The 71,334-nt window shown below is 53.0% G+C and overlaps 2 protein-coding genes across 2 annotated transcripts; both read right to left on the reverse strand.

Annotated features, from left to right (window-relative positions):
• Positions 1 to 17,555: 17,555 nt before the first annotated feature.
• LOC142364632 (MAP kinase-interacting serine/threonine-protein kinase 2-like) lies at positions 17,556 to 40,466 on the reverse strand (the record flags this gene model as incomplete). The annotated part of the gene is made up of 9 exons (XM_075444546.1): positions 40,356 to 40,466; positions 22,031 to 22,310; positions 21,787 to 21,884; positions 20,710 to 20,789; positions 20,111 to 20,184; positions 19,917 to 20,021; positions 19,533 to 19,588; positions 19,286 to 19,381; positions 17,556 to 17,765 (listed from the first exon to the last, which is right to left on the reverse strand). Coding segments are annotated over exons 1-9 (1,110 nt in total), but the record flags the coding sequence as incomplete, so codon positions are not given.
• Positions 40,467 to 40,544: 78 nt separating this feature from the next.
• On the reverse strand, positions 40,545 to 55,181 carry LOC142364633 (E3 ubiquitin-protein ligase RBBP6-like). The gene is made up of 7 exons (XM_075444547.1): positions 55,016 to 55,181; positions 49,498 to 49,597; positions 48,670 to 48,706; positions 44,206 to 44,250; positions 42,020 to 42,108; positions 41,806 to 41,902; positions 40,545 to 40,586 (listed from the first exon to the last, which is right to left on the reverse strand). Exons 1-7 carry the CDS (start codon positions 55,179 to 55,181, stop codon positions 40,545 to 40,547), a joined length of 576 nt encoding a protein of 191 aa, XP_075300662.1.
• Between the last annotated feature and the right edge of the window lie 16,153 nt (positions 55,182 to 71,334).

Here is a 71,334-nt window from a genome sequence, read left to right on the forward strand (position 1 = left end):
TCTGCTTGACCCCCAAAGCCTTGGCGACCTGGCAGATGACGTGGAGGTGTATGAGGAGGAACTTCTTCGAGAGGCCCTAAGGCTCTTCGGTTCCTCCTCGGACACCCTGGGGGTCAGCCAGGAGGGGCCCGGCAGCATCCCCCTGCCTGGGGACCCTGCGGGCACCGGCAGGGAGGGGGGAGCGGTGGCCCCAGCACCACTGGAGAAGCCAGCGTCCATCCCTGGCTACCTGGACGTCGAGGGGCAACCGGCAGACACCACCACTGCCGGCACAGCCACCCCCGCAGGGGCATCCCCGCGCAGCGACGTCCCCCCCAGCCCCTCTCCTGTGCCCCAGAACCAACACCCTGGGGACCCGGCTGACCACCTTGAGGTGTCCAAGGAGGAACTTCTTCAAGAGGCCCAAAGGCTCTTCCGTTCCTCCTCGGACTCCCTCGGGCTCAGCCGGGACGGTGCCAGCAGCGTCTCCGTGCCTGGGGACCCTGCGGGCACCGGCACAGCCATCCCCCCCGCGCCTTCCCCTCGCTGTCGCTGCCCCAGGACCTGCTCAGCCCCAACTCCAGCCCCCTCGGCTCTGGCAGGCAGCACGGGGGTCCCAGGGGGGGATTAGACCCAGAGAAGGGAAGAGAGGGAGGAGGGGGGAGGAGTGGGGGGGAAGCGGGGGAGGACGGGAGGTGTATTTTTGGGGGGGAGGGCGGTTAGAGAAGCTTTAGAGGGGGGTGTCTTTTGGGAGGGAGGGGGGTTAGAATAGCCCTATGGGGCCTTTTCCCTTGATTTCTCGTTTTTCCATTAAAAGTTGTTTCTCCACAACGGCTCCGTGATTGTGTGGGAGGGGGAGGGAGCGCAGGGGGCACCGGGAAACAGCACCCAGGAGGTGCAAAAGCCTCGCTGAGCCCCAGATCGCAGCCGCCGAGCCCCAAAGGGCAGCCGGCCGGCCCCAGGCCCAGCACCCCCAGCGGGGCAGGCAGTGCCGGGGGGCACTCCCCTGTCCCCCTCCCCAGGGGAAGCAGCCCTGCAGCGGGGCAGCCAGCACGCACGCGTCCTCGCGGGACTCACCGACACGGCCCCACGCACCAAGCAGCACGCGGCCCTGGGACAAGGACAGACCCTGGGGGCCGGCACGGGGATGGACACACGACAACAAGGGCTCCAGCACCTTCGTCTGCAGCACAACCAGTGTCCCCTCCGGCTGGGACCGGGCTCGCTGCAAAGCCCTGCAAAGTGATACCCGTAAATGTAAAATTTCCACTTCCCAGAGCGATTGGCATTAAACTAAACGAGATCCTTGCTGTTTTGAGAAGACAGGAAAGCTCTAAGACAGAGAGGCTCCTCAATAATTCTACCCCAGACAGCTCAGCCTTGGGAGGGCAGATGCACCAAGCTACAGAGAGAAAGAGGCACCAGGAGGGCAACAAGACCGGAGCAAAACAACCTGGAAGGACACGGGATACGTGATCTTAGAACGGAGTCTGCGCAGAAACAAAGGTCGGCCAGCGGACACTGTAACAGACTGGAAGATGATTCCTGTCAAGTGCACATATTGTGCACCTGTGGAAACCAGCATCCTGTGAAATAACAAAACCACCTAAGGCATGGAACAACAGACAGCACAGCTGTGGGGTTGAGACCGGGCTAACTATATCGCTTGTGCAAGGAAAAAACCAAGTGTGCATGCGCTTACAGGAAAAGGACATTTAGAGGACACCGAGGAAGAAGAGACTCTTCATCCCGAAGACCGCCAGAAGAACTATAAAGACCACCAACATCATGAAATGCATGCGTCACTAAACGATGCCACGTAAGCACAGAGAATCAAAAGGAGGAGGAGACTTCGACCACTACATCGAGAAGGAGGAGACCAAGAGCCCCACCTGAGGCTCAGCAAAGCCGTCTTTGATGCAGAGCCTGGGAAAACCGGAGCCAGTGGATGAACTCGGAGCTTTCACAGGCGGCCTCAGCATCAGTGCTGAGAGCAGCTTCCACACGCCAAGCACAGGCATGGAGAAACAGCTTGTCACGAGCAGCCAGTCCTCTACGAGGTCTCCAGATAGCCTGGCACCAGGGAGGGTTCCTCAAGCAAGCTCCTTGTCGGGGAGAGGGTCTAGGAGGAGGCTCTCCCACCATGGGCATTCTCAAGTCCAGCTCCTCGAGAACATGGCCTTGCTGCCCGCTCTCTTCCCCTACAGAGGCTGAACCAGCTGCCCAGTGGCTCGGGCCATCTCCGTTTCCAGCGGAGCCCAGCAGTCCGTAAGCATCCCAAGACAGCGCCTGTGTGGATCCTGCCCCTCTCGTACAGGCCCACGCTGGCCGGGCTGGTGTTTGAGGGCTCTGCACGGCACGCACACAGCGCCTACCAAAAAGCTCTGCTCAGCGCTACCAGATCATTTCTAGCTCAACTCAGCGGCACAAAGACAAACAGGGAGAGGCCACGGCCCCACGTGCAAAGGGAGCAGAACACACAGCAAAAGATGTCAGGGGCAACCCTGGAAGCAGCCACAGGCCGTCCACCACGACCCCCAGATCGGGGTCCCGCAGCTCAGCCCGCCACCCACACTGCTTCGAGAGCGCTGCGCCAGCGGCTCTTCCCATCTCCTGCCAGGGGAGAGAACAGGCACAGGCAGCAGAAATAACGGGGTCAAGAAAACTACAGATCACAGCCTTGCCTGCACCATCCTCACAAACACCTGGGGAGAGAAAGGGTCTCTTTTATCCCTACAAGAACATTGGTACAAAGACCAGAAGAGGCACCCCAGGGCACAGCCAGCGAGCCAGGGGCAGAGCAGAGGCACGGCAGGACAAAACGACGGTCACTCAGCTCCAGCGCAGGAGGCCGAAGTTCAAGTCCTGCCCAAGCCACAACAAAAGCTGTCATCGTTTTAGAATTGTGTATGGCGCACAAAACATTTCTGGCGGCTGTAACCCAGAGAACCTAAGAGCAAACTTGTGAAGGCACAACTGCAACTCACAATTTTAATGCTGTTAGGGCATCCAGAAAGCTCTGAACACCTTCAGAGCAGGAGAGCTCAAACGCACAGCACAAACTGAAGCAAACATTCCTGCTGGCAGGCTGATGCGTCCCACCTTCCCAAGGCACCAGCTTTAGCAGCAAAGAAAGAAAGATCTCGCTAAACGACTGTTACCTTCAAGTAAGAGAAATCTGCATAAATTGCAGCTACACAGGGTTTCTTTTCGATTTTTTTTTCCTTTCCTCACAGTAGAAAGATACCGTAGATGGGTGAAGTGCTGCATGGAAAGGGCCCCTGGAGGTGTCTGTGCCACCACCCTCTCCCAGCCACTAATGCCATCTGCCCCCCAGGGCACCTCTCAGGGCTGCACCACCCTCCTGGGGAACAAGTTCTCCCCAACACCCACCCAGAGCACAGCGAAGCTGCACATTCTGCCTTTTGCCCCATCTTCTCCACTGTCTGCCACAACTGAGAGGAATCCGGCTCCATTGTCCTCGCAATGGCCCTTTAAGCACCTGCAAACCACCATCAGATCACTCCTCAGGCTCCACGAGCCCGGCCACCCCAACCTCTTGCCTTTACTTGTCCACAATAACAGGCATTGATTGGAAACAAATTCAGGGTAACAGTGCCCACAAATTAACAACAGCCCTTGGATTTCTACTTGTTTAAGGTAAATGCAGGTTAAGGGCTTTTCTGAGAAAATGCAGAAAAAGCTCCAATCCGCTTGCTGTTCTAAAACAGACAACACACAGCTGAAATGACAAATGAACTACACATCTCTCTTCCCCTTCGCTACCTCCTTCTAACACGCAGACACTTTAGCATAGAGCGTACCTGTGAAGGAAGTATTCTGGCAATCGCCCCGCGACAGCCACGAGAAACTCTGAAACTGCAGCCAAGCTGCTCATTCGCAGCAGGTTTCTCCCCCTGCTTCTGGGAGGGTCTCCTAAGGAAGCCTGGCTTGCAGCCCGGCAGCCCTGAGGGCTCTTTCTCTCCGGTCCCACACACCTCTCTCCAGCTTCCACTCGACCCTCCTCAGGCACGGGCTCTCTCACCTGTTCCGTTTGCTGCCTTTTCGCTGCAGGATTTGTCTCTTCTGCCGATTTCCTCTGCAGAGGCAAGCGGTCTTCTGGAGAGACGCTGCCTTTCTTCCCCTCACACCCGTGAAGGTTTCTCCAGGTGGAGAGAACATCCAGCCAATACCTTGGCTCCTCAGTGACAAGGCTTTGAACCTCATGCTGCATTTTCCCTGGAAGAAAAAGCAGCTTCAGGTTCAGTAGTTCAGGCTCAGCATTTGGTTTTCCTGCAGACCGAGAACAGCTGTTAGCAGAGACCGTGTTCAGATTTCATTGATGTGTGAGCCCAGGAACCGCAGCAGCAGCCATCACAGGCACAGCTGAGCTCTCAGCGCCCACCTACCCCCCAGCAGAGACCCAGCCCTCCCTCTGGTTACGAGCTCTGCAGAACCAAGAGTAAATCGTGCAGGGGTCGAACTCTGCACAAGAATTCAGCAGCCCTAGAAACCAGCCCAGCCCTGAGAGTCACTCCCAGGGACGGAGGACCAGCCTAACGCACCATCCTCCCCGAAAGCCCTTGGTCCAGGATGAGAGATGTGGGGCACTTTCCAGGGCTGAAACACAGACACGAACGGGAATCGCACTGATCCAGCCGGGGCCTCCCGCGCCCGCCCTGCCCGCAGCCCGGGGGGGCCGGGCCGCGCCTCCGCTCCCGGCCCCCGCCCGCGGCGCCGGCTCCGCAGCAGCGGAACAGCCGCTGCCCGCAGCCGGGTCTCCGCCGCTCCCCCGCCGCCCCGCGCTGGACAAGACCTTTCCCGGCCGCAGCCCGCCCCGCAGAGCCGCACACCCAGCCCCGCCGCCGAGGCGTTTCGGGCGGGCCCCTCCCGCAGCCCCGCAGCCCGCGGGGAGGGGGGCGGCGCGGCCCCGCGGCTCGGCCGAGCGGAGACGGCCCGGCCCTGGGGGACCCTTCCCGCCCCGGCCCCGGCCCCGGCCCCGGCCCCGGCCCCGGCCCCGGCCCGACCCGCGGGACCCCCGCAGGCGGCGGCACCGCCCGCGCCGCGCCCGCCCGGCTCCTGGGCGCCCGGCGAACGGGGCCGCGCTCCCCGCCGCTCCGCACCGCACCGCAACGGGCCGGGCGGGCCCCGGCGCCCGCGGCCCCCGCGCCGGGAGAGGCTCCGGCCCCCCCCCGCCGCCATCTCGGCCCCCCGCCGGGACCGGGCCTTGACGGGCGGCAGCGGCCCCGGGGCGCGGAGGCGGTGTCCGCACCCAGGCGGCGGGGGAGGGCGATCCGCAGGCACCCCCACCCCCCCCCGGGAGCGGGTCAGCAGCCGCGGCCCGGGGGAAGCGCCGGGAGGGCGGGGGGGGCCGTCAGCTGCCCCCCACGGGCGACCTTCTGCGGCCCCGCAGGCACCTGCGGGGGTTTGACCGGGGGCAGGCGGGGGCTGGAAACCCGACGGGACAGCCGCTGGGACAGAGAAGGGGGGGACGGGCCGGCGGGGCGAGCACCGGCACCGCCGGCAGCAGCAGCTGAGCCCCGCGAGCGGCAGCAGGAGCAGCCTCCTGTACGGGGGGGGGGGAGGGAAGCCCCCATCCCTGGGGCCAAACCCCCTCCGGCTGCTGCGGCAGAGCGGCCGAGGAACAAACTCAGCTCCCTCGGCCAGCGGGGGAGATGGGGGGAGGCTGCGCGCTGGCTCGCTCCTCCTCTCCTGTCCTTAGTGCACAAATTTCACTCCCTTCCCGGCACCCAGCTCCGCCTGAACTTCACCAGAGCTCTGTCACAGCAATTCAATATCTCGTTTTTGAGGCGGGAGGTGGTAATTTTTTTGTGCTGGGTTTTATTTGTTTTTGACAGCCTTCCCCCCCCCCCCCCCTTTTTTCCTCCTCTCTACTTCCAGTGACAGAACTTAACAGATGTAAATTCTGAACAAATGCCCGAAGGTAATTCTTAGTTTCCTCCCACTGTTTTTGTTGCTGAACTTTTGCACTGAGGCTCATTATTTAATAGCCACAAAACATACCGAGAAATTGAAAACCTAACCATTAAGTATAGGATTTTTACCATGATTTGTAACAGAAGTCAGTACTGAGCTTTGATCTACTGATAACACAAGCCAATGGTTCTCTAATCAAGCTAACAGATTCCCTTCTGAAAGTCACTCCTCAAATGCGACATCAGAAATGCTCCCGGGGCCCGCGGGCCTCTGACGGCACGCTGATTAACCCAGCAGGCTTGTCCGTGCTGCCAAACACCCACCGGACTCACGGCAGCACTGGGCCAGAGGCTTCACCTCCATCCGAACACCACAAGCTTTGATTCAAGCTTCAGAACCCTCCACTCTTCAGTCTGCCAGCAAGAGACCCCGAGGGGGGGCAGAGTAACAGATACAGCGTTAGCACTGCGGAACAGACACCAATCTCAATACAAAAGTGCGGCAATTTCCAGGCACATTCACCTCATTGCTCACTCAAATCCCGCTGGAAGGTTACATTAGCATTTATTAAGCAAGTTCCATGGGGAGGGAAGGCCACGAGGCTCTGGGAGAACCCTGTACAATGTGAAAGGTGCGCAATCATACTACGTAAATATTCTACAAGTAAAAAGTCGGGGGGGGGGGGTGTCCCCGCAAACCCACAATATCACATTTTTCTTACCACTATGAGCAGTCCACCATTTTGTTCCACTTCAGCTGTTTCCACAAGCAGTTCAATAGCTTTTCTCTTCCCAATTATTTTCACTACTCGGGCAATTAAATCTTTCTTTGGCTCACAAAGCCTGAGAGGCGGGGAAAAAAAAGATACACTTATTGTCAGCATAATTTCTTGAGTAAAACTGACCATGGAACTTCCATAATGAGTAGTTCATTCTGTGGGAGATAAAACTGTGCTAAAATGAAAGAGTCCATACATTTAAATGTGTTTCAGTGGCTCCTTGAACCAGTTTTTTTTTCTAAAGCATGCATTTTAAAAATTTGTTTCCATTAAAATGCACTGAGTGATTATTATTTTCTATTGATGTGTGAAAGATTAAACCAAATGAGAAACTCTAAAGACCTGTATAAATCTCTGAAATTGAACCATAAAAGTCTGCTGTGCATTTAGCAGTTGACAGTACAGCACCTTTTATAGTTAAATCTACACTTGCTGTTGTCTGTAGCTAGTTGTTGAAGTTCTCCTGTATCGTGTGCCATTCAGACAAACATACAGAATAAAAATTAAACCATTCTGTTGACTGATCTATGACAACCTACAAAATGCAAACAAGAACAAAACACTGCAATATGACCGAGTTAAATTGGGTTCTTTTGTTAGCAACAACGTCCTCGTACAAAAGTTCTCATCCTCAGTCTGCATGAAGGGAGAGGCTCTCACAGCATCAATTCACTGTGCCGAAGCACGTGCTCCCACTGGAAAACATCATCACCCCACACACCAACACCTCCTGTCCAGAGCAAGAGTTCAGATGCTAAAGTCTCATGTTCTCAGTGGCAAAGCTCCTCACTAAGCACAGTCCCGAGCACGACAGCTCAGTGGTTTTACACTTCAGGGACCAACAGGCCACCACCACCTCCTAAGTTTCTTGAAGACTGCTGTCTGGCCTCCTTGCTTCCGATGACATTGCCATGCTCTACAGCTGCATACATTACAGTGACTGCATAACAGAAGGGATCTGACCGCAGATGTGAACAACCAGCCTAGCTTCAACCGTATGATTGAAGTTACCTGAAATTAAATGTTAAAACTCACATTTTAGTGACAATTGTCCTCATCACAAAAGGGATTACCCAACCCGCTCAACTTTACACTTTGTGTTTAGTCTCACTGAGTTCAATGAATGATCAGGCACCAGCAAGTAAATGCTTTCTTAAATATTTATAGGATTGAGTTCTAAATTATGAATTATTGGAAGAGATGGAAGCATTTCTCAAAGATGGAGAGAACTTTAAGATAACCAGGAGTCCTCAGAGAGCTGGTGAAATAGACCTTCTGTTAGTAGCAGCAGCAGCTTAAACAGTCAAATCCCCACCCCGCGCTCATTCTGGCCCTGCGCAACCCTCCCGTACGCTGCTTTAAACAAGCAGCTGTGCACTGCAACAGGAAAACAAGAGAAAGGGCAAAACATTGCAACAGACAGTCAGAAAACCCCTTGGATTTCAGTTCACTGTGTGGGCCACCACAACAAAAGGTCAGGAATCCAGGCACAGACGGTGCAGCACAGATCAAGCAACAGTGCCGTGATGCCTATAAACACAATCCTACTGATGCTATTCAGTGCCACTACTGCTATAAACAATCAGAAAAAAAGAGCCTTCTGCCCTATTTTGATGAAGCTCAATACAACAAAGAAGAGTTTATTACAAGAGACATACTCAAACTTTCCAAATCCATAAAGGAGAAGCTACCGAGAACTGATAACAGCATCAATAATTCAATAATGGTCTAATTGCTGTATTTCAGCATCTGGCAATACTATGTATCCCATGTAAGAAATCAACAATGATCAATAAACCCAGCTTTTATCTAAACATCAAACTTATGGTCAGTAAATCTTGTAACTGCTTTTCCCCTGTTTAACATCATTTTCTTCCCCTGAACCACCGAAAAAGGATTGCGTGGCTGTTTAAGTCAATCTAAGGAAGAACGACTGCAGTCAGGTGCCCTCTCTCACACCACCAGCGCTGCCAGTGCCAGCTCTAAGGAAACTGTACAGCAAATTGGGTAAGGGAACAAATCTCTCTCCAAACTAACTCCTTAAAAAAAGCAACAGGCTTTTGGACAGTTCAGTTTTCTGACTCAGCTCAGTGTACAACAACTCAATAGCAGGACTGTGAAAAAGAATTGGAGCGCGGCAAGCGCGCACACGGCTGGAGCTTGGTAACCCCAACAGCGGCTTCCATGACCTAGCACAGAACTGCAGCTCAGCTTCTCAACAGAGCAGAGGCAAGGCTGGATTTCAGTTCTGCTGTCTCATCCTGGTGCAGCCCTTCATTACTACAGCAGCAAAACATTTTGTTCAGACAAGCAGGTTCCACGTAAAGAACAGGGATTTCAGAAGCTGTGCTCTCCAAAACAGTACACAGGCCCAGTCACCTACAGTTCCAAAGGTTTATAACTTAGCCAGACTTTCATGGTGACCACTGCAGGTGTTCACTGGTGTCCAACTCCAAACACACATCTTTACTCACGGGGTGTTTCCTAAAAATGTCACTACTAAATCTGTATCGTGACAAACAATGTTTTTCCTTGCCACTGTTCTCAAATAACAAACTATCTGGTGGATCTTTAAAAAAAAAAAAGAAATTAGAACAGTACTATTGGATGCTTCTACAAGGTACCAGCCCTAATGCTGCATTTTAATCCCAGATTTTGGAAATACACACAAGGCACTCACACTTTTTGTAATCTGGTAAGACACCTTACATATTTAGCAGAAAGAAAGCTTTTTTCCCCCAAGAGGAGGAAAACTACTACTCCATCAGCAGCTTACCAGTACTTAAGGAAGTGAAGATATGGGGTTACTAAACTTACCGATAAGCCATCTGCCACTTTTTCCTCTGAATCTTCTTCTGTTGTGTCATACCTTCCTTTATATTTCATTTCTTGTCTTTCACCCAGTCTATCTTTCACAGGCCGCTCCCGTTTGAGAAAGCCTTGCCCATTTTCCTCTTCCACTGGCAATGTTTTCTTGTCATCGTGCATGTATTCATCCAGTTCTTTACCTAAAGTCTCCACCTCCTTTTGCTGAGCTTCCTTCATCAGCTTTTTAGCCAAGAAATAACTGTAAGTCTCAGGCTGCCTGCTTCTGTCAATACTACCATCCATGCCTAGAATCCCAAGTTCAGTAGCCACTGCATCCCGATTCTGCTCCTGGAGCACCACACCCACCGAGAGCAGTTTGGTTTTGGTGCTTCTGGCCAAGCTGAAAAGGCTCAGATTTCGCAGGAGGAAAGCTGAAACATTTCTGCCGTTTTCCTTTCCACAAACAGCTGTCATCAGCAGATTCAGAAAAGCTTTCATCACTTGAATCCACACTTTTGGTTGTCCGATGAGCAACACTCGGTGCACACGACGAAATGCTGCTCTGGAATGGTCTGCCGGAATCATGGCCATCATGCGATTGCTGAAATGAAGAAGTAAATGTCCATTAATTTAATCACTCGCATAAACTAAAAGAGCTATGAAGTGAAGCCAGAGATTTGATTAGCTAGTAAACTTAATTTGGACTCATGCGATGGTTTGGGCAGTCCTCCACGAGCATCTTTTGGACTGCAGTCGACAGCAGCACGCTGTGAAACTTGTGTGTTTTGAATGCTTGTACACGAAAGGCAGCACGGCTGCTACAGAAAACACACAGTGACAGGGGCCACTAATCTACTGAACACACCCTTTGCTGAATGAAATTACAATTATTACCAGACCAGAAAAGCTATTAAAATTCCCAAATCAGACAAAGACACAACATGCACAGCAGTTCTAAGAAAGATTAAAAAAACAAAACACCACGGCCACTTACCAGGAGGTTTTTCTAACAGCACAGACACTCATATTCTCTCCGGAGTCTAAAAGGGGTCAAGACTAGTGGCTTGCAACCACAGTAGCGTTCCCAGAGACTCAACCGAGAAGAAAAAATGATGAAAAACCACAAAAACCAAGCGCACAAAACTGGGATGCAGCTCAAACTTTGAAAAGCTAACGGTGTATTGGGATTCTGGTTCAATCCGGACAGCACATGAGCAGCTTTAAACCCAGAAGACATCACGGACTCACTACGGCTTCTCATTAATTAGGACAAAAACCCTAAAGGCTTCAACGTGCCTTACAAAAAAAAGTCCCACTGATATAAAAATATTCAAGAAATACTGTTTCCCGTGCACTGACAGATAAACTACAACACGAAAGCCAGACCTGCTCAGCTGTACATAACCTACAAAAGCACCACGGGGAACTGAACCCCGAATTCTTCCTCCCAATTGCTGGAAACTTCTGGCCGTGCTGTCTGTGCCGACCTGCGGGAAGCATTTTCTATACTCGCAATTCCAGCTTCTCCCCCACTAATCTGCTATCGTTACGTTACCTTATGCTCTGATCTTTAAAAATAAGATCTCTTCCTCCAGTTTCAGGTGAAATAAGAGTCCTTTCTTCAACCGCACTGCTTTCACCGCCATTATGGCACCATTTCTTCTTCCTCCTATCAGCAAACAGAAAACAGAAATCTTCAACTCATTTTACTGCATTACGGAGTACAAATTTTTAATGTAAAATGCATTCCGTAACGCTAAACACTAACAACTCCATGAATTTAAACAATCCCCCGACGCCTGCCGTCACTTATTTTGCCCTACACACCCCAGGACCGCACCGCAGATCAATCACCATAACTCGAGAGCCCCGCCAACCCTCGCCCCTGCGGCGCCCACCCCGAACCATCTCAGTTCGAAACCTTTTCCCGCCCCCCCGCGCCGCAGACGCCCCGCGCCCCGCACGCCGGCGGGAACCGAACCCCCCGCGGCAGCGCGCGGGGCCGGAAGCCGCGGGGCAGCGCCCGTCGCCGCTCGCCGCCTTCCCGCGCTCCCGCAGCCGCCGGCCGCACCGGCGAGCGCTCCCCCCCCCCTCACCAAGCCCCGGGCCCGGCGGCAGCGAACGCCTCCCCCGCCCCGCCCCGCCCCGCCCCGCCCGCGGCCTCCCCAGGCGAACGGGCCCCGGAGGAACACGCCGGGCCCGGGGCACGGAGCCCCCGCCGGGGAAGGGCCCCCCGGCCCGGCCGCCCGGCCCTCGCCGGGACCCGCTCCCGCAGGCGCCGCGCACCGCCCCGGCTCGGCCGCCCTCGCTCCCCGCCGGGCCCTCCGGCCGCCAGCCGGGCCCTCTCGCCGCGCGGCTCCGGCCGGAGCCCGGGCCGCCCCTCCCTCACCCGCCGCGGGCCCCGGGGCAGCCGGCGCCGGGCAGCCGCGGGCCGAGGCGCAGCGCCCGCCGCCCGGTGCTATTCACGATGGCACCAGCGCTGCTCCCGCCCCCTCTTCCCGGTGCTGCGGTCTCCAGTGACCTGAACAACAGGCTTCAGCCTGCGGCCAGCCCTGCAGCGGTCAGGCAGCCGCGTCAGATGATGGTTTCAGCTTCCTTTCCAGCCGGAATTATTCGATTATATTCTATTTCGAACTTTTGTAGGGGGTTGCGGGAAGATCCTGGTGATTTCACTCTTAGCAATTTCTTGGACAGGGACAAGAGTCCTTAGACATCACACAATCATAGAACCTTTTGGGTTGGAAGGAGCCTTTAAAGCTCATCAAGTCCAAACTCCTGCAATGAGCGGGGACATCTTCAGCTGGAGAAGTTTGCTCAGAGCCCAGTCCAACCCAGCCTTAACGGGTCCATGTCCTTCTTGTGCTGGGGCTCCAGAGCTGGATGCAGGATTCCAGGTGAGGTCTCACCAGGGCAGAGTAGAGGGGCAGAATCCCCTCCCTCACCCTGCTGGCCACCCTTTTTTCATGCAGCCCAGGACACGGTTGGCCTTCTGGGCTGCCAGCGCACACTGCCAGATCACGTCCAGCTTTTCATCCATCAGGACCCTCAAGTCCTTCTCCACAGGGCTGCTCTCAATTCCTTCATCCCCCAGCCTGTGTTGATAGCGGGGAGTTGCCCTGGCCCAGGTGCAGGACCTTGCAATTGGCCTTCTTGAACCTCATGAGGTTCACACAGGCCCACTTCTCCAGCTTGTCCAGGTCCCTCTGGACGGCATCCCGTCCTTGTGCCGTGTCAGCTGCACCACTCAGCTTGGTGCTGTCTGCAACCTTGCTCAGTGAGAACTCGGTCTCTCTAAGTCATTGATGAAAATATTAAACAGTGCCGGTCCCCGTGCAGACCCCTGAGGGACACCACTTGTCACCACTGTGCATCTGGACATCGAGCCATTGACCACCACCCTCTGGTTGCAGCCTTCCAACCAACTCCTTATCTACCTGAACGGTCTACCCGTCAAATCCATACCTCCCCGATTTAGAGAGAAGGATGTTGTGGGGGACCGTGTCGAAGGCTTTACAGAAACCCAGGTAGATGACATCCCCTTGTCCGCTGATGCAGTCGCTCCACCATAGAAAGACCAACCACTAGGTTGGTGAGGCAGGACTTGCCCTTGGTGAAGCCATGCTGGCTGTCTCAAATCACCTCCCTGACCCCACCTGCCTTAGCATAGCTGCTAGGAGGATCTGTTCCATGATCTTCCCAGGCACAGAGGCGAGGCCAACAGGTCAGTAGTTTCCAGGGTCCTCCTTTCTACCCTTTTCAAAAAAGGGCACCATGTTTCCCATCCTCCAGTCACCAGGGACTTCATGTGATTGTCATCACCTTGCAAATATGATGGAGAGTGGCTTGGTAACTACAGCAGCCAATTTCCTCAGGACTCTGGGGTGCATCTCATCAGGTCCCATAGACTTATGTCTGTTCAGGTTCCTCAGGTAGTCACGAACCTTTCCTCAGAGTGGGGGGGGGGCTTTGCCCCTCCGGTCCCCATCTTGCAGTCCATGGACTCGGGACAGGCAAGCAGAGAGGCTGCCAGTGAAGACTGAGCCAAAAAAAGTTGCTGAGTACCTCAGTCGTCTCCTCGTCTGTTGATACGGGGTCACCACTCTTGTTCATCAGGGGGGTACGCTTTCTTTAACCTTCCTTTTCTGGCTGACGTACCTGTAGAAGCCCTTCTGGTTATTCTGTGCATCCCTTGCCAAGTTCAGCTCCAGCCACGCCCTGGCCCTCCTGACCCCGTCCCTGCACAACCGGGCAGCATCCCTATACTCTTCCCAAGACACCTGTCCCTGCTTCCACTGCCAGGGCAGTTCCCTCTTGCCCTTTGGTCTGACCAGACGGTCTCGGCTCAGCCATGCCGGTCCCTTCCCTTCCTTAAAACTTCTCTAGAGACGCTGACCCTGCCCCGCACGCCGGAGCTGCCAGGAGCTCGCCAGCCCCACGGCACAGGTCCCCTCCAGACCCCGAGTGCCACGCCAGGAGCGCCGGGTCCAAAACCGACCCCCCCGAGCCGCAACGCAAAGCCAAGCCTGGGCCGAGCGACCAGCGAAGAGCTCGGATGCTCGCCGGCACGTCCACCGCCTCGCCGCAAAGACCCGGCCGAGGATGCCCACGCGTGGGCAACGCGCCCACGGGGACGAGCTCCGGCCCAGCGCACGGCCCCCCGGCCACGCACCCGCCGCAGGCAGAGCGTGTACCACATTTCTCTCTGGAAGAGCTCGGCCTTACGCACGGGAAGAGAGGGAAATTCAGTCTGCCAACACCAGCACGGGGGCCAAAAAAACACGGGAGAGACTTCCCCCTGCCATCCCCTTCCCGAGACTTTTTTCTTTTTTAAAAAAGGCTGCGGCGTGCAGCATTAACAACAGCTTCCACAACACCAGCTCAAGGCATCGCGTACTGTACAGCGTTCGGTATTTCTTACTATAAGACAATAAGGAATTATCGACAACTGATAAGACAAAATAAGCTATAAAAAGTAACAATGTACAATCAAGATGGATTTCTTTTTTTTCCTTTAAAGGAGGCTTCTCTGGGGTGTCGCGGTGCCTGTGCTGGGGGTCTCCCCTCGCTGCTTCCCTGCTCCTCCCCACCCTGTGTGGTGGGACCGGGGGCACCCAGGGGAGAAGGCAGAGGCGGTTTTGGGGGGAGCACCCTCCCAACCCACCGACGCCGCTCGGCAGAAGGGCCGGGAAGGGCCAGAAAAGACGGTCCCTGCCCCAAGCTCCATCAACACCCGAGATCACCATGTCCCAAGCTCACTCACACACACCTCCCTGAAACAAAAAACAACAGATATTGCATAGTTTTGCTGTCAGCAGTCTTCAAACAAAAAGGAGAACTTTGTTTTGCTTTCAGAGACAGTGACTGCCCTCGGCTGAAGACCTGGGGGGAGTCTCTTCCCCGGCTCACAGCAAGCTCCCAAAGCCTTCCCCTGTGCACGCGATGGGCCGAGGCTGCTTTTTCAGAGTATACAGCTCAAAGCATTCAGCTGGAAGGGAGAGGAGATCGCTAACGAAGGGGCACCCTCCCTCCCGGTGAGGCGCGGGGACGGCGGCGGGCGCAGCTCGGTGGCACGACGCGCGGCAGGCAGCGGGGCTTTGCCCCTCCGGCGTGGTGCCAGGGGGGGTTCGGACGAGCTGGAGGCCAGCCCGGCCCCCAGCACGGGCGCTGCTGGCTCACCCGGACAGATCCGGCCCCGCTCCGCAGAAACCAGCCAAGGGCCTCGTCCCAGTTCAGCACCCCCAGGCCCTCCCCCGCGAGCATTCCCTCCCTTCCCCAAAGCAAGCTCCGAGGAAAGCGTGACTCCATGCATGAACACACATGAACACAGATGCACACACATGAACATGCATGCCCAGCTCTCCCCAGCCGCCCGTCCCACCCTGCACTGCCGCCGCGACCCCAAACCCTCCGGCCCCGCATCCCGAGCCCTTCCCAAGCTGCTCCCCAGTGCTGTGGCCCTCGGGTGCTGCCGCCAGCCCTGCCGCTCGCCCACCGGCACATCCTGGGGCACTCGGCACCCTCGGCACCCCCAGACCCTCCGGCCACGGCAGCCTCGGGGACAGCCCGAAGCCACGCCAGGTCACACTGCCCTGCAACGAGTCCCAGTGCTCTTTAAAGGGGGGTCCTTCCCTTCCCACAGAGCACCCCGCTATTCCCGCAGGGGTAATATTTTCTGGCTGCTCCAGCCCCCCTGGAGACCTCATCCTGCCCTGCACCTCCACCAGCCACTGGTGAGCCCCCCCCTCCACAAACAGGGGTGCAACGCCCGACCCAGCGCAAGAGCACGGCCCCAGGCGCCTGAGCATCCCCCCGGCTCTGACCTTACCCCCGGGGAGCCGCCGGCCGGAGCGCGGGGGGAAAGGAAGACATTTCTCCATGCCCTGCAGAAAAGCACAGCTAGCAGTTTAAAAACAATTAAAAAAGAAAAAAAAAAAAGAAAAAAAAGGGGTGAACAGATTACTCTGAAAGCAGGCTGCCGAGGAGAGAGGGCGGCTCAGTGGGACGGGGAGCTGCTCCCTCGCTGGCACCGTCTCTCCCCGGCCCGAGCTGCTCCCTGCCCGCCGCAGCCCCTCGAAGCGCAGCCGGGGATGCCCCCGAGCACGGGACGGCGGGGGTCCCTGCGCCCGGGAGATGCCTCCCAGACCCCCGGGAGGGGGGGTTTGTGGGATCGACCCCAACATCGGAGAAAGACCCGCAGCTCCGAAGGGAGGGACGAGGTTAAAACGCAACTCCCGTTGTCGAAAACACGACCGAGGGCCTTTTGTTCACAGCATGAAATGAGCTGAACTCGGCAAAGCGGCCGCGGATACAAAGAGTCCTTTGGTGTCAGGGAGGGAGGAAAAAATCTCAGAGCAGAAACCAAGAGTCGGGGAAACAAAAGTCCGTGTGTCAGTCAGATGTCCTGGGTGAAGCAACCTTAATGATTTAATACCTTAAAAAACAGATCTTCAAGAAACCCTCCCAACCCCAGACCTACAAGATCAGCAAAACCCTGGAAACCAGCCACAGGGACGAGTCCTGATCTTGTCACTAGCCAGAAATGGTGGGGGCTGGGGGGGGAGGGAAGAAAGAAGGAGGATGGGGGGGACGTGGGGTACAGCAGGTCCGAGGGGTGCAGCTCACGCTTGGTCAGCCACCAGGACCACGGGGGCTACCAGGTGCTGCCCAGCAGCCACCGCCTTGACCAGGTTGCACTTCTGCCGCTGCTTGACCACCAGCTTGGACTCAGGAGGGGGTAGAGCTGCATGGCCCATGAGGTAGCACTGATGGTGACGGGCCGTGCTTCCTCCTCCGCCTCCTCTTCCTCATCCTTGTCGCACCATGTCAGCTGGCGGCTGACGGCGACGGCCTCTGCGGCGAAGGAGGTGAGCTCTTTGGCACTGCTCTTCCTGCGGGGAGAAAGCGGCTCAGGGTGGGATGCGGGGGGCTGGAGGGAGGTTGGGGGGCAAATATCGGGGTGTCCCCTCACGCGCATGCCACGCCAGATGGGTCAGGCACCAAAAACACGGCTCCAGCCCGAATCACGTGCTGCAACCGCTGCCCAGATGGCGAGAGCTGCAGCCAAGCAGAGCTGAGAGCAGCTCACTGGGGAGAGGAGCCAGGATTTGGGGGGCTGGAATGTGTCCCCCACCCCCACCCCAGGGCCACCCACGCTCACCTCTGCAAGATGATGGGGGTCAGCAGGGTGTTATCCAGGGCACACTGCAACGAAACGCAGCCAGGTCAGAGCCGAGCACCCCGCAATGGGGTGTCCCCCCACCCCAGCATTGGGGAGTGGAGGGGGCGGGGGGGCAGCAGCACTCACCCCCTGCACCCAGGGGTGCTCCAGGACCTGGGCCGCACTGAGCCGCTTCTTGGCATCTGTCACCAGCAGCCTGGAAATGAGATCTTTGGCCCCAGAGGAGATGTGCGCCCAGTCCTTGTCGGGAAACTCGTACTTCCCTTCCTGGATGCACTCCAAGAGCATCTCCTGGGTGGGGGGGTAAATAAAAAAGGGGCTGAGCTGGGAGGGGTGCTGCCAAACCAGCGGCGGGTTTCGGCACTGCCGGGGTCCGCCACGCACCTCGCAGGTGTAGCACGACTTGCCGCTGTCCCAGTCGCAGTCGGAGCCGCAGCGGCCCACGAAGGGGGGGTACCCGCTCAGCATGAAGTACAGGACGACGCCCAGGCTCCACAGGTCGCAGCGCTTGTCGTAGGTGGGCGTCTCCTCGTAACCGTATAAAGTTTCCACCACCTCCGGGGCCATGTACTCGGGGGTGCCGCACTGCGGGGAGAGGCGGGGGTGAGCCCCAAAGGACAGGGGAGCGATGGGGCAGAGCTGAGAGGCAGGGGGGGGGGTGTCTGCCAGAACTAAGGGGCTACCCCCTCCAAAATGAGGGTGCAGACACGGCCGCTTCCCGGGTTTGGTCCTGGCAGGGCAGATCATCCCAGCCAGGTTTCCCATCGCCACGCGGGGGATGTCACAGCCCTGCCACCCCGAAAAAAATAAAACCCTAAAGGGGTGCAACACCCCCCCGGACCACCCCCAGCACTGCCGCCACCGGGCCGGCTCAGCGGGGCAGCGTCCGTCCCATCGCCTGGGACACGGCGGGCGGGCGGCGGGGACGGAGCCGGCTCTGCCTGTTCCCCTGCCTGACGCGGGCAGGGCCGCCGCAGCGGGCGCCGGATCCGGTGCCGGAGGAGTTAACGCTGGCGCGAGGAGAGAGCCAGCGGTCCCGTTCCCCCATGGTTCCCCCACGGCTGCCGGGGCTCTGGGGCTTTCCAGCACACGTGACCCAACCTGCAGCCCGCACCGCCTCGTGACCAGGGGAGAGCAGAGCTGCAGCCAGCAGATAATCACCCCGTAACATAACGAGAGGCCTCCAAACGAGACGCCTCGCCGGCCTCGGCAGCTGATGCCACCGCAAGAAGAAGAAAAACACCCACGCAAGCCCAACCCGCAGCACCCTGCATGGGCTTCCACCCGGCAGGGACCACAGCACCCACCCCCCTCTGCCCCCGCTGCTGAGAACGGGAAACTCGGGACACCTCAGAAATTCAGGTCCTCCCCCTGGCGGAGGGGAAACGCGGAGGAACAAGGGGGGGGGGGGGTGTTTTGGCCCCCCCTCTGCTGTTGGGCACCCCGCGTGGGCCAGGGTCTGCCCCCAGCCAGCACGTGAGCACCCTGGAAACACCGTGAGCACCCCGAAAACAGCGGGGCACAGGGCAACACCTGCATGGGTGGGGGCCCTGCTGCTGGTGATAAGGGGAGCAGGGCTTTCTGCAGGGGGGGGCAGGCTTGGTATGTGCCCCCCCCCAAATGTGAGACAGCTCCTTGCAACGCAGGGGCACCCCAGAAGCTTTCGGGGTGCCCACCCTGCAGGGGCTGCACCGCACGCAAGCAGCCCCAGCCCCCTCTCACCCACAACCGGAGTGGGGGGGATCACAGTGGCCCCCCCAGCCCCTCGCCTGACCCACTTCTCCCCGAAAGCGCAGCCTCCGTGCAGCTGCCTCCGCCGGGGCCGGCAGTTGCTAAGGCTCACGGCAGCCCGGGCTCTGCGCCAGCCCCCCCTGCGCTGCCCGGCCCCCCCGCGTTACAGAACCGCATCTCGCCTGCCACTGCCGAGGGGGGTCCTGCAGTGACGGGAGCGACGAGCAGCAGGGGGCTGCACGCAGCCCCAAAGCCTGGGGGAGCCCCACCAGGGACATTCCCCCCTCCATGGACATTCCACAACACCCACCCCCCCCCCAGCACCCCCCCCCATCAACATTATACCCCCCCTGCCCCATGGTCTGCACGCTTACCGGCGAGAGCAGGTCCGGGGTGGAAATGGGGGAGCAATTCCCCTTCAGTTTGATGCCACTTGCCAGGCCGAAGTCACAGATCTTCACCGGGGAGACCTGGGGAGGGGGGGAGCAGCGGTCAGTGACCCCCCCCAGCAGCCCCCGGGTACCCTCAGCCCCGCGTTCGCGCCCCAGCTGCCGCAGCAGCATCCCCCGCGGGGAACCAGGGCCCCCCCAGCCCCGGCACCACCCCCTGCTCCCCGCTCACCTGGTCCAGGCGCTCGCACAGAATATTTCCCGGTTTTAGATCCCTGTGAGCAATTCCTGGGAGGGGGGAGAAGAGGCGATGAGTGGAAAAGCCTGCCCACCCCCCCCCAAGATTTCCACAGCAGAAGGTCTGGGGGCGGCGCAGGGACCCCTCCCTCCCCACCCCAAATCACCGCCCGCGTCATGGCGAAGGGCACAAATTGCTGCTGGCCCAGAGTCCCGGCCAAACCGGAGGAGCAGACTCCGCACCGCGACAACACGACGCAGCCGGGCCTGACCCTGCGCGCCCGCGGCCGGCACCGGCCCCTGTTCCCTGGGCAGGAGGGGGGGGCAGCACCCCCCGGCTGGGGGGGGCACGGCTGCACCCCGGGGTGGCTCGGCTCACCTCTGCTGTGCAAAAAGTGCAGGGCGCTGGCGATGTCCCGCACCACCGTGCTGGCCTCCAGCTCGTTCAAGCGGCTTCTCTGTTGGATGTGGGTCAGGATGGAGCCTGCGGCCGGGCGAGAGCGGAGTGGGGGCTCGTGGGTGTTGGGGGGGCTCCTGCCGCCCCCGCTCCCCCCGCCCCGGCACCACACTCACCTCCCCTCATCTTCTCAAGCACCAGGTAAAACCTCTCCTCCTCCTCGAAGAACTCGATCAGCTGCAGGATGTTCCTGCGGGGACAGCGGCGTCAGCCTGGCATCCCCCTAAAAAGATCGCGGGGTCCCCCCCTCCCCGCAGCCCCCCACCCCACACGGCTCCCCGGGGCAGGGCCAACGGAGGAGAAAATCGGGTTTCCAGCGACTGAAACCACGCGGCTGGGGCCCCCGGCCACATTCCAGTGGGGAGAGGGGCTTCCAGCGCCAGGCCCCGCTCCCTAATGGCTCGCAGACCCTCCTGGCTCGCTCGCCCCGCTCCAGAAACAGCCCCGCTCAGCAGCTCTCTGCGGCGGGACGGCGAACGCCGCGGCGGCAGCTCGGCTCGCCCCTCGGCACCGCTCCAACTCGGCCGCCGCGGCCCCGTCGTCATGGCAAGCGGCTCCACGTCGCCTCGGGATGCTCCCGGCGAGGCCACGCGGAGGGAGAGCCGCGCAGGAGGGCGGCCTGCCTGCCGCCCATGGGTGTCTCGAGCGTCAGCCCGGTCTCAGCCCGCGCCCTGTGCCACGGTGGGGGATGGGGACGGCGGCTGCCCTGCGGTACCTGTGTCCCTGGCACAGATTCAGCATCGCCACCTCCCGTAAGACCCCGCTGCAGACGTCGCCCTGGCGCTTCTCGATGATCTGCAAGGCAAAGCGGGCGAGACTCAGGGAGAGGCACCGCTGCTGGGGAGGGACCGGGGCCGGCAACCACTGCGCCCCAACCCACCCTGCGCTGGGGACCCCCGGGGCCGGGCAGAGGCAGGCGGGGGGTGCCTGAAGAGGTTAAGGCAGCAGAACAGGCTGTTCCCGGCAGCGGGGCCAAGCCGCTCCCTCCCGGGGCCTGCAGCCAAGGCGAGCTCTGCGGCCGAGCCCCGGCGCAGCCGCCCCGGCAGCGGAGCACGGCCCTTCGCCCCGCCGGGCGCTGGCACAGCGGGTGCCTGGTGGACGTGCCATGGGGTGAGCAGGGGGTCTCCACCCGCGGGGGAGAGCTGGGTGGTCTCACTGACCCCCAGCCCTTTGGGGCACACTGAACACCCAACCACCATGCAGCCCTCCCCCTGCCTCAGTTTCCCTCCTTGGGCACCCAAAAGCACCCCGGGGCAACAGGGGAAGCCAAGTGCCCCTTGCGTTTGGACACAGGGCCTGTCCCAGCCCCCCCACGCCGTGACTGGGAGCCTGTGGGGTGCAGGGACACGGCACCACCATCCCCAGCCCCAAAAAGCAGCTGGCTCACCCTGACCCCTCTAGTGTTCGCGGGGGCACGAAGACCTCCCTGGGGCGAGCGGGGGCTGGCCACCCTGCCGCACCACATGCCCCTGCTTGCCCCAAGTCCCTAGACGTGGCGCAAGCGTTAATTTAATCTCGTGTCTGCCCTAATTTACAGGGATAGGAGCGTGGCTAAGGGGGTTGACCAAGGTCCTGCAGCTGGGTGGTGGCAGAGGACAGCGTGCCACCTGCGTGGCCTGGCCCTGCCCCGCTCCTGCCCCTCTCCATCCCCTCTACCCCGTGAAACCGTCGTCCTGTGCCAGCTCCGCACAGCCAGGAGAGCCAGGAGCCCAGGATGTGGAGGGCAGAAGGGGAAACTGAGACAGGGGGTGGGCAGGAGCCGGCTCTGCAGCCCCAAGCCGCAGAGCTTTACCTTCACTGCGTACTCCTTGTTGGTGACGAGGTTAACGCAGGACTGGACTCTGCCTTGGGCCCCTTCTCCCAGCACCTCGTCGTGCAGCCAGTAAACATCTGGCAGGAGAGAGGGCGCCTGAGCTGCCGGCCCCACCGCGGCACGGGACACCACGGCTGTCCCCGAGCCTGGGGACACCAGGAGGGCCCCAGCCCTGCCGCAGCCCGGGGGGGGACCCCTGGGGTCCCTGGGCAGCCCCGCTCACCTTCGAACCTGCTGGAGAAGCTGTCGGTGGCTCTGCAGTGCTGCTTCTTGTTCCTTTTCTTGGTGCTGGGGATGTCGATGGGCTGACTCAAAGGCACATCTGCACCGGAGCAAAGCCACTGGCCTGAGTCACCCCCAGCCACCCTGCGCTCCCCCCAGCATCGCCACCCCTGGGGCAGCCCCTCAACGCCTTCGGGGGAATGCAGAGGGCCGACATCCCGAGGTCCAGGGCACTCGAAGACGGGCTCCAGGTCAAACGCCAGCTCGAAGGGGTTTTGTTCCTGCAAGGGCCAAGAACACGAGTGAGACGGCAGTTGCTGGACCAGCCGCCGCCGCCCACCCGGTCCAGGCACGCCGCTGGCCTTGGCACACGCTCTGCTCGTGCAGGGCACCGGCTCACGGCGCTGCTGCCAGAGGGATGCAGCAGAGCCGGAGGAAGAGGAGGAGGAGGAGGAGGAGGAGGAAGGGTTTGACCACGTCTCCTGCCGGGGATGTTGCCGCGGGGTCATGCCTCTGCGCCAGCAGCCCCAGGCCGGCACGCGGGCGATGATGAGAGGGACTGGGGCTGCGCGTACCAACCCAGCCCCGAACATCCACCCTGACCTGAACTACAGCCGGGGGGGAGGAAGAAGAGCCACAGGGCAGGACGGGCTCCGGAGCCACCGCACCGCGTCCTCCCACCTCCCCGCAAGGTCACGGGGGGCCGGAGCCCACTCAGCGCCGCTCCGGTGAGCGCCGTGCCCGTGGCTGCGTGATGCCTGTGACCTGGCAGGATCGGGCCCCGCTCCCAACCCTCCCTGCACCCCACATGGGCGATGGGTGTGGGAACCACTGCCTCCCCCACCCCAAACCCAGCGCCTCCGCCCCCAGCACCCCAAAGGGGACATGGGGAACTTCAGCCCCCCCCGAGCCACCCCACCGCGGGACGGGGCAGTGCCGGGGGCACCCGGCCGCGAGGCGAAAGGGCCCCGTCCTCCGCGGGGTTACGAAATCTGTTTGGGTGGAGGCAGCAGCTCCCGGCGGCGTTCCCCAACCCGCCCCGGTGCCCCGGTGCCCGGGCCGGCTGCCAGCCCCAGCACGGCGCGGGAGCAGCCAGCCCCGGCCACCGCCGCCAGAAACAGCCCGAGAGCGCCTGTTTGCTGCCGGGGCGGCTCTCGAGGGGCCGGGGGGTCCCCATCGCGGTGCAGGGATGCCACGAGCATCTCCCCCAACCAAGCACCACTCCTGATGCCTGAAAACGCTCCTGCGCAGCGTTTGGCCAGATTCCCCCCCCACCCCCCTAAAAAAAGACAGTATCAGGGTTTGCGGAGTGAGGTTTCACCCTCCAGCCCCCCCCAAGGCCCCCATGTCATGGCGGGGATGAGCGGCTCGGGCCCAAGTCCCTGCACCACGGGCAGGATGAGGCCTCCCGGCGGGGGGCACCAGGGGTGTACACGGGGGACAGGGGGCCCTGCCCGCTGCCGCAGCACCGGCGCACAAAAAGTTTGGGGGATGGGACACACAGGGCAGACGCTGCGCGGCGGCTCCGGCAGCGCATCCGAGGTGTCCCCCGTGTCCCCCCCGTCCTGGTCCCCAACCACCCGGGGTGGGGGAACGTAGGGGGGGATGGAGGGGGGGATGGAGGGGGGGCCCAAACCCCAACCAGAAGTCCTCAAAGCAGGATTAGGTGTCAGCTAAAATAAGCCGGGCAGGTTTCGGGTGAGGTCCCAGCATCCCTCGCACCCCGGGAGCCAAACTAAACAAAGCTCCCACGAAGGTGCCCGGCTGACGAGAGCGTTTGGGGGACCCAGACCCCCCCCTCGCACCCCCCTCGCCTGACAGCGGCCGGGAGGGACGGGGGTCCTGGTGCCCCGGCCACAGCCCCCCTGCCAGGATCTGGCCCTCGCACAACAGGTCCCGGGCTGGGCCCGGCAGCCCCCCACCCCCTGCTCGCAGACGTGCAGCCCACCTGCTGACCCACCCCACGGGGGACACCCGTGGGAGCTGCAGCGGGGTGAGCAAAGCCTTGCTGTGGGGGGGGGGTGTGTGTGGGGTGTCTGACCTCCCCTCGGGGAGCACCCCGACCACCGGGCCGGCGGGACATGGGGGTCCTGCGGCCCGGGTTGGGTGGCATCACCCTGGGCGCTCCCCTCTCTCCTCGGGGGGGGGGGGAAGGGGGAGGTCGCTGATGTGTGTCCGTGCCCCCCCCCCCCCCCCCCACTCCGGGCAGGGGATCCAGCCGCCGCAGACCCGCACCCCAACCCCGCACTCTCCCATCCCCCCCCGGAGCACCCCAACCCCCTACCCCCTCCGGAGCATCACGGGGGCGGGGAGCACCCCCTTACCTTGAAGGAGCGGTGGAAACCGGGGATCTCAGATTCCTTCTGCACCATCTTGCTGCGGGCGGGGGGAAGGGAGAAACAAGGGAGGGGTGCGGGGTAGGAAAAAGCCCAACCAACCAACCAACAAAAACAGGAAAATAAACCGGGAGGGGGGGGAGGGATGCAGAGGGGCGGGCAGAGGCATCGGGGGGGGGCCGAGGGTAGGCCGAGACCTGTGGAGAGAGGAGCCCGGGGGGGGGCGGGTGTCAGGGGGCTGTGGCCCGCACGGGGCCCCCCTGGTCCCAAAACCCCCCCGGCGCTCACCGGCCCCGCAGAGCCGCCGCTGCCGGGGGTACCGCAGCCCGCTCCGCTCCGCATCGCTCCGCACCGCCGGGAGGGGACGTGCCCCCGCCCCCCCCCCCGCAGCTTTATGGCGGCGGCTCCGCCCCCCCGCCCCGCCCCCACTGTGTGACACCGCCCCCCCGCGGGGACACACCACCACCCCACCCCCCACGCTGCGCCCAGGGGCGGGGACCCCCACAGCCCCCCCCCTGGCTGCACCAGGCGGGGTGCGGGGAGCCCCACAGACAGCCCCCGGGTTCCCCCCTCCCCACAGCCCACACATGTCACGAGCGGGGCGGTGCTCAGCCGCGAGGCCTGCGCGCGGCAGGGGGTCACAGCACAGCCCCCCCCACCCCGGCCCCACCCCGGCTGGGTGGCACCGTGGGAGCCTGTCACGGCGCGGGTGTCCCTCCCTCCCCTCCCCCCACCCCACGTATCGCTTGACGCCGACCCGGGCTCAGAACGCACACGCCGAGCGGCGGCGCCTGGCCAATGGCTGCGCATGACGTCACCGCCTGCACCGCCTATTGGCTGCTCGCCCCCTCCCGAGCCGCCATCGCCCCGCCCCCCCCGTGCCCCGCCCCTCCCGGGCACCGCGTCACGCTCCGCCCCCCTCCCCGCAGTTCGGGTGTGCCCCCCCCCCCCCAAAGTGCCGGTGGGGCCAGAGTGGGGGGGTCGGGACCCCCCAAGCCCCCCCAAATCCCGCCCCCCTCGCAGCCGGGGCAATCAGCGCCCTGCTCTACATTAGCGCTGCTAACGAGGGCGCCCCAATTAGCTACACTCCTGCTAATGCACCCCAGGATGCCACTGGCCTTCTTGGCAGCCAGGGCACGCTGCTGGCTCATGGTCAGCCTGTCGTCCACCAGGACACCCAGGTCCCTCTCCGCAGAGCTGCTCTCCAGCAGGGCCGCCCCAGCCTGTACTGGTGCCTGGGGTTGTTCCTCCCCAGGGGCAGGACCCTGCATTTGCCTTTGTTGAACCTCATCAGGTTCCTCTCTGCCCACCTCTCCAGCCTGTCCAGGTCTCGCTGAATGGCAGCACAGCCTGCTGGTGTACCCACCACTCCTCCCAGTTTGGTGTCATCAGCAAACTTGCTGAGGGTACACTCTAACTCTTCATCCGGGTCACTGATGAAGAAGTTAAACAAGGCTGGGCCCAGTGCTGACCCCTGGGGCACACCGCTAGTTACCGGCCTCCAACCAGACTCAGCGCCGCTGATGACAACCCCCTGAACTCTGCCATTCAGCCAGTTCTCAATCCACCTCACCGACCACTCGTCCAGCCCACACTGCCTGAGCTTCCCTAGGAGGATGTGATGGGAGACCGTGTCGAAAGCCTTGCTGAAGTCGAGGCAGACATCACCCACGGCTCTCCCCTCCTCTACCCAACCAGTCGTGCCATCGTAGAAAGCTCCCTGCACGCTCCTGGCCTGTCTGCACACTCACTGCACGCTTAATGCACACTTACCGCATGCTCCTTGCATGGTCACTGCTCACGCTCCACGCTCACGACTTGCTCCCTGTGCACGCCTGGCCTCTCTGCACACTCCCTGCACGCTCCCTGCACACTCAACTGAACCACGGAACCACGGAATGTTTGGGGGTTGCCAGGGCGCTCTGTGAGTCACGGAATCACGGAATGTTCGGGGTTGGAAGGGACCTCTGTGGGTCACGGAATCACGGAATGTTCGGGGTTGGAAGGGACCTCTGTGGGTCACGGAATCACGGAATGTTTGGGGGTTGGAAGGGACCTCTGTGGGTCACGGAATCACGGAATGTTCGGGGTTGGAAGGGACCTCTGTGGGTCATCTAGTCCAACCCCCTGCCCAAGCAGGGTCACCCAGAGCAAGCTGCTCAGCATCACGTCCAGGCGGGTCTGGAATATCTCCAGAGAAGGAGACTCCACAGCCTCCCTGGGCAGCCTGGGCCAGGGCTCTGTCACCCTCAGAGGCAAGAAGTTCTTCCTCGTGTTCAGCTGGAGCTTCCTCTGCTCCAGTTTGTGCCCGTTGCCCCTTGTCCTATCGCTGGGCACCACTGAACGGAGTTGGGCCCTGTCCTCCTGACCCCCACCCTGCAGATATTTAGAGGCATTTCTAAGGTCCCCTCTCAGCCTTCTCTTCTCCAGGCTGAACAAGCCCAGCTCCCTCAGCCTTTCCTCGTAGGAGAGATGCTGCAGTCCCCTCATCATCCTCCTAACCCTCCTCTGGACTCTCTCCAGTAGCTCCTCATCTTTCTTGAACTGGGGAGCCCAGAACTGAACAGAGCACTCCAGATGAGGCCTAACTAGGGTGTAGAGGGGAAGGAGAACCTCCCTTGACCTGCTGGCCACACTCCTGCTAATGCACCCCAGGATGCCATTGGCCTTCTTGGCAGCCAGGGCACGCTGCTGGCTCATGGTCAGCCTGTCGTCCACCAGGACACCCAGGTCCCTCTCCGCAGAGCTGCTCTCCAGCAGGGCTGCCCCAGCCTGTACTGGTGCCTGGGGGAGTTTCACAAACCAAGACAGAATGTCTACAACAGAAAGGAAGACCAAAAAGTGAATGTCAAAAAGTGAAAAACCGACAGAGATTAAAGAAACAAAGGAAAAATATAGAACAATACAAGTAAGTACTAAGGAATGACACAAAACTCTTGAAGAAAACCAGATTTGAAATCCTCACACTTCACACAAACATTAAAATAAGGAAGGAGATTAAGGAAGTAAAGGGCAAACCTTATAACCCATGGCAGCAAAGTAAATCCGCTGCAGAAACGCAATGTAGAAAGCAAGGGCACTCTGGAAACCCTTCGACTTTGAAAGAAACTTAACCAGGGAGGAAGATTAAGGAAGTCAAGGTAAAAACTAAAAACCGAGGGCAGCACACTAAGGCACACATGGCAAGGCTATATGCAAAAAGATAAAGATCTACACCAAAACTAGCAATACCTACAAATACACACAATGATTTCAAAAACTTAGCCTTCAATAAGATCTCAATAGGGAGGAGGATGAAGGAAGTCAAGGGACAAACGAAACAAAAGAGTGGCAGCAGACTGAAACAGCTGTGGAAAGACAATGCAAAAAGCCAGGATAAAGACACAAACCAAGACAGAATGACTACAGCAGAAAGGAAGACCAAGAAATGAATGTCAAAAAGTGAAAAACCGACAGAGATTAAAAGAAAAACGAAAAAAATAATAGAACAATAAAGGTAAGCACTAAGGAATGACACAAAACTCTTGAAGACAACAACATGTGAAATCCTCAGAGTTCATATGAACACTGAAATTGGGAGGAAGATTAAGGAAGGGCAAATCTAATAACCCATGGCAGCAAACTAAATCCGCTGCAGTAACACAATGTAGAAAGCAAGGGCACTCTGGAAACCCTTCGACTTAGAAAGAAAACTTAATTAGGGAGGAAGATTAAGGAAGTCAAGGCAAAACCTAAAAACCTGAGGGCAGCACACGAACACAGACATAGCAAGGCTATGCAAAAAGCTAGAGATCTACAGCAAAACAAGCAATACCCACAAATACAGGAAATGATTTCAAAAACTTAGCCTTCTACAAGATCTAAGTAGGGAGGAGGATGAAGGAAGTCAAGGGACAAACGAAACAAAAGAGTGGCAGCAAACTAAAATGAGATATAGAAAGACAATGTAAAAGCCAAGGTTCTTAAGGTGCCAGTATTTAATGTCAATGTCTCTGTATTTCAAGGTCAGGACTGCAACAGTTCTGCTGTCTGTGGACACCAGTGAGAGATGACCTGCTTTTCATTCGTTCAGGCACTGCACCTACACTTAGTCACAGATCTGATTTTTTTTTATGTTTTCCTCTCCAAGATGTAATAGACAACAGGGCACTCTTTAAGTGAAGTTAAATAGCAGTTCTACTGATTTAAATACAAAAAGTTTTCGCCTGTGGTACATTCATCCAGAAGAACTTTAACACCTCTTGATAGAAGGAATAATAAGAAACATGACACTTTACCAAAGTAGCTGCAGTGGTATTTTCTAGTTTTAGTTTTAACAAAGCACCTGTGTGGAAGTTGCAAGCTCTCCTTATAGATTAGCAAACTTAGCAAGGACAAGACTGTGACAAGAGCAGGAGCTGCGACCAAGAACCAGCGAAAAGCAGCTTTGCAGTTTTGCAACGAGATAGAACGAACCGAGCATGCGCAGCGCCCCGGATGTAACTCACGGGCAAGTGAGGAAGACTACTGAAAGAGATGAAGTAACGACCTAAGACCACCAGAGACCACCCAGGAGCTCTAATACACCTGCTAAAGGAGAACTGGAATAGATTCATACGCTCTCGGAAATATAACGATTAATATGCATATTGTAGTTCTATTTAACCTGAAATTAAAGGGTGTTTGGCGCACACGTTTGGAGGAGAGATCCCCCCTGTGCCCGGCGCCGTAATAAAGGACACCTGGTTAACAGCATACATTGTGCTGTCAGGTTATTACCGGATCTGTGAATCACTCTAACCATCGTTTTCCCTTTTGACTAGAAAATGAAAATCCTCAACAGCAGATAGCCCTGAAATAAGCTTCAGTCAAATCTGGACCCAATACAGGGTGTGCGTTATGATATGCCACAGATCGGGACTTGACTCTTCAAAACAATCATGCACTAAGGAAAATTTTAGGTTGTTATGCAGAGTTTTAACTCGAGTCTTGGCAACCGCATTTGGGACATGAAAGGTATCAGCACTACAGTACTACGTGCAGTAGAGAAAACTGCTCTTGCAGTTCAATTCCAACACCGCATCCTCAAACAAACTGAAGCTGCTGTGTTTGAGCAACATGGGTGGAAATCTCACCTGCCACGCTGAAGTGACGCTGGGGCACTTCTTCACCTTGTAGTCTCTTTCCTCAGGCTTAGTGAATCTCTCCCAGAGTCTGAGGCAAAGCCCATGGATTTCTCCTGTTTGCAACAGGGGATGTCTGAGCCGTCACATGGTGGTTTGTTGTGGGGTACCACTTGTACCCTGGATTTGCCTTCATAAATGCATCCCTGTACTAGAAAGAAAAGGAAAACTTCCAGTCAGGTCACTCATGAGAATGCAGTATCCACAGGGCAACACAGTGCACTGCTTGTAATGAGATTTAAGACAGTAAAGAATCCTTAAATAGCTTGATTTTTAACAGTTTAATCACATGTTTAGAGTCTGACTGCCAACACAACCGAACAAAAGAAATACCATGATAGGAAGAGTTGTATTTCAAAAAGCGAGGTTTCTCTTTACCCACCTGAGGGTCTATCACCCAGAGCAGGCTGAAGTTCTGATCCTGCAAACTGCTCCCCACTGCTTCTCTGCTCACCTTGGCGAACAAGGACAGCTGTTCCCATTCTTTTGCAGGTACAATATTTCCAGTTTTACACTGCAGTTTCAATGAAATGAAGACATACATTTAGCAATACATGCAGAATGATGCTCCCAGAACAGGCAAAGAAATAATACCTATGACCAGGATCACCTCATTTTCAGCAACTTCGGATACATCATCCCCGTGTTCCCACCAAAATGTACCACGCTGCATCAAATCAACCAGGAAAAAAACTCTTCAGGAACGCTGACCCACACACACGCTGTATCTTCAGAACCGGGCGTCTGTATGAAACTTGCACACTCAGGGCTGCGACCCCTCCCCCCTCACCCCTTTTCTCTCTCCCTCAGCCCGGGCTGGGAGCTCACCTCACCAGGGAAGGACACCAGGGAAGGACACCAGCCTCACCGAGGGACAGGGAGGGGAGAAGGGAGCAGAGAGAAAGGCAACACACAGGGAGGGGAGAAGGGAGCAGAGGGAAAGGCAACACACAGAGGAGCAGCTCTGCCTTCCCTTGCTCAGCCCACAGCCCGCTGGTGCCTGTGCCCGGGGGCTCCGTCTCCGTCCCCTGCCCCTCCCCAGCTCTGGGCTCCCCCCCGGGGCTGCCCCGGCCGGGCCCAGCTCCAGCGGGGAGCTCCCCCCCGCCCCCCTCGCGTGGCCAGCAGGCAGCACAGCCCCCAGTGCCCGCCCCACGGCCCCGCTCCCCTCACGGGCAGCCCCACCCCTCACCTCAGCCGGGGCCTGGAGTGGATCCTGTCCCTGCCACACCAACATGGCCACCCAGCAGCCCCTGCCCCGGGCCTGCAGCTCCCAGCATGCCCCGGGAACCAACATGGCCACCCAGCAGCCCCTGCCCCGGGCCTGCAGCTCCCAGCATGCCCCGGGAACCAACATGGCCACCCAGCAGCCCCTGCCCCGGGCCTGCAGCTCCCAGCATGCCCCGGGAACCAACATGGCCACCCAGCAGCCCCTGCCCCGGGCCTACAGCTCCCAGCATGCCCCGGGAACCAACATGGCCAGCAGCAGCCCCTGCCCCAGGGCAGGCCCCAGGACTACAGCTCCCAGCATGCCCCGGGGCGCTCCCCCACACCCTGCCTTCCACCCTCTGGAAGCCTTTTCTTTCTTTCCTAACAGCTGAGCATTTAACTGACTAAATCTCAGAGGTACTCTTGTTTCTTCTCAACAAAGCAGCCATCTCCATCTGCTCACATCTGCCAAGCACACATCCAGGCAGGCCAGGAGAGCACGGGGTCCCATCTGCTCCCTGTCCCTCACACAGCAAGGAGGGTGACAGCCACCAGCCCCTGTGAGCTGGCAGCTCGCCAACAGCCACCGCGCGAAGGGACACAGCCCCTGCTCAGACACCACGGGCCTCTGGAATGGCTTTCCAGAAAGGTACCCAGGAGAGGGACAAAGAAGGACCGAGCTTCTGCAAGATCAGAGCAGAATGAGAAAGCCCAGAGTGTAACTTGGCAACACTCCAAAAGCGAGAAAAGACACCAAACTCTTCTGAGGATGTCACATCATCTTGGCAGACCAGTGCCCTTGCCCGCGTGCCGACAGGACCCACCAAAGTCGTACTCCTGAGATTTTCACCATCTGTGGTGGAAAGCCACTGGGTTTAACTGACGCCTCCAGCCCTTGGGACAGACAGACAGACAGATGAGAGGCTGTAAGGAAGAAAGAACCCCATGCTACGTCTACATCACCAAACGTCTCCAGGCACGTCAGACCTCAGCACGCTTCCCAGTTCCTCACAGCTCTACTTGGCTACTGCAGAAATAACTACTCCATAGCACTGCCCATGGCCGACAGCAGCCTGCTGCAAACTCCTTCCCGTAATTCCGCCCACTGAATGCAGCCGTGTGTGCACACAGACAGGACCCAGGAAGGAGTGGCACAGCCGGGAACGGGATTTTTGCCAAACTTGACAAAGACACCCTGTGAAAATGACAGCCCTTCTGTCTGAAAGAGCAACAGCAGCTTTAGTAGCGGGGTGGGGAGGAGGGGAAGCTGAAAGAGGTTCTGTAGCATTTTTCAGTACTTTCCCTTGGAACAGCTTGAATGAAATCAAGGTGCAATCATGCCTTGTGACTTTGGCCAATGAAATCCACTAAAACTTTGAGGAAATAGTTTATACTTTAAAAAAAAAGCAACAACCAAACCAAACACCACAGTTGCATTTCTAGCAATTACTGGAACTCTGCTGACATAAATGTTGCACATTGCAAAGCTAAAGCACAGCCACACAGAGCTGTTTGGTGGTTGGAATAACCACCAAATAACACAAGAAGAGGAGAACATTTTGCAGCTTCCAGCACTACAGCTGATTTTGATGGAGTCAAGAACTAAAGCAGCCACAACAGATGAAGGACATCATGTAACATCCATCACGTAACACATGCAAAAACTTTAGTTACTGCGACGCTGGTTCAAAACCGGGTGCAGGCATGACACATCCCTCCATTGCTGCTGAAACCAGAGCTCCATCACTGCTCCAGGGTTTCCACCGTGTTCCTACACACGCGCTCCTGCACCTACCCAGCTGATAAACAATCCAGGACCATAAACCCAAACAGAACGAACAAAGAAAAGCGTGAATTTTAGTGGAAGATTTCTGATTTCTCTTTCAGCTGAACATCAGATGCTTCGGAAAAGGAAACGCTGGGGCAGACAGCCCTGTCACAAGAAACTCACCTCCACAAGCAGGACCAGTGACGGCTGCTGGCAAGCTTCCGTCGGATGAGTCGCATCAGACTGGCGATTACTGGAGGAAACCTGGAACAGGGAGAGGGGAGAAAAACACCTCTGGGTTACTCCGACATCATCCTCTGAAGGAATTGTGTCACACGGGACGCACTCGTTAACTGTCACAGCACATGTCACTAGCAGTCACATGCCAGCTCCTCGTTTTATTTCATGTTCCTGATTTCTGCACTGTGTTCCTGTGCACTGCGTGGTGAGGAAGAACTTCTTCCCTCTGAGGGTGACGGAGCCCTGGCCCAGGCTGCCCAGGGAGGTTGTGGAGTCTCCTTCTCTGGAGATATTCCAGCCCCGCCTGGACGCGGTGCTGTGCAGCCTGCTCTGGGTGACCCTGCTTGGGCAGGGGGTTGAGCTGGGTGACCCACAGAGGTCCCTTCCAACCCCTACCATTCTGTGATTCTGTGATTTTGTGAGAGCCCCTGGAGAGCTGCGCAACACAGCCACTGGCTCCCAGCTGCCTCTGGCAAGCTTGGAGGAGGGCTGGGGCAACAGCTGCTTTGTCATCGTGGTGTTCCTGTTCCCTCAGGGTGGCCGGCAGATTGCCTGCAGCAAATCTTGTCCTCCTGAAGCGGCTGCTGTCCCTCCTCCAGCACATCGGCCAGCACGCAGCCAGCAGCAGGATGAGCGTCATCAGCCTGGCCATCCGCGTTGGGCCAAACCTGCTGAGCCCACCCAACGAGGAGCTGCTGCCGCTGGAGGCCATGCTGGAGGTGACGGAGAAGGTACGCTTTCTTGAAGCGGGACGGCTGCAGCCGGATGGTGATCAGAGCTGGGCTGTGGAGAGGTCCCTGGCTGCCCCCTCTCTCCAGCAGACGCTGGTGGGGTGGCTGCCTGGAAGAGCAGCCCCACAGCAACAGCCTGCTGCGTCGAAGCAAGGGTCAGGAGTGGGAGAGGCTGCCTGCCTGCCCCTGCGCTGAGAGCAAGGCTTTGCTGTGTGCAGGTGAAGACACTGGTGGAGTTTATGACCGAGAACTGCGGAGAAATCTTTGGGGAGGAGGTGGCTGACCTCTCTGGTCCCCCAGCTGAGCAGTCGCCCGCGCCCATGGGCACATCCACAGCGGTGGTGGGATCGGAAACGGCAGAGGTACGGCAGCTCCACCACCACTGGGACAATGTGTCTGGTGTGGGAGGGCGGTTCCTGATGAGTCCAAGTGGCTGCTGGGCCTCTTCCTGGCGTTCCATCCCTGCTGGGTTTCTGTGGGTTTGGTGTTTTTTTTTCTTTGGGGTGATACATTGTAGGTGAAACTGGAAAGGTTGTTCCTCAAATGTGTTAGGCGTGTGCTTAATCAAAGGAAATACCTCCAAATTTTCTACAGCAAGACCTATTTCCCAAGCAAAGCCTGTTTGCCAAACGGTCACTGACGACTCCTGGGCGCCCCTTGCCACCTGCTGACGCCGCCATTTCTGGTGTAGGCACCTGTCACTTCGCCTCCTGCCAGCCCAGGGACACCGCTCGACTCCCCGGTATGCGCGGAAGGACCAAAGAGCCTTTGGACGAAAGCAGGTAAAAGGAGTCAGCTCTGGTGAAATGCAGAACTGATTCCAGTGGGTCCTGGTTTCCCCTATCTAGTCCCACTGTGGGATGGAAAGGTTTGCAGGCTCCCCCCAGGAACATGAACACTGAAGAAAAAGAAAGAGAAAAGAGGTGTGGGCAGAGGAGAGGGAATGCCAGCAAGAGAAGAAAATAAGCAAGAGAGAAAAAGACGGGGAGTGGAAAAAAGCAGGAGGGTCCAGCGAGTGCAGAAGCCCAGGTGTGTGCCGGGCTCATTTGCCCGTCTTTCCCAGCTCTGAGCGCTGCTCTGAGGCAGTGCAGCTCGGGCTGGTGCTGCGCAGGGTTTGGGAAGGATCCCACGGCAGCTCCCGGGGGCTCCCGACGGAGCCCCGCTGCCTGGCACAGGGGCACGGGGCCTCTCTGCGCACGCACAGCTCTGCGAGGGCATCGCCCGTGGGGACAAGGTGCCAGAGCCACCGCGCAGCCACTGCCGGCAGCAGCTCTGTCTGCTGGGCTGTCGACAGCTCCCTGTGCGCTGTGTTCCCAGAGACAGGGGAACCGAGCCGCGGCTGCTGCTGCCTCTGCGCGTTGATCCGTGCTTTCTGACCGTGTCGCTGCAGGTGCTGATTTCCTGCTCCTGGAGGAGCCCCTGTGACTGCCAGGCTCCCGCACTCGGTGTCCACAGTAAAAGGACGTTTTCTCTCTCCTGACTCTGCCTGCGGTGTGATGTTCTGGACGAGCTGGGGGTGTGCATATGCAATACAAATGTCACCAAAGGGTTGAAAAATACAGCTGTACTGAATCTGTGCAGATGGCCTGCTCTGGTATCTGTTGGAGCTGTGAATGACTCTTTGCTATTTTTTTTCCCAGGGACTTTTATTATTTTAATTAATGATTTCAGGGAACTGATCAAGTTTAGCCCTGTTGTTTTTGAACAGCAAAGTCAAGGCTGATTACCAGTGACCTGACATGGCTTGTAATATGCAACACATCTAATTAAAAACATATCAAATCAAGTTTCTTTCTGTTGTATGTTGTTTATTATTTGAAATCATGTCTTAATATTTTTATTAAAGGCAAAAGAAATAAGTTACTTGCTATCACCATCTGAAGTCATTCCATTACTAAGAGTAAGGCCATTCTAAAGTCAGTCAAACTGGAAATAACAGTACTGCTTTCAGTGCCACAGTAAGCCTTCAGATCGCAGGATGGACCTTCTGTGCCTCTGTTAAAACGCTCCCTCTCTCCTCCCCTTCGAGCTGCAGTCCATTTGGCGGGAGACTGGCCTCTAAACCCTGGAGACCTTGACTGTGAAAGCTGTCCTCTGCATGGGCGTGAGCGTGACCTTGAATGTTGAGACCTGTGTGACCTTGACCGAGAGCGATGCTTTAGACTCTTCCCTTTGCCTCTTCTTGGATACGGCGGCGATGGTGAGCGGGAACGAGAGTGGGAACGCCTTAATGATCGAGAGGAGGAGCACGAGCGGGCAGATCTCGACTTGGAGTAGGTATGTGATCTTCTGCAGCAAGGTGAAGTATTATACGGAGACTTGGACCTTAAAAAAAAAGAAAAAAAAAATAGAAGTTCATTCAAAACAGTCACTCTCGACAGTTTTTTTTCCTCCCAAATTCGGTTAGGGTTTATTCTTCCTGTCTATATGCTCACGTCAAAGATTCACGCAGCTGCCGACATAATGCTACTGCAAATTGCAGAACCTGATGACGTGGGAAAGGTTCTGCTCACCAGACAGAACAGCTGCTGCTTGTTAGTGTGAAAACATGCAGGAAGGGTCAGTCTTTTCCACTCCCCTCTGGCGCATGAACTACCACAGCCACTGATTGATTCAAGGTGGTGTATACTGGCCTTACTGGTACGTGAGCACGCACATTTTTAACAACTCCACCACTACTCGCAGTGCAAATCGTTTTTGTTGCAGTGAGATGCAGAAAGAGCAACTCTGAATGGCTACAGTGCAGTATCAAACATCAGGAAAACAGCATTTAGCCTGAAGTCAGTAAAGCTCCATTTTAAAATGCCAGCTCAGTCTGCTGAACTTCACTACTTCTTTGGCAGTCTGTGCGGGACGTAAAATACTTGCACTGCGCTCCTACAGACAGGACTACTTAACCAACACTTCCAGCCAGCTGTCCTAGCAAAATGCTGCACACACCGCTAGCTCTACCCAGGGACAGTGACCGCATTTCAACAAGAGTCGTATCAAAAAGCTTCTCAACTCGGCCTCTCGTACCAGGACTCAGTGCCACTGCTCTCGGAAAGAGACTGACAGCATCGCCAGCAGAGAGCTAGCCAGACTCCTGCCCCAGCGATTTTTGGGGGTAGAAAACGTCAGCTACCCTGAGTTTTTTCTTCACAAGTTTTTCTGTTCTGATTTTTTAAAGAATCATTTCCCATTATTCTGCGTATGCTCATTAGCATCACGCCTCCTGTCAAAGTCCTTCACCAATTCAAGAGATCCTCAAAAAGATTTCCTTGAAATAATCTTACTGCAAGCACAGATCCCCTTTGTTAAAGCCAATTCCAGTTAAGCCATTTAAAAATTAATTACCATCTGTATTCTCCACAACTATCTGTGCACAGTTCTGTCACTATAAATCTGCTGTTGCATCAGTTACGTGTTACAGCCTCATTTCACAGGTTACAAGTAGTAATACACCGAATTTCTGTCCATACTCACAGTTCCCAGCCTGGTCTGGCACCTGCTGGGCGAATTGTACCGGCTCTCGTGGGATGACCTTTGGGAGCGGGGAGAGGAAACAGAACAAAATCCCATTCACTTTACCTGAAGATCATTGATAAAAGAAATTCTAAAGTAATACTGACTTACCAGTGGTGGGGATTGATTGCCTTTGGGGGCCCAGGAGACTCGGTAATGCTGCTTGTCTTAGGACAGCAACCTGATAGCCCTTGTGAAAAAATGCAAAGGGGTGGAAAATAAGCTCCACTACAATAGAGGAATCCCTGCATCTCTTGAAATCAACTTACCTCCTCTTCCAACAAACGGCTCACTGACAGAGAGGAAGATTCAGAACGTTCGGTGGCAGTCACCAGAGCAGGAGAAGATACAGCGGTATTGGCAGCACTACAAAAAAAAACAAACAAACAACCAAATTTTTATGATTCACACAGGGTTTTGAAGAGCTACTTGAAATATAAAGTCCAAGGTGTGAAAAGCCTGACTACTGTAAACTGAAAAAAAAAAAAAATCTACACCAGATATTTTCTTAAGCCAGTTGCGCATGAAAGCATTAGAATATGTAAAGCCCCCACGCTGCATCTCCGTTTTGGAAGATGCGATAACAGCAGCTTTCCGAGGAAAGGTTTGTGTGCTAGCTCAGGGGCTGCCTCAGAGCTTCTTTTGGATTGCGATCCTTTGCGTTCAACGGCACAGAGGAGCCTGACAGGCTTTGGACAGAGCAGCTATTTGCATTCCAGGCATCAGGTGGAAAAAGTTCCTCCTTCAGGGTAAACCTGCACTGAAGGACTGAGAAGGGCACCACACAAGCAACACTGCTAAGAAAATTCTTGCATGAGGCACACGTCCAGCATCTCAAAGTGTCCTCTCTCCGAGCAGAAGCGGCAGCCAGAACTCCCACAATTATCTGGACTGGCACTAGTGACACACAAACTGCCAGCGGGGGAGCTCAAGAAGAAGACTCTAACTGCAGCGTTTTGGTGTCTTTTCTGTTCAGGTTGATCTACAGATTTACTTACTGAAAGGGTCCAGGAGGTGCGACAGGCAGCAGTGGTGGTGGCTGCTGCTGCTGCTGCTGAATCTTCTGAAGGAACCTTGTGGTGTAGCCAGCTCCGGTTTTGAAGTTGTTGACAGCCTGGAGGCAGAAGAACATTTACAAAAAGGTAACAGAAAACTTGAGTACATAGACGCACAAAAGCCTCCAGAGAGTAAAATTCCTTGTGTATTCCTGTAAATGCTATCAATCCTAAAATACATCAACAGACAGATAGAGGAACGCATCCCACTAAACACTGATGTTAATCGCTGGTAACCGTGAGTGTCTGCATTTCAGTACTTCAGTGTTAATACCGAGCTGAAAGGGAGGCAATCCTGTTAACCAAAAGCCTGACCTCAATTTGACAGAGCATCTCTGAAGAGTTGTGAGCTGCTGTAACAACAAACGATGCATTTGAAAAGAACATTTAGCTTTATTCAATTTAGCCTTGCTGAAGGAGCTGTCAATTAATGTTTTCTTCCCTTTCAGCTTTTTGCAGACAGGCTTTGCTTACAAACAGTTTATTTAAAAGTCATCATGTTACCTGGCGTAGGAACTTGTTGGCAGCTAAATCATCAGGAGAAACGCCTGCCTGGTGACACGCTGGGCACGTATGTTCCTCAGATGCCAGCAATGCTGTTCTAATACCTGTGAAAAATTAGAATCATCCAAATAGTTTTTAGCAAAGCTACGGAAATGCTGGGGGTTCTAATCAGCTGTAAAAACACCATACAGTTAATGAGTTACTATGGTCTTCAGTTCAGAGCATGAAGCTATAAAGGTTCCAGAGTGCAGAAGATTTCTAGTACGCAGCAAAGAACTGTACAGTTTTGGTATTTCACTGTTGTCACATCTGAAGATGCAGAGCAGGCTGTGCCTTGATGTTTTGACTGGTCTGTTTTCCCTTGTCTCGTACAGTGAGAAGTCACCCTCCTCAAGGTTAATGAAGAAAACACATCTCAAAAGACCATGAGGAGCTTTGCATTCTGAAGGGTTTAGCTAGCTTTCCCGTGGAGCAGAATGGTCATTAAATGCCCAGTGATCCGTTTGCTGCAGGCTGCAGAAAGTCACCAGAGCTGGCTATGTAACGTTCTACGAGAGAAAGGGCTGCGGACAGACTAAATGCATTGGGTATCTAACGCTGTCAGCACCTGCACAGGTGTGCACTCTTCTCATAGCCGTCCCTCCGCGCGTGAAGAGGATTCAACTGGACAGGTGAAAAGGGGAAGAAGCTTTCTGTCTTTTTTCCCCCTTTGTACAAGAAGAGTCCTTCCCGACTCAGGGTATCCCTAAGTATCAAACAGAACGGGTAACCAAGTAGTTTTGGTATCTCCTCTTTCCGCTTCAGAAGATCAGACGCGATGCACTGAGCTAACAAACAAGGCAGTAACACTCACACTCGTCACAGTAACTGCTGCCGCAGCAGGGAGTAACGGCTGCATCAGTCATTGCGTCTTTGCAGATGAGGCACAGCAGCTCATCCGGAAGGGCATCGGAGGAGGAGGAGGAGGAGGGCAGCTCCTCTGGCACAAAGGGAGGCTTCTCCTTCTTGCCTCGGGCGTAAGCTTCCCTGCGGGAAGGGGAGGGTGGGGGGGGGCAGGGGGTAAGGAAACAGGAAAAAAGTTAAAGGCGGGTAAAGGAAAACTTCTCCAAGCTGTGGATTTTATCAAAGGAAGGTAATAGATGGAATTCTTCTCACTCCACATCAGCCTTCTGAAATGTAGGCATTCAGTTTCAACTACTTTTCTATAGCCACAAGACTAGAAGGGGGAGGGGGAACAATTTTCCTTCTGCAGATCTCTCCCATTTGTTGGATCCACTAAGAAATTAGCTCAGACAAGAAAAATGATTTTTTGACAGCTAGAGAGCAGGTGAAATGAATCCCACCTCTCTTTTTCCAGGGGGTAAGAGTAAATGCAGGCTCACAATAAAGTTAGTCTCCGAGTAATTACATTTTATAAACAAAGGAAGTCTGTGTTACAGCTTCCACCCAAGGAGATCCACGACAGAAAAGCAGAAGTGCTACCAAGTGCTTTTTAAAACAGCCACTCCTGTCAGTACACAGTAGTAGTATTTTCTTAGTTTAGAGCAAGAGGAGAACTTTTGTCTCTTTCACATGTGGGATTTGCTCAAAGTCAGAGGGGGCGGAAACCTCAGTGCAACAGCCACTTGTTAAATTTTGCAAGAAGCCTTTGAAACATAAACCAGAAGCAAAATGAGCTTTCCAAGAGAACGACTCCCACTGTCAACACTACTGAAATGTTTTGCAGAAATACAGAAATGCCATAAGCTGACCCAAGTTCCAGGGGCAGGATCCCGCGATTTTAATACTAGAAAGTATCACAGATTTTAAGGTGAAGATACGACGACAATGCTTCCTCCCTCGTAATCACAGATGCCGGCCAACATGGTTGCATTACCACTCAGACATCTACGCGTGGTTTTTCTCCTTTTGGTCAGTCCAGTTAAGGCCATACGTACGCATTAATAATTGGTATTGCGTATTTTCCCGTCTTTGTCAGCATCGCGCCCTTTGTGTTGGGATCTTTCAGCTCAATCAGGAAACTCCTCGGAATTCCTGTGCTCCTTCTCATTCTGGGAGCAGGCACAAAATTTTTGTCCTGTTCAGAAAAGAAATGCAGACATATCTCATCTTAAGGCCCACACTTCAAATGACCATTCAATGTTGATTTGAAGCAGCAAAAGCCTGTAATCCTCTCCTTTCACCTAGCGTAGGGGTTGCTCAGCTAAAATACTTCTTTTCCTAAATGAATATAGCCAGGATGTTCCGAAGGCTTGAGCAGTGGTTTGCACTCAGTCGACATTCTTTGGCTTAACTTCAGGTTCCTTAAGCGTGAAATATCCCTGAGCTCACCATCCACGCAGGGGAGAGACACAAACCCGCTCCTCCTCCAAAGCGCAGCTCAGAGCCAGAGCTCAATTCCGTGCCCTGAATCGGTCACCAGAGAAACTTCTGTTCTCCGTCCCTATACGAGGGCTGGATTCACACCTCACGCGTGTACAGTCAGTGACTAACGTTCAGTGGCATGAAAACTCAAGCAGAGACTTGTGTAATTAAAACACGCAAATATTCAGTGGATGGGGTCAACAGAATCATCTTGGTTTTATACGGAACACTGGAAACCATGAACTGTCATTAAAAAGAGCTCAAACCAGAAAAATTTACAGTAATAGTGAAATAGATAAAAATAGACATGAAAATTAACCAAGAAAGATCTGTGCTCATCTTTAATGTCTATGATCCAGAAGAAAGAAAATTTTGCTTTTATCATTCCAGGTTTCCCTTGAATTTTGAGGAGCTTTGCAACACTGCCCTAGAACCTCTGTACTTCACCCCAAGAGAAACAATTCTTAACAGGAGTCTTCGTGCATTTGCCCTGTGACTGCCAAGGTGAAAATATGAAAACCCGAGCAACACCAGAGGTCCCCTGTGGGATTTCTGGAAGAACAGGGACATATTGTGAGCAGCCCAGACACTCTGAATATGGACTTGATCACTGTGCAGCAGCACAGGCCTCAAGGCCATCGAGAGGCCGGCTGTGGATAAACAGATGCCCCAAGGCCAGCTGCGGGTAAACAGACGTTCTATGAATAGTAACCAATCATAGTCAAGTTCTGCCTATATAATCCGGGTGTTCTATTAATAGACGCTCTATGAATAGTGACCAGTCACAACCGAGTGCTGTACCGAGTGCTGTCCATATAATAAAGATTCTCTGCTAATAAAGGTGACTGTTATGGATCATATTGGTCGAGTCCTCGTTCCCACCGCAACAGTCCCCCACCACCTTACCCCACTTGTCGGGCAGTTCCTTCTATAGTGGCCTGGTTTTCCGTAGTAACGGCAAGGGAACGATGATGGAGGTGGACCCACGGGTCTTTTCATGTAACTGGAGATTTTTGGGGAAAAAAAGAAAAAGGTATGCTATGTCTCTCTTGCTAAAACAAACATCTCTACAACCTTTCCATAATCTCCAAAGAAAAGATTTGGCATTCTCAACACTTACTTGATGGGATCGTACTCCTGGCAAGACTGCACCATCATGGCCTTTATTTTATCCTCTTCGGAAGCATTGGCCGCAGCCAGGTTGGCAGTCTGTTGAGCAGACAGTTATTGGCACACACACTGGAAACACATTTCAGCCCACACAGCAAAGACAACATCACTCATCCCATCCTGCAAAGAACAGCACAGCGCTAGGTGGGGGGCATGAAGACAGCTGCTTCTACAAAAGAGAGTTGTCCTGGAGATGTTCTGGGGAGTCCTCACGCCACAGCATGGTCTTTGTGTACCTGTCAGTCTACTTGACAGGAGCATTCTTGGGCACTCCAGTCCTTAGGCTCTGTTCGGGCCTTACAGAAGGACTTGTGTAACCAATCCAATTCTATTCCGAGTGGACTGAACCTGTGTGTAGAAAAACCTGTAGTATTCAGTGTTTTTAAACCGGTTTTTAAGCCCCAGACTATTTGAAGGAGAAGACATCCACTGCACATTTCACTGAGAAAGACGTATGCAAGTATCCTTATTTCCATTTTACGGCATTGAAAGGACACCCAGCTGAAGAGTCGGGGCAGTTGTTTCTGCTTGATGAAATTCAGCTTCAGACACGGAAGCATTAAAAACAATCAAGTTTTTTAAAGTCACTCAGCAAGACAAAAGATTCTTTTCAGTAGAAATTTGACCAAGCTCCCCCCCTGCTAACTTCTTGAACTACTGTAAGAAAAACCTGCACTTTCTTCCAGTTGATTGTGCCCTTTTAATATACAAATTGTAATAGAGCCTTATGCAGAACTAGATCTTCAAATCAGTGAAGCCAGCTGATTTGTTTTAAAGTCCTCTTTGTTCAAATATCTGAAGGGTGGGTGTCAGGAGGATGGGGCCAAGCTCTTTTCAGTGGTGCCCAGTGACAGGACAAGGGGCAATGGGCACAAACTGAGGCACAGGAAGTTCCGTCTGAACACGAGGAAGAACTTCTTCCCTCCGAGGGTGACGGAGCCCTGGAACAGGCTGCCCAGGGAGGTTGTGGAGTCTCCTTCTCTGGAGATATTCAAGACCCGCCTGGACAAGATCCTGTGCAGCCTTCTCTGGGTGACCCTGCTTCGGCAGGAGGGTTGGACTAGATGACCCACAGAGGTCCCTTCCAACCCCTACTATTCTGTGATTCTGTGATTCCAGATACAAGCAGGCTCTAAGGGAGCGACTGTAAATGGTCTGGACCTTCAAGCACCTATCACTGAGATCAGTCACTCGTGGGTTTGGTTTTATACACGTTCATTCAGAAAAGTGCCCACTCGTTTCAGCGTTGTATTAAATGGTTGTTTCATACACACAATTTTTTCTGAACAGTAACATAATCCAGACCAACATCTTTGAAATCATTTCCATGAACTCTTACAGAAAACTTTATGGATACCTGACTAATTTGTTGGAACCCAAAGAGTTTCCAGAAGACATCCAAAACCCACAAAATATTTCTAGGAATAGACCACAATTCAAGTATGCCCTTTAATACACAGTAATAATAAACCAGAAAACTTTTGACTGTAACACACTGCCTCCACGCTAAGCCGGTCTGCACTGAAGAGGTCAAGTACGTAACAGTTTTGAGCTGCTTTATCTTATGTTCCTGCACTTTTTGGAAATATTTGCATTTTCCAGAAAGCTGAAATGTGTACACCACTTGGGCAGTGTTTCACATTTTAGAGCCAAACTTCACAGGAGTTTACAGAACCACAGACAGGTTTCGCGACAGCGCTGTTGTCTGTGTTACAGAAACGCCTCTGTTTTGGTTCTTGCAAACCCCACCGAAATGTCCACAACTTACAGGAATTGAATTCTTCGCTGAGAATTGTGGTAGTTTCCAATGCAAAATAATGAAAAGTGTTAGAAACGGTAAACGGCATCTGAGGTTCTTCTTCTTTGTGTCTTGAAGATGAGTAATAGTGCCACATCACGTTGAGTCTGACAAGGTGCTCACCTTCTACCTTCCCAAAGTGGGAGCTTCTCTTTAAAGGACAGTGTCAAAAGATACTCATATTTTAAGATTCAAATAAATATTTTAAACTATTATAAATGAAAGTAATGTTGTGTTCAGATTGAAACAGTGATCCAGCTATAGATCACAGTATAAGATTTAAAAATATGAAGGAAACTCTTTTGATTTTTAAGGATTTGACAAGAATATATATGTACCTTAATAAGCTGGGCCAGAGGAAGAGATGCAGAAGAGTCATCAACCTGTTCACAAAAAATGAAACACATTTTGAAGTTCTACAACCAAAACACAACAATAGTTAACCTCTGCTGTAGTCTGAAAGTCTGCACTATATCCTCTGAGCGTCACTGAAAGAGGCATTTCCAACTTGGTGTGATTTGTACTTGTTCCAAACAAAGTCCAAACCTTTGACAGCCTGAGAGTGCCGATGTGATGAAGGAGAAGAAACTAAAACAACCAAAGCCACTTGAGATCTACTCATTCCTCCAGAATATCTCGGAGAGAGACCCTTGCCAAATGCTCAACACTGCTTAAAAGTCAAAGGAGTAAGGCAGCTGTCAATATTCAGCTAAAAGGGATTTTAAAAAAATTAAGTTTATTTGAGAAGGAAGCGTCACTTCAGGAAACTTTTTTTCAGTGTAGTTTTTAAATGAATCGGTTAATGTCTCATCATTCATAAATGCACAAGGTTAGGCTTCTAAGCACACAGTAGCTGCCTGTCAAAACAAAGTCCAGGCATATCAGCCCTGAGACATGAACGCTGCCCCTCCTGCCAGTAAGTGTAAAAATGCCAAACTCACCGTACCCCACAAAACCCCAATAAAAGCACCAATCCGAAACATTAGCCATAAAAGTAACCCACCACTTTGTCTAGAAAAAACCAAACTGCTCGAAGTGTTGAAATAAATGTGTTTCCCATGACAGAGTAGCCTATAAAAACTGAGAAAACTGATTTCCTGTATTTTATTAGACCACGGGCCATACTGCCCAAATTGGTTTGGAAAGTGTGAGAATTTAATCTTATTCTCCTTGCTGTCAGACCAAAACCAGTTTTTAATGATGATGAAAGCATGGATTCAGAGCACAATCCTGGAATTTTTCTCTCCATTGCAACCACACTCCTCTCTCCCAGATACCTACTGGAGCAGCTGCAGGAATGAAGTCCTCAGGCCGCTTGAGGGCTGCGGTGTTTATTGAGAACTAACATCAAAGTGCAGTTTTTCCAAGGGTAACACTTATCTGGTTGTTTTTCCAGGATATTGAATTCCATTATGCCACCAGCAGCAGTACAGCTTACACTGGTAAAACGATGCCAGAAAGACACTCAAATCACATGCAGAACGGCAAAAAGAGACCGTCTTTCCATCTCAAGACTGACCAGAGGATTCGACTTCCCTTCTCTTCAGAACATTTTGTACCTAGTTCTGTTAAAAAGGAAGCCGGATCGTGTATTTTGAAGCTTCACGCTCCACATGACACTGCTTTTTACATGTGGAAAGACAGGCCTATGTTCTCTCACGGAAGCACAACCATTATAATTCTGTGGTTTTTCAGAAGCAAACAAGAAATTAGGAAAGCTCTCTGTTGGAGTCTAGCATTGAACAGTCTCCTCTTGACCAGTAATTGAAACACAGCTGTTCATAAACTATTACCTAGTTTGCGTTTTTTGCCAGGAAGCAGTTGTTATGTGGCCTGCAGGATATGGTCTAATTTCTTAAAGGAGGTAATAGCACTCCTTTCTACTAAACAGTTCTCAAAATCAGAAAATAGGTAACTTGGGTACTATTTACTGTGTTTGTCCAACAGCCATCTTCCAATGATCCCACAATCTTGTGCCTTTTTTCCCTTGAAATTTCTACTATAGTATTTCCTGCCAGTTCCTCCAATCAGTCAAGTAGAAAAAACATCTCTGCGAAAGCTGTATACAACCTTAAGAAAATACTGCAGAAGAATTTGAAAAAAACCCCAAACACCCAAAATCAACAGTCAATATATTAACTCCCATTTCCAACAGAAGGCTAAAAAGGAACTGACATAAAGCGAGTGGGAAGGGGCACAGAAAATAGGAGGAAAAGGCTAACCTCACTGCTGGAGGGCTACATTTAGATTACAGTGCTTTCCTAAAACCTGATAGCCTGACTGCACTCAAACTTCAGCCAGGAAGGATCACCGTTGTGCTTGACAAGCGCTCAGACAATGGCCAGGACTCTCTGCATTTCTGCAGCCTCTGAGGACAAATACCACCTCGAGATCCTCGCAGTCTGAAATAGGAACACTAAATCAACAAGTATCCACTTCCTCGCTCTGGCTGTAGTAACAGTGGGACAGCAGCGCACATTTGGAAGTGTAGAATGATAGCTAACAGAAGAGCAAGACAAGGAAGAAATGTTCAAAGTATAAGTTCTTGTGCATGCTCTTCTAAAAAACATCGTAACTCCTTTTAATTTTGCTGCTTTACTGTTCTACAGTAATTGACAAGCTGTCCAGTGACTTCTTCCTACCACACTAAGATGCAGGTTCTCCTTGGAAATGTGTACAGAAATATGTGTATTAAAAACAAACAAACAAACAAAAACCCCAAACCCCACACTTTAGACTAAGACCTGAGCTAACTTTAAGAATAAAGCTAGTTGTGTCTCCAGCACTAGCAGCACCTGAGGCTGCAGCGCTTTTACAGTGCAAGAGGGAGAGGGGACTTGTAAAGAGAGACGCACGGCTTGCACCTTGGCTTGACAACCCAAATCAGGGACAGTCAGAGCGAACAAGAAGGGCATGGTTTTGCTTTGTCCTTCACTACCTTTCATTAGTTCTATCTCACACTAAGTCTTCTCTCCCGCTCCAGGATTGTTTGGTTGTTTTTTTGTTGTTTTTTTCTGAGACGTCTCTGTTAGCTTATGGGAAAATGCTCCTTCGAAAGGTAATACGGACATGCCAGGGAACACGCGAGGCTAAAAGAATGTGAACTTTATTTATGAGCTTGGGACTTGTCTTTATAGGCATGGCAGTAAACAAAGAGAAAAATACTGTTTTCAAGAAATAAAACCCCATCTGAATTATATCAAATACCATAAACGTGGTTTATGTAAATGCATGAAATTAACTACGAGGGCCAGTTCAACTTACTCAAAGTCACAATAGAGAGGCACTGATGTCCAAAAAGGAATTTGAACCCACCAGTGGTAGAATTGCAGAAGTCAGGTTTAGACTTGGTGTTTTTAGACCTACATACAAAAAGTTTTCCATATGAAGTTGATTGCATACCATTGCAAGGAAATCAGAGGCTGTATTCTTCAGAGAACATAGACCCAGAGTTCATGAGTTTCTGATTTAAATTATCCTAACAGCTAATCAAGTGATCAGATCCAGTGATCCAGGGTTAGTGTAATGCCTCACATGATTCTAGTGAAGAAAAAGCAGTCATACTTCAAATAAAGATGAAAAATACAAATCACCACATAGTAAGTTTTTTACCATAAGGGCTGTTTTGACATGCATAGTTACACATAGTCGTCGAGCCAAATGGCAAATCAAGGTCTAGACCATTACCAGTTCGATATTTCCTTGTGTTACTTGTTTCTATTTCAGCAGCAGAACGACAGTGCTTTGAAACCTGAAGAGCAATGCTGCCCCTTTTCCAAATATATCTTCAAAGCGGTGGCATACTAAAGAAAGGCTGAACCTTTGGGAAATTAAAGCAGCGTCCAACCCTGAAGTCACCCACACCCAAAAACGGACAGCAGGCAGAAGTTAGGAAAAAGGACAGGGCTCTTACCCACAAAAGCACCAGGCTCTAACCTGCTGCCAGAATTTGTACATTCTGCTTTATATGCTTTCATTTGCAGGCAAACTGTGAAACTAAACTGCTTCATCAGATAAAGTGGAAAGATTAGATGCAGAACGTGATAATCCCATTTACATTCACGCCAATCTATGAAAGACATTGATGTACTCAGCGGGGCCCAAACAATATCATTTCAATTACACAGGCTTAAGAACAAATACCCACTTTTTAAGGACGTGAAAAGAAATCATTTAGCTGCAAGAACTGGCCTCAAAACATATCAGGTAAGTTGGGGTTTGTATTTGTTTGAACCCCCAAGGTAGAAGTAAGAAACAGGACACCAGGTTTAACAATAATGGATTCTCCATGGTTTTTGATAACATTGTCAAAAAACATTAGGCAAAAAAAAAGTATTTAAAAACAAAAGCTAAGTGATACAACATGAAAATGGAAAAAAATACACTCCAAACAATTCTTCTTGCAAGAAACAAAAAGCACACAACAAGCTATGCAAGCGTTCATTTAACCAGCTACAGACAGACAGGTGTAGAACATGGCACCACGCTCAGCTGTGCAAACCTCGAACCTATGTGATCTAAAAATGATCCTGCATTATCTGTGCAACACAAAATCATACAGGAAGTATTCCAGCATATTCAATATGAAATACAATGCATCAGTAGGCACAAATACCAATATTCACATTAGAACTGTGCCAGTGATGGCATTCCTCAGCTTTTACTATGCTGAATCGAATACAGTGCATTTACAGCATATACCATGTTTTAAGGCAATGTGTGGAAAATTAGCACAAGGCTACACCGTTTAGAATTAAATGCAGTTTTACAGAAAAAAAGTGTGAGATTGGTTTTTTACGTACTGCTTTTGATGTTCCACTCCCTGGCTCAGTTTGACTTCTGGAAGAAGAAATAAAGGTGATCAGAAGTTAAAATAAAGCACTTGTACCCAGCTTAAAGCAGTGAAAGCAGATTACAGAACCTGAAAACCAAAACAATGTGTTCTGATAGTCTAGTGAATGTCGAAATGTATTTGTATCCAGAAACTGGTCTCTCTTGGGACATGCAGCGCAACTAAAACAAAACCCCTAAGTCACATGTCTACTTCATCACAAATTACTCTAAGAGTTCTAAACTTCTTGTTTGCACGGGTCACCAGCTGGCAAGCCTTGGTCTTTCCTCTATAGGCTCGTGTGCAAAAATACCCAGATTTGGGGCGTAAGAACACTTGCCATATCCCACCCCCCTCCCCCAAATGCAAGAACTAGTCAAACACTGAGAATCAGACTCTTTGGAGGATGGAGCAGATGGTAAGTTTACACTACAATGCAAATGCCTCTCTCTCTCTACTACAAAAGCAGTAAAAGCAAACACAGAGAATAAGGAATCTCTCCACACAGAGGAAACGGGATCTACAGCTTGGGTCTCAGAACAATCAAGCCCAAGAACAAACCCAACAGCATCATCTTAAAAGTTACCATTGTTGGAGTTTGAACCCCATGTCCCAGCAGGCCTAAAAATGTCTGTCTGCTTTGGTGGACACAGGTTAAAATCCACCTCATTCCACCAAAACCTAACAGCAGCTTTAGCAGGAGAGGTACAACCTGAACGCCTCTGTGAACTGACGTCCATAAACCAAGTTAACACCCTGAAACCCCTAACCGAGCAGGCAATGCTTTACAGATACCTACGCAGCATGTGTTTTGCTGGTAGCTCTGAGTCCTCTGGCAGGGATTCTTCTGACAATAACTGATGAGTTCTTCGGAATCAGGGCATTATCGTCAGTGTATTCTGAAAAAAACATGAATTCAGAAAAAAAACCTTTGTGAATTCATAGGAATGTATATTCGTATGTAATTACATAGCACTTCAGAGAATACCTTTACAGCTATGAAAGCAACATTTTATATGTAACATCACGCTTTTGTTGTCTCAAACACACTAACAGTACATTTCAAGTAATCTTTGGGTTTGATCATCAAACACAAGCAGCAAAATCTTTTTCTTTTTTTTAAAAGTAGTTTCAATGCCAACAACAAAAGGGTCTCAGAGGTCACAAAAAGAGAGTCTGCTAATGCATGAAGTTCTTTCCTGATGGAGATTCAGTTGCTTTTGCTTCTGGTAGGCTACAAAACCAGTAGATCTTTGGAGAAAAACAAGGTCTCCCCTGCAGAAACCAGATTGTAACATCTGACTGGCTTGCCCTGCAACAAAACAGGCGCTTGGCTAAAGCATGAAGCTCTGTGCCATTGCCTTCCAAGGTGTTCACTAAAAGTGATTTCCTTCTGCTGCCAGTGCTCAGGACTGACAGAACAGAGAGGAGAGCCTGCCAACTCTGCTTCTGCGAGCTTAATCCGTCAACAGCCACACTTATCAGCTGGGCAGTGCTTCACATTTCAACGGAAACTGTTGGGGTTTAACGCAGCAGCCAGCAACGAGGTCCCGACAGCCGCTCGCTCACTCCTCCCCTTCCCCCCCAGTGTGATGGGGAGCAGAAATGGACAGAAGGGGAAACTCAGGGGCTGAGATAAAGACAGTTTAATAAGACAACAAAGGAAATACTACAGCTACTACTGCTACTGAATATGCAAAACAAACTCTATACAATACAATGTTCCCACCACCTAATGACCGATTCCCAGCCAGTTCCCCAGCAGCGATCACAGAACCTGGAACTTGCAGATTTCATGAATTTTGCAAAATTCCTGCTGAAGACCAAACTCCTGCAAAAGTTCGAACTCCCAGACAGGAGAGGATGCCAACTCATAGAAAAGCGAATTAAAGAAAAAGGATGCCTACCCCCCTGCTAGCCACCCTTACAAATTGAGCGTGCCATCCCTGGCATGGAATATTTCCGCTGCCCAGCTTGGGCTGGCTGTGCTCCCTCCCAGCTCCTGCGCACCTGCTTGTCAGCTGAGCATGGGAGACTGGAAAAGTCCCTGACTTCATAGCAATGACTGAAAACATCCGCATTGTCAGCACTGTTCTCCTACTAAATCCAAAGCACAGCAGCTACTGGGAGGAAGATTAACTCTATCCAAGCTAAAACCAGGACAGTAATGAAACTGCAGTGCTAGGATTTGAATCACAGAGGCTTTTTTTTGTTGGGGCTTTTTTCAGCTTGCTTTCACAAGGAAGGCAGAATTGGCTCAAAGTAAAGCTGTCTCTCCCCTCTTAAGCTAATCGTCTAGTTTGAATTAACCAAAGGGATGTGAATTCTTTCGATTCACTTTTCGCAGAGCAGAGACACTCAAACTAAATCACTTACAAAGACAGGCTTTAACAGCCTTTCGAAAACAGAGTGTGCCTGAAGCTCTCCATGCTTTGCCTTGGCTTTCACCACGCTAGTCTTCTGCAGAGGAGGGAAGCCTTGTGACCTTTTATATAAAGCCCAAACAAAAAAAAACACTACCTGTGACACTTCGACTGAATAAGCTTAAAATGCAAAGGCCTCTCCACGAGAACAGTGTTTATCTTGTTCTTACACAAGCTGGATAAGATTAAATCTTCTAAAGCACTGTCAGCAGCCATTCCCTGTAATCTGCCGACGGTCTTCAATATCAAAAGCCCTTACCCTGACAGACGAATCGGAACGATACTCTGAAAACCAAAGATGATGTATGTCTAGTCAAGCTCCGTCAGGGTGGTTTTACTCAGTGATCACACACAGAACAGGAATATTTCACAATTTACACTCCATTTTTCAGCATATTATTCCTACAGGCAGGAACCTCTCTCAGACCAAAACATACCTATCAGAAGACAGTATTTCAACAACGAAATGAAAATTTTACTTCTATTTCCAAATGATGGAATCCTTCTTCAGAAAACTGGGAAATCTTTGAGACAAAACTAATTTCTGATCTTAACCCCTACGGAGCCGAACAGCAAGCTTCCTCGGGACTTTGGAGCAGTTTCAAATCATAGGAGAAAGGACTACTAATGACAAAAACAGAAGCTTTTACAGAAGTGCTAGCCTGAAGCCAACAGCTGGAGCTCTTCTCAAAAGGAAAATCTCACCACCACACAGCCACTGTCAAGAAAGGCCTGCCCTGGGGCTGTGTGATGGAGCAGGAGCTCAAACAGCTGTCGGGCCCAGACAAACCACTGCCAGGAGATCGTGCCAGCTGCAGTTCTCAAAGCCCAAAGCAGCTGCTTCTACCTGCTGAACGGAGTCACACAGAGCACTCCTTTTGGTCCACACCACAAACCACTGGACTGAGATTCCAGAGACGGAGGATAAGCAACAGCGGCTCCACAAAAAGACAGGAGTTTGCTGTGCCTGTGCCGGACTGAGGATGGTGGTTGTTCTGCGGATGACTACAAAGGGTAGCACCTCTCCGAGAAAGAGACTGAATATATGAGGATAGCTGGATATGACTAAATATTTTAAAGCACTGTCAGCAGCCATTCCTTGTAATCTGCCTACTGGCATCTCCCAGCAGGAACCTGTTCCCCGAGGGCAGCAGCATCCCCTGGCAGAGACTTGGCAACTCCCAGGACCTACAAAGTAGCGTCCCTCGGCCTCACCACACACCTCAACCTCTGCAAAGTGAGCAGTGACCTCCTGCGCAACAAGGCGACTTTTCACACGTGTCCAAGCAGAGCTCCAACAGAAATACTCAGCAAGCTGGAGGTAACAACATGGGTGATTCCTACTCCCTTTGAGCACAAAACTTGTTTTACTGCCAGTGACGGACAGTGAGTGGCTACTGGGCTTTTCTCAATCTGACCTGAGATTAAAACTAAGGATTCAATTCAGCAAGCTTGCAAAAGCAAAGGAAGATTTGGATGTTATAGTAAAGTCAGGAGCAGAAGAGACAGAACAGTCAGGAAAGAAGTATTTCAAGGAACGAGTGGAGGCAGGCAAGTTAACAGCTACTTTGACTGCTGCCTCATGATGACTTAGAAAGCTTAAATTAACAACTGCATTAGTATCCACAACCTTCTTCCTGCAAAAAAGTACAAACAACTCAAGCCACGCTCTGAAATTTATACTGCTTCACATTTAATGCACCACTTAAAAATTCCATTTTTCAATTCACCTATAATTCTAAAAATCTGCTAGTTTTAATAATTTGGGTCATATATACGGTATAAACAGGTTACTGAAAAAAGTTCCTACTTTCTTTTATGGCCTGCTTTAATCCACCATTTTGATGCTGACAGCATTGCAAAGGCATCTCTCTGAGCACTGTCTAGAGAAGTATTTTCACTCCGATAAAGGACAGAAGCTCAGCAGAAGTCATCAGAAGGCAAGCCTACATGCGAAACGACAAAGAAAAGCCTTTATTAGGCTTGGATGTCTTGCTCACCAGCTGTTACGTGACTGGGGAAGCGATCTGCAGAGTAAGAGATCAAAATGACTGCTGACATGCCAGACTGCCTCGACCAGAAAACAGGGTACTTCCCAAGAACACATTTTCTCCCTGCTGCTTAAAAATATGCTTTCTCCTCATCTCATTTTTCAACTCTGTTCTAATCAGCACCACTTGCACACTTTGTGACAAACCAGTCCTCTGTGTCGCTGGCACTGCCTCGAAACATCCTGATTAATAGACTGGACTGCTATTTCTGCATTTTCAGCTTCCACCAAAAGAGGATCCCAACCACAGTTGGTATCTCATCCTTGCTTGAATTAGCTAGTGCAGTAGGCCAGATGCTTCATGGAACTTTGATTTGCATTATGATTATACAGTACTGTGCTCCAAAAGAGCACCTGCATTGCTTTGAAAGGATGAGTCAATAAAATCTAACATACTTTCAGTCATTAATCTGATTACACAGACTGCCTGATGCCTTAATGCCTTATTGGCATGGCTTGCCACTTCAGCGTGTGACTGGGAAAGCGAAAGCCGAGCTGGACACCCCGTGGTAATGAACTAAAAGACACCTGCCCTAAGCCCCTGGCCAAGGGACACTGACCTCGCTGACCGCACAGCCCCGAGAGGTCCCAGCCCTGCTGGGGACAGAGCCCGAGCAGCTCCTTCCCAGACAGACCTTGCATGGGCTCCACTGAAACATCATGGTTTTGGAATGGGCACACGGCTTACCCTCAGTTCACCCAGGGAAACGGGGAACTCCAAACCCTTTAGGAAGGCTCCACACAGCAATGCTGCCTGGCAGCCCAGGAATTAATTGCACGCTGAGGCGTAACCAAAGAAATCCCCCACACTAGCACATCAACAAAACGGCACGGGGAAGGGCAAGCCTTAAAAGCTGCTGAAGTGTCTGCTCTGAAATGCTCAGTTTGCGCAGTCTTGAAGACAGCAGCTGTGAGGCCAAATGGTTTCACTCAGAGTTAGCACGAGGTTTTCTGAAGACATCACATCGTGGCACTACTACAGCTCTCAAGTGCGTGCTGCAACACTGAACTCCAGCAACGGCTGACTTCAAGAGACAGTCTGCCAAGAGCACTGTTCTTCCCTAAAACTATTCATCTAAGGCCAGTTCAGACGCCCATTTTGGTGTTACAGTTTGTTGATTTTGCCTGATAAGCAGAACAGCACATTCTCCAAGTGTTCTGAGTCAGAATGTTACAGAAACCTGAGTCACGGAGTTTGCAGTTCTTCCACAATAATGTGAAAACATCTGTTATAAAAGACAGGTCATGAAATTCACATCAAATTTAATAGAGGCAAGTTAAAATGCATCATTCCTGAGAACAGGCTTTTGGAAGGGAATTCTGCCTTTACAGAACACGCGTCTATAGGAAGCAGGGAAGAGGGCACGCCAAACCCCCACACCCCCACTTTTTAAAACAGGTCCTGATTATCCCCACAGATATCCTCCCAAACCTTTTTAGCATTTTACCTAGAAGAATTCCAGGACACCAAAGCTTCTGTGAGCGCTAAATGTCGCCCATCAACCACATATTCCTCCATGCCTAGCTCTGCTCTAAAGCACGGATCCAAAGGCCGTCGTCAGAACAGCAGCCCCAAACAAACAGCTCTGTGAGGCCTCAACACAAGTCACAGCTACCGGTCGTGGCTGAATGGCATTACCGCTGCCCACCCCGCGTATCCCCGGTGCCGCTGGCCCTCCTGATCCCCCGCACGCTGGCGGGACGAGCCCCAGGCTGACTCACGCTACGCTGAGTTGAGCTGCAAAGAGCAGAGCGGGGCTCCCGCAGGCTGCAGCCCCATGCGGTGGTCTGCAACTCCACCAGCCGGGCGGTCCCCGAGGCCCCGTGCCCGCCGCCCCACTCACCTTCTTTGCTCTGGGCGTCGGTGATCTGCAGGTCGCAGTTGGATGCCTTCAGCTGCTCGCGGCCCATGATCTGGCGCTTGAGGTCATGCAGGGAGATGTGGAGGCCGTGGAAGCTGATGGTATCAAAGTCCAGTTTGGCAGAGAACTTGTAGTGCACGCCAGGCATGGCTGGGGCCAGGCGGTGCCTGCTCCGCGACGGCGTCTGCTGGTGGGCGGGAGGACGATGGGGAGAGGCCTCCACGGCCCCGGCTCAGCCTTGGCTCCCTCTCGTGCACCCAGCGCTGCCAGGCACGACCGCTGGCGATGGCACCAACAGAACCCCTGCCTCAGGGTTCCAGTGAGGGGTTTCCCGGCCGACAGCCGCAAGCACGTCACTGTGCACGCAATGGCACACGGCAACCACCCCCCGCGCCTCATGTGACCCAGCACATTGTGACAAAAGGCCCCGTCACGCGGGCGGGGAGTCCCGCCCTCTTCCTCCTAACACCTCTGAGAGCCATATTACCTAAATATAATAAAAAAGGCTTGTTGTAGTCTGGCAGGGCTAACGAGGGAGCTTCCATGACTGCTGGGTTTACATCTTTCAATGCCTTTTGGGCTGCCAGAGTCCGGAAACCCTCCGCATTTCCTCTTTAACCAAGGGATAGAGGTTTTTGCTCTTTGTGTCTGTTTGTTTCTCCTGTTAATGGGGATTTGGAAGCCTAGGTTTTCACATGGTAGCCTGGCTTATAAGCCTGTGGCGGAATACGGATTATACGTATTCATTCCAGAAGTCGGCCATAGCCACAGTCCAAACTCCAGCAGCAGAGGCAAACAAGCCTGGCTGTTGGATATGCACCAAAGCCCACCCTCTACCAGAAACCACCTCTCCTTGCTATCTGTCCCCTTAAAGTCTCAGTGGGACCAGGACAGGTACTGCATTATGAATCTTCACTGAAGAAAGCAAGCATACCGCCCTTATGCCAGGAGGGGTTTGTCTGTAGTCTGAAAGGAGACACCTGCATTTGCCTGGAAAGCCAACCTATGGACCAGCTTACCCGCTCTGCAGGGCTGCGAATTGCAAATGCCAACAGACCCTTAAAATTAATAGAATGGATGGAAAGGTACAGTTCTGGTCTTAGGAGCACACAGATGAAAAGGGGAATCTTATGCCTGGCATGTTCCACAGATCTGTTCCTACGCCTAACGGCAACGGGTACTCCTCCACAGATTTTTCCAAAACCTTGCTATGCCCCAGATCCACTGAACGTGGAAGGGAGATGCTCCAGAAGCCCTTACACAAAACCTATTGTGATAAGCCATCTCGCCGTCGATTTCTTCCTGGATGGAGTTTATCAGGCCCTGCCGACCCTGAGACAACGTGGTTATTCACAGACAGATTAACTTGGTACTCTGCAAGAGTCCATACCCAAACTCGAGACACCAAGGCCTTAGTCAGTGTGCAGGTACAGTACTAACCCAGACACGAACCCCAGCGTGTCACTTCATCCCAAGTGCCACATTCACCGCACCTTCTTCCATCGCCTCGCGCCGATGAATTGTTTTCCAGGCTCTTCCATCCCGTCGCAGCTCAGGTAGCTGCACTCTGGCTCAGGGCTGACTGGGGAACTTCTCAGTGCTTGAACTTTGCTTCGGACTTGGTACGAGCACGAGACTTCACCCCTTTGGCTTGGCCCCCAGCAGAAGGCAGGCAGGCTGCAGGTCTGCAAGAGGTTGGATAGAACTGAGCTTGTACACCTACCAGAGATTAAAAACCAATCAAAGGAAAAGCCCAGAGACACTGCGTTAGAGAGTGGCAGAAAGAAACATCGTGGCTGGTCACTGTTTACGACACAGGGTTTGGAAGTCAGGAGACTGGAGCTCCCAGCAGACTCCACTGTTTGAATGGAAACACCCCTGAGCTTTTGATCCGGACAGAAATATCACAGACTGCCCCCATCTCAACTTTGCAGTTGCCTGAAGCTTTTGGTTGTCTATGCCCAGTTCTCTTCCACGCTAACAGAGTATGTTTAACCTGCAAAACAGCACTACAAACAGGCAGCCAAACGCCTCTTCTCTCCAAGATGTGAAAAGTGCAGGTAAAGACAGCACAGGTACCATGACCAGTCTTCTGGTCTGAGTCAGGTTTTAAAAAGCAAAGTCTTCTGCACCTCTGTTTTCCAGCTGCTGCCAACAGCTGCAGAAAGGGTCTGGTGCTGATCAGCTGGAGGATCGATGCTCACTGCCAAACTCCAGAAGAGGACATTACACCTCAGGCTGCAGACTCTGAGCCCAGCCTGAAGGACTGAGTGACCTGTCTCTGGCCATCGGGCTGACTGCAGCATTGCACATGCCCTGGCTTCTCAAGCTCTTCCCCAGCAGTCCCCTCCTGGCCACTCTGCTACAGGCTGCCATAGGGTCTCAGGGACCCATATTCAGGACCCACTCTGGCATCTCCCATCAAGAACGTTACTGAGATGCTCTCCCAGCACACTGTGCTCCTCTCACCTCTTCTGGTCTCTCTGCATTGTCCGTTTCTGATCTCCTGCCACAGGTTCTGACCTTCCCTCAGATTCACACTGCTCATAACAGTCCCTCGCTTCAAGGAAGTCAACAAAATGACCACATTCTCCAGGTCCTTGTCTCTCATGGGAACTTCAGTCGGACAGCCAATACAGAAAATGGCAGTGTGATCACAAAAGCATCAAGGCTTGCCCCAGAGGTAGGCAGGGTGAGATTTTCTGGTGTTCTGCAGGGAAGCACAGCACAAAGAAACCTGGTGAGGTTTAAGCATTTACAACTTTACTGGGCTTTAACAGGCTTCTGCTGCCTTCTGCAGACCTCTTGGCTGTTAACACGCCAAACTTCCCAGCCCCCTAGGATGTGAGATGGCTTGTTTTGGCTTGGACTAGGCTATCAGTTAACACCTGCACTGCTGAACCCTCGCTGACCTGAGTGTGCTCCTCACAGCTCTGTCCCCTGCACCCTGTGGGAAGGGAGGCTCAGAGTAAACAGTGCTGCACAGATACAGGCTGATGGCAGCACAATGGGAATATATATGTGAGATTGGTGGGGAAAAGGTCGAGTATCGACACTGGGAAACATGATGCCAGTTCAGTGTCTGCAGCAGGATCCAGGCAGCTGCAGAACTTAGCAGTGACTCTCTTTGGAGACCATAAGGCAACGGGGACCCTCACTCCCACAACTGGCCCTCAATGACATCCCACTTCTCATATCCCTGCTCTCCCTTTCCCCTCCAGCTTTCCAGACTGTGGGAGTTGTCCTCTAAGGGTAAGACAAGAGAAAGTGCCCCTTGCTGAACCGCCACCATTTCCCCCACTGGAACCACCCCAGGTCTGCACACAAGGACATCGGGCAGTGGCAGCAGTTCACTCCCGTTCTGCTCCCTCCATACCCCTTTGACCACTTGAATGAAGTCTGCTCCCGGGATCTTCCTCCTGCCCACAACAGCCTCCCTAAAGAACTCGACTATCGGCCACTTCTGTTTGCACAGGAGGTTATGCATCACGATGAGATCCTGAGGTGCACAAAGAAGGGGGAGCCGTCCTTCCCCTAGGGCCATAGGTCCTCTCTGGTGGTGAACACTGGAAAAGATCAGAAAACACCCTGAGAGCACCCATACCCACAGTCACTGTGCCAGCAGGTGTGACACCATCTGGGGTAAAGCAGCGCAACTCTACTGACCTGCTCTTCTCTCTCCTGTCTTCCCTTTCTTCTGAGGGTTTCCGTCAGCAGGGTTTGCTCCTGAGTTCCTGCAGATGTAACCAGAAACCCTTCTGTTACGGCCTAGGAAATAACTCACCCAGCAGCTATTTTTCAGAAAGGGCTACGGTTACTTGTCTGACACCAGCAATGCCCAGACAGAGCTTCTGATGCACCTCCTGAGCACAGGGATGCAGACAAGGGGCTGCTAACACTTAGAGTAACCCACATCATTTAAGAACACACAACAGGGACTTGAATGTGAAAATGAGCACAAAGGCAGGCGTCTTCTCACAATCACTACCTCTTTGTTTTTCATGTCCATATTTTCCTCACCATGAGGAGGAAACACAGACTCTGCAGGCCCTGCAGTCAAATACCGTTCTGGGGGACAGGCGAGAGAAGAAAGCAGAGAGACCTGAACAGGGAATTTTCAAATGGATGATGAATCAAGTAGAAGCAATGGCAAAGTGTAGTACCAATTTACAGAAATTTAAACTTGACGGAACTGAGTAGTAGAAGTGAGTATTACAGAGAAGTAGAGGGCAGCACTGCAATCAGAAGGGTAAGCAACGCAGACAGCTCTAACCGCAGTTTTTCACCTGATTGCCTTAAACAAAACAGGCTTGAGATCCCCATTGCTCATTTCACCCTGGAACAGTCTCATTCCTCCTCTGACAGCCACTGTGCACCTGGCTGAGGACTGACACAATCCACACAAGGAGTAACCAAAGCTAAACACCGTACTTTCCTGGGTGAAATCTCACTGTTATTGCAGGAACCAGGAAGTAAAAAATCCCTGACAGGCTGACTGGAGCATCCCGGCTGTTATAAATCCACCCACCCTCGGTACCCCCATTTCCCAAGAGCTGGCAGCACAGCTTGGGTGGGGGGAAAGGCACAAATCAGACCTCGGGGCCGAGACTCAGGCACAAACATCTGCCAAGGGAGCCGCATCCAGCCAGGAGCGCTCCCCACTGGCTTCTCTGACAGCTCAGCCCTGGGGCGTGCTCCCACCAGGAGGGAGAAACCACTCCCATGTCTGGAAATCCCCGTTTATGACAGGCTGTCAGCAGAGAGGGGTGCTCCACGAGCACGAGCCCCACACGACAGCCTGGGGACAGCAGAGGCCCCGGTCTGTCACCACCAGCTGAGCCCTGGGGCGCAGGGCTGGGAACGGGGCCACGGCCGGGCCTGGGGGGAGAAGGGCTCCAGCTCCCTCCCCCGGCCCCTCCGCACGGGGAGATCCCTGATGCTGCTGCTGCTGCTGCTGCTGCTGCTGCTGCTGCTGCTGCTCCCCCAGCCCGGCCCTGCCCCAGCCCTGCTCTCCCTCGCCCCGGCTGCCCCCCCCCCCCCATCTCTCACCTCTTTCTCCTCAGGCCCCTCGGCCTCTGCCCCCCCCCCCCCGGCCCTGCCCCAGCCCGGCTGGGACTGACAGACCGCCTCCGGCTCCACTGATTGGCTCAGCTGTGGCTGGTGGGCGGGCACAGACAGCCCGGGCCTCTCCTCACAGCTCCGCTGATTGGCTCAGCCATGGCCAGTGGGCGGGCAAAGGCAGCCCCAGGCCTGTCCTCACAGCTCCGCTGATTGGCTCAGCCATGGCTAGTGGGCGGGCACAGGCAGTCCGGGCCTGTCCTCACAGCTCCGCTGATTGGCTCAGCTGTGGCCAGTGGGCAGGCACAGGCGGCCCGGGCCTCTCCTCCCAGCCCTGTCAGGGATTTCTGGTTTCCTGCCCACACCTTCCCTTTTCCCCAGAGTTTTCTCTCCCCCCCCCCCCCCCGCCCCCCTCTCTCGCAGGCCATGGTGAGCTGACTCTGCACAGACCGTCCCGTGGGTGGCACGGGCTGTGAGCACAGGCTGGTCGGTGCCTCAGAGCTGCGGGCTGAGCTGTGCTGCCGCTGGAGGCCGGGTGGGTGTGGGCCGCGGGCAGAGGTGCTTTTTGCCGGTCGTTATTGCTGTGGGGGCCTGTGGCAGCGGTGGGAAGGTCGTCAGCCTGCAGCTCTGCAGCAGCTGAAGCTGCCTTGAAGGATTTGTAATGGCAGGTGCTGCTCTGGGTGTTTTGTTTTCAGTAATGGTGTCACTGAGTTGGAATTGTGTCTGTGTGATCAGGTGCTGGGGATCTTCTGGTGCTGCTCTGCTGTTTCTGGAGCACGACCTGAGAGCCTTTGTCACCCAGAGCTTTCCTGTCTGTGCCCAGAGGAGCGATGGCCATGGCGCTGAATGACTCCCGTGAGTAACGGCTTCCCCAGTAGGCTTGGGGTTAGCGAATGCCCATGGACAAACAAATGCAGAATGTGTTTCCTCCAAGGATTTTGATGTGCTGCCACTCTAGAGTGAATCTGAAGATGTTTTGACCTCCTTCTCCTCCTCTTTCTCTTCTCTGTTCTTCCTTCTCCTCCTCTTTCTCTTCTCTGTTCTTCCTTCTGCTTTTCCTCCTCCTGCTCCTCCTCCTCTGGTTCTTCATCATCCTCTTCCTCTTTCTCCTGTTCTTCCACATCCTGCTACTTCTCCTGTTCTTCTTTGCCTTGTTTTTCCTCCTCTTTCTCTCATTCCTCCTTTTTCTCCTGTTCCTCTTCCCTCCTCCTCTGCCTTCCTCTTCCTCCGTCTCATTCCCACGCATCCTGTCGCTGGATCCCCAGGAGAAGAGTTCAGCACCTCCCTCTGCACATCCTCTCCTCGGGAAGCTGTGGAGAGTGGTGAGGTGGCCCCTCAGGCTCTTTTTCTCCAAACCAGACTATTGCAGTGCACTCAGCTGCCCAGCATCCATCTGCCGAGCATCTGCCCATGCCGGGCCCTTTCTCCACAGAGGAGAAGCAATGCTGGTGGCACCAAGGCTGGCTGGAGGGCAGCAGCACGGGCACCTCTCCCTGGCTTTTCCCCACCGGGCAGCCTGCTGCGTGTGCTGGTGCCTGGTGTTGTCCCTCCCCAGGGGCAGGACTCTGCGCTTCCTGGGCTGCACTTGTTGGGGCTCTGTTGGGGCAGGGTGTGACCCTGGGCTGGTGCAGAGAGCAGCACCACGTCATGACTCCGTGCAGGAGCTGGGGTTTGGGTGCCACTGTCGCGAGGCTGCACCCAGCAGTGCAGGCTGGTTGGGGAGCAGTGCCCCGAGATGTGGGGGCAGAGGGTGTGGGGAAGAGGGGGATGGGCTGGGTGGTGAGCGATGAGGCACGGGCTGGCCCTGGAGACCCCTGGGCTGGAGACACTGGCCCAGGGACCAGCTGAGAGCTGCAGGCCCGGAGCTGGGCAGCATTTGCCTTGGGAGAGAACAACAAAACACTGCCTGGCACACAGAGAAGGACCCCTCAGTATTCACATCCCACCCCTCCCTGTAAAAGAAAGCTAAAAAGGGTGAAGACAGCAATGCCATCTGCACTGTTGGTAACACTGAGGCTTTTTCTGTCGTTTTAATGAAATTTTTTTATTCGGATAATTGCATCTGGGGGGCTGGGAGCCCTTGAGGGCCAGCGCGTGCCGCAGCTGATGGCCCAGTCCCGGTTTGGTCGTCTGGTGAGGGCCCCTCCAGTGTCCCTGGTGTGGTGCTGGCCTCTTGTTGGCTGGAGAGTCCTCAGAGCTGCTGGTGCTCATCTTTCAGGGTGGCCGTGGCCCCCCAGGAGAGTTCCCTGTCCCGGTTGGAAGTGGAGAGCCTGGGCACAGCCTCCCTGGACTCCTCCTGGGGCTCTTCTTGCTCCGTGGGGATGGCAGCAGGAGCAGCGGGGTGGCTGGCGGGTGCCCACCAACAGCGGTGGATGAGGTGCCGAGGAGCTCGTCTGTGCCGGATATCGCAGGGCTGCCGGGGGAGGCAGAGACCCTCCTCAGGAGGCAGCGGGGCCGGGGGCATCTTGGTCAACGTGGCCATGATGGTGTCTTCCACCATGGCTGCCTCCAACCCCCTGTTGTCAAAGATCTCCTCCAGCTCCTTATGGACCCAGGGCTGCAGGGTCTGCAGGAGCATTGGGTGGTTCTGGAAAAGGTTCATCCCGTTCGGGGTACAATACAATACAGACAATAATAAACTGTATAGCGCAGTCCCATACCTACCATACCCACAATACCCACAATAGCTGCAAAACAATAAATACTATACAATACATACTGTACAGTGCAATGCATACTCTACATAGAGTAAACTACATGCAACATATTATAAAACAAAATACCTTAGAAAACTAAATACTCTAGAATGAATAAACTGTTATAAATACTATACCATACATTAGGACAGGACACATACAATACACACAAGGCAATGCAAGAAAAAATACAATACATGCAATACAATACCTACAATATGGTATACAGTACATACAAGACAATACAAAACAATACAAAACACAGTACCGTTTTTTCAATACAATACCAAAGCAATGCAAAATACAATGCACAGAATACTATAGAATGCACAGTGGAATACATCAAATTTAAAAAATACTGTATGATAACACAATACGTAAAATAACAAAATACCACACAGGACATGAAAATGCACAGATACGGTACAATAAATACCATCCCTTACAACACAACACATACCATACATTCCATGTCATTCACTAAACAACACAAAATATACAGTGCAGTGCAAACAACACAAAATGCATTACATACAATACAGAACACTATACGTACCATACATGCCATACAAGACACACCATACCATATGTAGCACACGGTACATAGCACACCATTCCGTACCATACAATACATATCATGAAATACATACCATACAGGACAATGCAGTGCAGTACATACAATTCACTGCATAGAGTAAGCTACGTACATACCATACCCTACAATACCACACGGTTCATAAAATACAACGCATACAGTACAGTAGATACAATCCAAGAGCACAAACAGTGCAATACAATACAATACATACAATAAATATGATAACGTCATATGATACATACGATACACAGTGCAATACACTCTGTAGAATACATACCATACGGTACAAAATACAACACAAAGACATTCAATATGCTACAGAACACAATACAAAACAATAACTGCCACACCATACAATACAGTGTGTACAACACAACACACACAATGCATGAAATACAATTAATACCGTACCATACAGTGCAAAATATCATACAATACATACAACCCAATGCAAACTATAATGCAATGCGTATAACACAAAGCAAAATACCATACAGTGCCATGCCATATTGTACCATACCATGCTGTACCATACATTTCCATGCTGTACCATACAGTGCCATACCGTACCCTACCACACCACACCAGACCACACCATCCCTACCTGTGACGGATGCCCTCCTCCTGTCTGACCTAACTGAACTCTGGTCCACGCAGATGCTCAGCAAGTCAGCCTGGCCAAAGTTACTCGCGTTGTGTGAGCGGTCAGTGGGAGCTCAGCACCCAAACCAAAAAAAGTGGTTTGGCTGGAGACTTGCCTGAGAAGGGACCGAAACTGCATGAACGCAGCAGAAAATCTGACCACAAATCAACCACTTTATGCCGTTAAGTATCTGCAGTCATCAGGGTCCGCTGAGCTCTCCCTCCACAGCAGCTGGCTGCATGGCCGTGACCTCCCCTGGATCTCCCAAGGTCACCCCTCGGGGCTGAGAGGTCCCTGACCTGACCCCACACACCGGTGGCTTGGTAAGTGACATTTTGTGCATGCATGTGACATTTAAGATACACTTAGTAAGCTTACGCAATAGTCGTTGTTTCCCGTACTGACTTCCAGTGTAGCAGATGATAGCAGAGTATTGACCACCAGTCCTTCTGTATTTTATTAAATATTTTGCATACCGAAATGTAGTGATTAGAACTGAATGAATTAACTGCTAGCTCAGATCTGAGTGATCTCTGACTCTTCTCCTGTGTCAATACCATACCTACCACGCATACAATACCATACACGCCAAACAAAGCCATACATACCATAGACACCTCAATGCCGTAGCTTACCCTGAGGACCATACAATGGCATACCGTACCATACCATACCCACAGCATCACACCGTACCCACTGCATAGTACAAAAGACACCACACCTTACAAAACAAAACACTGTATGTACCATACCATGCCTCACACATACAACAAATGCAACGCAGAATGGAATACAATGCAAAATGTAACGCAAGACGTTCAAAACAATACCGTACCGTACCCAATGCCATACCATACCCACAACCAAAATACCATACCATACCGTATGTACCAGACAAACAGTAGAACATACAGTACCAGACCATGCCTACCATACCTACAAACCGTGCCACGGAAACCGCACCACACATGCAGTGCATACCAGACAATCCTACCTACCCTCACTGTACAAAATACAGCACATTACAAAATGCAACACTGTAAATGCCATACCATACAGAATAACACAAAATACTGTATGAAACACGCTACACACAATGCAATAGAAACACGACGATACAAAAAATACGATACAATACAAAATAGAACACGTACAATGGAGCCTATAGCCCTCCATCTCAGAACTCCAGCTGTGGGACTCATTCCGCCGTGTCTCGCTTATCCCAGTGGATCTGTGATGGAATACACCACATGTTGTGTGCACTCTTGTACAAGACAGCCTGCAATACTGCAGGGCCATACAACACAAACCAAAGTCCAGTGCAAGCCATACACTACAGGCTGTACGGTACAAGCCACGCCACACATAAAACACACTGCAAAATACATTGCAACGCAAAATGCATTACAATACGTACAATACAATAAATATCGTACAGTAGAATACAGTATATAAAATACGATACAAAACCCCCACAATACAATACAGAATTCAATACAATTCAAAATACAGTACGCACAATGCAATAAATACAACACCATGCCCTACAGTACATACCATACAACACCACACACACAATGCACACCATGGAACACGTGCATTACAATGATGCCATAGCATGACGTACAGTACATGCAATGCAACGCAACGCAAAAACCACAGAGCACATACATTCAATAGAAAATACAACACAAGCAACACAACACCTACTATAGCACACACTATATATGTTACATACTATCAAATGCACACAATACAATACAAAATACAGTAGAAAAGAAATTACAGTACCTACAGCACAAAACACACAACAGAGAGAAGACAATACACACCGCGCAATGCAATACAAGGTGTACACAACATACAGTACATACAGTACCTACAGGCTGTACAACCTATACAATCACAGAATCACAGAATCAGAGAATAGTAGGGGTTGGAAGGGACCTCTGTGGGTCATCTAGTCCAACCCACCTGCCGAAGCAGGGTCACCTACAGCAGGCAAAATACAATACATACCATAAAATAGAATACAATCGATACAATGCACAACATAAAATACAATGCACACCATACCATACATACCATACCATACAATGCGTACCATACAACACAATTCCCACTGGACTAGAAAATACAATACAATAAATACCATGCCATGTACTACACCCAAAATAATACATAGAATACATACAATAAAATAAATACCGTAACATACATTAAAGAAAACACATAAAATACAGTATAGTACATCAAATACATAAAATTCAATGCAAAATACAGTACAATGCCATACCATACAATGCCAGACCATAAATTACCATACCATACACTACCATACCATACATTACATACCGTATGTTACAATATAATACAAAAAAATACATAAAATACAATAAAAAACAAACCATACAATACAGACAATACTTACAAAAAATAAATACCACACCTTACAATACATTGCATACAATAAAATAAATGCCATACCATAAAATAGAACACCAGACTTACAATACAAACAGTACAATGCAATACAAAAGAGAATCAAACCCCACACAATACACACAACACAACACACAGAACAGACCAAACCCAGTACAACACAGAACCCAGTGTAATACACCGCATACCATACATTCCGTACCATTCTGTATTCTACACACCATACATATAATACAATATGAAATACAATGCAAAACGAAGCACAGCATCCAAAATAAATACAATAGAAACAGTTAGACAACACACTGCGTAGAGCACAACAGCATACTACACAATAAATACAGTGCAATTGCAATAGAAAAATAAAATACAAATTAGAAACATACAACATGATGCAGACAATGCCCTACAATACACAAAACACAAAACAATACCCACAGTACCGTACCATGCCTACCATACCACACAATACACACAATACACTACACAAAACAATAAACAATACAGCAGAAAATACATGATAGGATGTAATACAAAAAATAAAATAAATACGGTACAGTACAATGCACACAATACGATACATACTCTATGACACAATACATACCACACAACATATACAACACATACAGTACAATAGATACACACCACACAGCACAGACAATACGACACCATAACAAAACTTGCCTTTCGATATATAGCACACTGTTCATGCCAAACACCATACACCCCAATGCCACATCCCCAAGACCATACCCCCAATACCAAAACCACAAAATACACCACACTGTACAAAATACACAGCACAGAAACGCCGTACACACCACACCGTGCATACATTGAACGCAATGCAAAATCTGACGCCACACAGAATGTAACGCAGACAGCACAGCACCATACCCCATACCATGCCCAGCGCTGTGCCACACGGGCAGTACAAAACTGAATACAATTCTTACAGTACAGACCATACCGTCCCTACCAGACAAAATACCCTACCATACCAAATAAAAAACCGTACTATACCAGATACGAAACCATACCATACAAAATACAATAATACACGATACATACCACACAATACATGCCATGGAGCACACACTGCACCATACAAGGCTTACCATCCTATAGCGTCCTGTACCGTTCAAAATGCCATCCACACCATCCAAAATGCCATCCACACCACAAATACCTTATCATGCACTAAACTCCACACCATGCAGCAGACCCAACACGCAGCAGAGGGTACAGCGCACACCACAGAAGACAGGACACAACACACACCGTCCCAAACAGCGCCGTGGCAGCCCTGAGCTCACCTCCAGCTCTCCCGTGGGTGTCCTCCGACCCCTCCATTCCCGCTTAAAGCCCTCTCCGTCCATCCCGCCGGCTGACCAGGGCCGTACCCACACGCCCGGGGCCTCCTCCCGATCCCACCGAGGTCCCTGGGAGGGTGAGGAGGGTTCCACCGACAGCCCCGAGCAGTGCCCTGCTGCCGCCCCTGCCCAGCCCTCCACTGAGCCTTGCTCCCGGCACACAGACGGCCCCTGGCCCTGCCGCGCTGGCCGTGCCCACGCCGAGCTGGGCTGTGCGTGCCGCGGACGGCAGAGCCCAGCTCCGCGGCTCGGGGTCCCTCCCGGACACCCCTCCGCCTGCCCACCTCCTCCCGCAGCTCGGCCCCGGGCAGAGCCCCGCGTCTGCCTGTGGCACCCCGGCCGGCTGGCTGGCTGTCACCCCTCCGGGAACAGCCCCGCGCACCCCTCCGCCGGACCCCCGGGTGGGCGGTCGCCTGCGGGGACAGGCGCTGGGGCCGGGCGGCTGCGGGGGCTCTGCCGGGCGCAGGCAGCCCCGGGGAAGCCAAGGACGCCGCGTTCCGCCCGCTGCCGGCGCCTGCGCTGCCGCGTCCCTGGGCATCGCCGTGCCGACGGGTGTGGCCAGTGCCCGCTGGTGGCCATTGGTGGGCGTTGGTGGCTCCGCCCGCTGTGGGCGGTTCCCATTGGTGGCTCCACCCAGTGCTGGCTCGGCCAATCCGCGGCCTGGGCCCGGGGCTGGGGGCCCGCCCCCTGGGCCCCACACAGCACAGCAGCCAGCACAGCACCGACAGTGTCACACAGACCGTGGGCACAGGGCAGTCGGTACCACAGAACGCAGCAGCACAGCACAGGGAACGCGACAGAGAGCAGACAGGGCAGTGAATCCCACAGCGCAGCACACGCTGCACACCGCGCAGTGCACAGGAACGCAGCGCAGAAATCAGGAACGTGAAATAAAACGAGGAGCTGGCATGTGACTGCTAGTGACATGTGCTGTGACAGTTAACGAGTGCGTCCCGTGTGACACAATTCCTTTAGAGGATGATGTCGGAGTAACCCAGAGGTGTTTTTCTCCCCTCTCCCTGTTCCAGGTTTCCTCCAGTAATCGCCAGTCTGATGCGACTCATCCGACGGAAGCTTGCCAGCAGCCGTCACTGTTCCTGCTCGTGGAGGTGAGTTTCTTGTGACAGGGCTGTCTGCCCCAGCGTTTCCTTTTCAGAAGCATCTGATGTTCAGCTGAAAGAGAAATCAGAAATCTTCCACTAAAATTCACGCTTTTCTTTGTTCGTTCTGGTTGGGTTTATGGTCCTGGATCGTTTATCAGCTGGGTAGGTGCAGGAGCGCGTGTGTAGGAACACGGTGGAAACCCTGGAGCAGTGATGGAGCTCTGGTTTCAGCAGCAATGGAGGGATGTGTCATGCCTGCACCCAGTTTTGAACCAGCGTCGCAGTAACTAAAGTTTTTGCATGTGTTAACATGATGGATGTTACATGATGTCCTTCATCTGTTGTGGCTGCTTTAGTTCTTGACTCCATGAAAATCAGCTGTAGTGCTGGAAGTTGCAAAATGTTCTCCTCTTCTTGTGTTATTTGGTGGTTATTCCAACCACCAAACAGCTCTGTGTGGCTGTGCTTTAGCTTTGCAATGTGCAACATTTATGTCAGGAGAGTTCCAGTAATTGCTAGAAATGCAACTGTGGTGTTTGGTTTGGTTGTTGCTTTTTTTTAGAGTATAAACTATTTCCTCAAAGTTTTAGTGGATTTCATTGGCCAAAGTCACAAGGCATGATTGCACCTTGATTTCACTCAAGCTGTTCCAAGGGAAAGTACTGAAAAATGCTACAGAATCTCTTTCAGCTTCCCCTCCTCCCCACCCCGCTACTAAAGCTGCTGTTGCTCTTTCAGACAGAAGGGCTGTCATTTTCACAGGGTGTCTTTGTCAAGTTTGGCAAAAATCCCGTTCCTGGCTGTGCCACTCCTTCCTGGGTCCTGTCTGTGTGCACACACGACTGTATTCAGTGGGTGGAATTACGGGAAGGAGTTTGCAGCAGGCTGCTGTCGGCCATGGGCAGTGCTATGGAGTAGTTATTTCTGCAGTAGCCAAGTAGAGCTGTGAGGAACTGGGAAGCGTGCTGAGGTCTGACGTGCCTGGAGACGTTTGGTGATGTAGACGTAGCATGGGGTTCTTTCTTCCTTACAGCCTCTCATCTGTCTGTCTGTCTGTCCCAAGGGCTGGAGGCGTCAGTTAAACCCAGTGGCTTTCCACCACAGATGGTGAAAATCTCAGGAGTACGACTTTGGTGGGTCCTGTCGGCACGCGGGCAAGGGCACTGGTCTGCCAAGATGATGTGACATCCTCAGAAGAGTTTGGTCTCTTTTCTCACTTTTGGAGTGTTGCCAAGTTACACTCTGGGCTTTCTCATTCTGCTCTGATCTTGCAGAAGCTCGGTCCTTCTTTGTCCCTCTCCTGGGTACCTTTCTGGAAAGCCATTCCAGAGGCCCGTGGTGTCTGAGCAGGGGCTGTGTCCCTTCGCGCGGTGGCTGTTGGCGAGCTGCCAGCTCACAGGGGCTGGTGGCTGTCACCCTCCTTGCTGTGTGAGGGACAGGGAGCAGATGGGACCCCGTGCTCTCCTGGCCTGCCTGGATGTGTGCTTGGCAGATGTGAGCAGATGGAGATGGCTGCTTTGTTGAGAAGGAACAAGAGTACCTCTGAGATTTAGTCAGTTAAATGCTCAGCTGTTAGGAAAGAAAGAAAAGGCTTCCAGAGGGTGGAAGGCAGGGTGTGGGGGGGCGCCCCGGGCCATGCTGGGAGCTGTAGTCCTGGGGCCTGCCCTGGGGCAGGGGCTGCTGCTGGCCATGTTGGTTCCCGGGGCATGCTGGGAGCTGTAGGCCCGGGACAGGGGCTGCTGGGTGGCCATGTTGGTTCCCGGGGCATGCTGGGAGCTGCAGGCCCGGGGCAGGGGCTGCTGGGTGGCCATGTTGGTGTGGCAGGGACAGGATCCACTCCAGGCCCCGGCTGAGGTGAGGGCTGGGGCTGCCCGTGAGGGGAGCGGGGCCGTGGGGCGGGCACTGGGGGCTGTGCTGCCTGCTGGCCACGCGAGGGGGGCGGGGGGGAGCTCCCCGCTGGAGCCGGGCCCGGCCGGGGCAGCCCCGGGGGGGAGCCCAGAGCTGGGGAGGGGCAGGGGACGGAGACGGAGCCCCCGGGCACAGGCACCAGCGGGCTGTGGGCTGAGCAAGGGAAGGCAGAGCTGCTTCTCTGTGTGTTGCCTTTCCCTCTGCTCCCTTCTCCCCTCCCTGTGTGTTGCCTTTCTCTCTGCTCCCTTCTCCCCTCCCTGTCCCTCGGTGAGGCTGGTGTCCTTCCCTGGTGTCCTTCCCTGGTGAGGTGAGCTCCCAGCCCGGGCTGAGGGAGAGAGAAAAGGGGTGAGGGGGGAGGGGTCGCAGCCCTGAGTGTGCAAGTTTCATACAGACGCCCGGTTCTGAAGATACAGCGTGTGTGTGGGTCAGCGTTCCTGAAGAGTTTTTTTCCTGGTTGATTTGATGCAGCGTGGTACATTT

Source organism: Opisthocomus hoazin, chromosome 28, assembly GCF_030867145.1.
Source record: "Opisthocomus hoazin isolate bOpiHoa1 chromosome 28, bOpiHoa1.hap1, whole genome shotgun sequence".
NCBI lineage: Eukaryota > Metazoa > Chordata > Aves > Opisthocomiformes > Opisthocomidae > Opisthocomus > Opisthocomus hoazin.

Excerpts from the sequence above, each read along its gene's own strand:
- LOC142364633 (XM_075444547.1), bottom strand. The coding sequence starts at position 55,181 with ATGCCTGGCGTGCACTACAAGTTCTCTGCCAAACTGGACTTTGATACC. Across the intron at positions 41,903-42,019 it reads CAGGAGTACGATCCCATCAA|TTACATGAAAAGACCCGTGG; the intron begins GTAAGTGTTGAG and ends AAAAATCTCCAG. Across the intron at positions 40,587-41,805 it reads GGAACTGCCCGACAAGTGGG|AATGAGAAGGAGCACAGGAA; the intron begins GTAAGGTGGTGG and ends GCCTGCTCCCAG.